Source organism: Amyelois transitella, chromosome 9 (assembly GCF_032362555.1).
Source record: "Amyelois transitella isolate CPQ chromosome 9, ilAmyTran1.1, whole genome shotgun sequence".
NCBI lineage: Eukaryota > Metazoa > Arthropoda > Insecta > Lepidoptera > Pyralidae > Amyelois > Amyelois transitella.
This window is the reverse complement of record NC_083512.1, coordinates 4,558,832-4,630,920: the sequence shown is the minus strand read 5'-3', so window position 1 is coordinate 4,630,920 and position 72,089 is coordinate 4,558,832. Positions and strand designations below refer to the sequence as shown.

The 72,089-nt window shown below is 33.7% G+C and overlaps 4 protein-coding genes across 5 annotated transcripts in view; 3 read left to right on the top strand and 1 right to left on the bottom strand.

Moving 5' to 3' along the window:
• Positions 1-4,273, top strand: part of LOC106134736 (molybdenum cofactor sulfurase) — a 7,877-nt gene extending 3,604 nt beyond the window's left edge. For both annotated transcript variants that reach the window (XM_060945780.1, XM_060945779.1), the window contains exons 5-8: positions 1-240; positions 537-967; positions 1,514-1,731; positions 4,023-4,273. The exon at positions 1-240 is cut by the window's left edge and continues 379 nt beyond it. In XM_060945780.1, the coding sequence (XP_060801763.1) occupies positions 1-240; positions 537-967; positions 1,514-1,731; positions 4,023-4,134 (1,001 nt within the window). In that variant the 3' untranslated portion in view covers positions 4,135-4,273. The remainder of the gene's footprint in view (positions 241-536; positions 968-1,513; positions 1,732-4,022) is intronic.
• A 101-nt stretch (positions 4,274-4,374) lies between these two features.
• Positions 4,375-5,843, bottom strand: LOC106134737 (migration and invasion enhancer 1). The gene is made up of 3 exons (XM_013334859.2): positions 5,655-5,843; positions 5,465-5,562; positions 4,375-4,621 (listed from the first exon to the last, which is right to left on the bottom strand). Exons 1-3 carry the CDS (start codon positions 5,699-5,701, stop codon positions 4,458-4,460), a joined length of 309 nt encoding a protein of 102 aa, XP_013190313.2. The 5' UTR covers positions 5,702-5,843; the 3' UTR covers positions 4,375-4,457.
• Positions 5,844-20,346: 14,503 nt separating this feature from the next.
• LOC106134668 (tRNA-specific adenosine deaminase 1) lies at positions 20,347-22,446 on the top strand. Its single transcript, XM_013334768.2, has 2 exons — positions 20,347-21,422; positions 22,093-22,446. The coding sequence occupies exons 1-2, from the start codon at positions 20,494-20,496 to the stop codon at positions 22,388-22,390; spliced, it is 1,227 nt and encodes a 408-aa protein (XP_013190222.2). The 5' UTR covers positions 20,347-20,493; the 3' UTR covers positions 22,391-22,446.
• A 19,379-nt stretch (positions 22,447-41,825) lies between these two features.
• LOC106134656 (ras-related and estrogen-regulated growth inhibitor-like protein) lies at positions 41,826-57,054 on the top strand. Its single transcript, XM_013334753.2, has 6 exons — positions 41,826-42,182; positions 51,705-51,761; positions 53,079-53,155; positions 55,080-55,261; positions 55,599-55,785; positions 56,314-57,054. Exons 1-6 carry the CDS (start codon positions 42,119-42,121, stop codon positions 56,380-56,382), a joined length of 636 nt encoding a protein of 211 aa, XP_013190207.1. The 5' UTR covers positions 41,826-42,118; the 3' UTR covers positions 56,383-57,054.
• Positions 57,055-72,089: the final 15,035 nt, after the last annotated feature.

Sequence of the window (72,089 nt, the reverse complement as noted above, 5' to 3'; positions counted from 1 at the left end):
CACCGTTTGTCAAGTCTGATATAACTTTGAATGAAATAGCAATATTCCCTGTTAAGTCGTGTGGCGCTTTCAAAGTTAAAACTGCTTGGCCTATAGGACAAAAAGGTTTCAAATATGATAGGGAGTGGATGATTGTCAAAGAAAACGGAACTTGTCTTACTCAAAAGCAGAATACTCGAATGTGTATGATAAAACCGACAATAGATTTGAAACAGAAATTGTTAATTTTGAATTTTAAAGGTATGTTATGTATACCTTTTTTATATTACGTTGTTTTTTCAATTATTCATATAATCACGTCTTTATTCCTTGCAGGGTAGACAGAGCCAGCAATCTTGAAAGACTGATAGGCCATGTTCAGCTATTAGGCTTATTGATATAATTAAGATTAAAATAGTGACAGATTGCTAGCCCATCACCCAAAAGAATCACACGCAAAGATGAGAGAGAGTAGACTATGTACCAACCTGAGGCTATAAAGCATGTTAAGACAATAGGTTTATCTTTTTATAATCCTAATTCTTTCTCATTTCCAGGTCAACAGCCAATTACATTGCCGTTAAATCCTACAACCAATAAGTTGAAAGAGCATTTCAAATTCTGCCAAACTAAAGTATGCACAGATATAGTCCAAGGTTACGATTGTGGCGACGAAGTGGCCGATTGGATATCCAACGCTTTGGAAGTCTCATTTTTAAGACTAATTAGACAATCGAGTAACGATAAAAGGAAAGTTAAGAAGAAGGGTGAAAAAGAAGACTTGTTAGCGTTGAGCAATCAAGCTCAATTCTTATTAATAAATAAGGCTACGGTCAGATGGTTGGCTGATAAGATCCAAGATCCGGCGTTTAGCGATAGTGTAGGACAATTAACTGACAGATTTAGAGGGAATTTGGTAATTGATATGGACGAACAGTTGGCGGAGAGAGCTTGGCAGAGGGTAATTATTGGAAAGCATGAGTTTAAGGTAAGACCATTATTTTATTCATGTTCAAAGGGTATGTATCTGTAGCTTCGCCCAATTTAGCGCCACCAACAAAAAGCGAGCAATTTACCGCCACCTACAAATGAATACAGGTTTTCCGCACATCCCAAGGGAACTTTAGTTTTTATTGGTATGAAAAGTACCCTATGTTCTTCTCTAAACTCTTTATTATATATACACGCACGATTTCATGAACATTGGTTTAGCACATAAAACGTAAAGACACAGCAACCAAGCAAACTTTCTTTAACATTTATAATATTAGTTGAGATGGGATTGGGATGACAGTTTGCACTCTTTAATTTATTAGTTTGTAACTTGTGGTCTCATAAAGCAACATACATGCCATGAAAAACTGTAGCTGGCACCATCCAAATCTATCTATCTGAAAAGAGAGATGCCTGACATTATAACTAGTATAGTAGAGTGCTTAAAATTCAATTAAAAGTTTATTCGTAAAAGACTAACAATCACATACATCCTTACATACTTTTGCGCGTATAGTAATTATTTTTTTATCAATTCCAGGTGGAAGGTCAATGCCCCCGTTGTCAAATGGTGTGCATAGACCAACAAACTGGAGAGAAAACCGTGGAGCCTTTGAGGACTATTTCGGAGCAATTTGGCGGTAAACTGCGTTTCGGCATCTACCTTACCTACGTCGGCACCATCGACGGTTCTAAAGATAACGTGTTGAAGACAAACACACATGTGCAACCGTTGAGCAACGAAGATGATATTAGCAGGTGAAGTTTATAAAAAAAATCACTAATATTCACGTTTATAAAAAAAAAAACATGGCGTCGTCAAATGTTTTACTGTAATACTCGAATTGCAAATGTAAATACATGCAGTATGCAGATTTCTGTATTATGTGATCTTTCATCTGTTATATATTTTACGTCACTTCTTCTTTTACATAATACCTACCTTAACATATATTTCACCTTTTTATCCCGTATGGGGGTAGACAGAGCGAACAGTCGCGAAAAGGTCTTGATCAATTATACAGCCTAATGATACATTAGGCTGTATAATCTCATTTAAATGAGTTTCCTAACTTATTTAACAACATTTGGTCTCATTATCTCTACGTGGTCTGGTAGTGAAGATAAAACATAATATATATATGTATATATAAAGATCAATCAAGGGAGGGGCTAATATACTTAAAATTCTTTTACGCAATGGGCTAGCCATACAGCTAAATGTGCCCTTTTATTTTCACGAGACTGTCTTCTAAGGGTCAAATACATGTTTATTTGTAGTGAGTAATTAGGTCTATCGACGCCATGCCGCCATAGCTGTTATTCATATTATCACTATTATTTGTTGTAAAATAGCCAGCTGACAGAGCAATTCCTATATTGTAATGCACCAGCCCGAGCTGCTATTAAATGTTATTTCCTGCCTAGTTTAAATGCTTTTGTGCCTCTGTTGTGCAGCAGTAGTAGTAGCTCGTCCTAAAATGTAATTGGTGCCGTGTGATTTCAGGCAGCATTAGAAAATAATAGGACCACTCCATCTCTTTCCTATGTCATATAAGGCGATTATGGGATAGGGTTTTAAAATCTTGGGACTCTTTTTCTGCATCGGGCTAGCAAACTGTCATTATTTGAATCTCAATTCTATCAGACCAAAAAGTTGAACGTGGTCTATCAGAATTTGCAAGACTATTAGCTCTGTCTACCCAGAAAGTTATATAGTCGTGGTTATGTTTGTATGTCGACCAGTCTGAATGCAATGCACATCATTGCTAATGTATTGAATATTCAAATGATAATTTCAATTTAGCACCTGTATTTGTTTGATGGTATAAAACCACTGTATAACTGGATGTATGTTTTCAGAACAATTATTTCCATTTCTTTTGTAATGTGTCAGTGTGAAGAAATCCTCCTTATCAAAAACTTATTACTATTTGTGTTGTGAAATAAAAGACATGTTTAGAATCTCACAAACAGAGATTTACTTGTCATATAACCTTAAGAGCTTATAGGTGAAGCAATATTTAACCTTATTCACGCACGTTTTTTTTTGTTGCTGTCCCCGTAGAATGGCAAGCTCGACGCTGTTTTCATCACGAGAGAAACTGTCGCTGTTTCGCTTTTTATTATAATATGAAACGGGACAGCTATAGTTTTTCACGCGAGAAAAACGGCCTCGCATGTGTCATGCAACGAGGGCTACTGTTTTTTATGTAAGGGTCACGAATTCGTACACAATCATGATTATGTAAGTTGGGAGTAAGACCCCCACCACTTTCCATGTTCAACACTATACTAGATTGTGGCAAAATTTTACAAGACTGCATAATCCGAATTTATATGTCTATATTTTAAGAAATTTCTCTTTAATATAAGGAGGTTATAATATTATATTGTGTTGTGTTGTGATAAAGGCAAAATAATAAAATAAAATTTATATAAATAATTTCGATGGCAAAGGTTAAAGTTAAACAAGATATTTTTAATCATGTAGCGGAATTTTATCATTAATTATTTCTTGTCTTATTCGATATGTATACATTATAAAACTAATTGTGTTTTAAAATGAAATAGTCAAACTGATTGAAATATTTATCGGTCTGTTAATTTTAAACTTTTTACGTATAGGTATTGGTAATGAAATTCCAAAAAATATTTTAAAATGTCTGCCATTGTTCACGTTACGGTGATGTAATTCCAAGGTGAAGATTTACCTCAACTTAAATCGATTTATACTATGTATTTAGAAATATATTAAAAGCGTTCGTAAAATAAAGTTACCTAACTTTATTTTATCGCGGATGTTTCGAATCATGTAACAATGATCCGCGGTCGCGGTCGAGTGAAGCTAAAGTTTAAAATCATCGATTTATTTCACTGGGCTGATAAATTCTAAAGCAAATTGAGGACACTAAATTCTCTTGTTCAGGTGACTACACCTAGGGGCACATAGTGTTTTATATCACATCCTTCAGACCCACACCCATAACACAAGCTCAAGGCATAGTGTTTTGGTGAATCATAATTAAAGATAAATTTTTATTTTACAGATTCCAAGAATGGTTTTACCAAAACTTTCTGACTAACCATTGTTATTCATGTCAAGTGCCTTACAAACCTAGCAATGTGAAACAAAAAATTAAATTATTTTGCGTCAGATAGATTTTAAAGTGATTAAAATGTGTGATGTTTTTATTTTACAGATTCCAAGAATGGTTTTACCAAAACTTTCTGACTAACCATTGTTATTCATGTCAAGTGCCTTACAAACCTAGCAATGTGAAACAAAAAATTAAATTATTTTGCGTCAGATAGATTTTTAAGTGATTAAAATGTGTGATGTTTATTATTTATATAGACAAAAGTTTATTTATCTATAAGTAGGTAATTAAATCGTATTGGTTGTTAAAAATAATTTTATTTTACAAATATACATTGTTTAAGTTACCACTTAATTGAAGGTGTGTTTTAAATATTAATAAATGTTATGATATGGCACAGTTAATTGGTTGTTGTCCTTTAATCTCCCTTGGTTCACTTCCCTTTGATACATCTTTTACTACTTGAGCAACCTCCTCGTAATCCGGTAAAGCCATTGTCTGAATTTTAGAATATATTAATTTGTCATTTACCACAACTTCAAATGAACCTGAAAAATCAAAGCTATTAACAATGTTTTTCTGTACGTTAATTTTATAATATTTGAGTTACCCTAGCTCAAAAAACGCCTATACACTCTTGCCTTGAAAATCCCCAACTTGTATATATTGGGGAAGAGAGATACCTTTTATGAGATGCTTTTCACTTGTCAAACAGACAAAGATGGCGGGACAAAAGAGTTCCACGCATGAATTTTATACATAAATACGGAACAGTTGTCTATTTGTTCTTAACATTTAATTTTATTTATTTGAATTTATATTATTTATAACAATCAAAATATGATACAATTATATATATGTAATTTCAGTGCACACTCTCCAAAGTAAAGTCTGTATTATTTTAATGACAAATGCAAATGATAACTGAGGACAGCAGAGCCTACCAAATAAGTATATTTAGTAGGTCCCAAGTTATGTTTCCAAATGACTTAGTCTAATAATCTGCTCAGTGGCATTTCATTTATGAGAAATAAATTCCATGGAAAACCAGAGTTCATATGCCTACAATGCTTGGTATTCTTGGCTAATGGCTTGCTACGAACACCCATCTGTAGTGCCTAGCTTTAATTGGTTCTAGTGAAACAATAAATCCATAAGGGTACAATTCTAAATCTTAGTAGGTAGTTGCTAGGTCTCCAACGGAAATAAGATGAAGATCCATCATTGACCGGGGGGCAATTCGCGAACTTTGATAAAACTGTCATATCTCCCCTCTTTTTCTTAACCTGGGTTAACCTCAAAAATAGAGAGAGAGGGAAGTTAAGACTTATGACCTGTCATCATTCGGGGATAAGGAGAGAGGTAGAAAAATAACGTAAACATAAAAATACCTTGTCGTCCCCTCTTGCAATGTACCATCGCATCGGGGGTATTCTCACGAATAGTTTTCGCTAGGGCCAAACAATGTCCCCCGTAATCACAAACTCCACTGTAGAAAAACAATTAAAAGTTGCACAACTCGTCAATTTAATTAGAATTGAATTACTAAACCTTTTCTACTTTTACCATTGACAAATTTACCAGTACTCAACATTAACTTTGGGACCGCTGTCGTTGATTTTTGACATAATTTTATGGATAAGTGTAAAAGAACGGTGGTTGTTGGCACAATAATTTATTAATTAGGTAGATTTATAATAATATTGAGAAAGTCAGCGACCTTGTTACAGATTTAGGTACTACATAAATAACAAATTATCAATCAGTCAGCTGACTTTGACGTTTAAATGTAAACAAAGTAGGGATGGGTCTCAGTCAGACTATGCCATTAGATTAAGTTGGTCCCATGTCCCACAGACACAGGTTTGTCTTGGTTTGAGGGATAACCACAATTTAAAAATCTTTCATGTTCTTTCTTATTCAAGTTTTCTTACAGATATGCCAGGGCAACACGGCCAATATTTATTGAGTATTTTGAATAATAAAACATACATACATACATACATACAATCACGTCTGTATCCCTTGCGGGGTAGACAGAGCCTACAGTCTTATAAAGACTGATAGGCCACGTTCAACTATTTGGCTTTAAGATAGGATTGAGATTCAAATAGTGACAGGTTGCTAGCCCATCGCCTAAAAGAAGAATCCCAAGTTTATAAGCCTACCCCTTAGTCGGCTTTTACGACATCCATGGGAAGGAGATGGAGTGGTCCTATTATTTTTTGTATTGGTGCCGGGAACCACACGGCCCTTGAATAATAAAACTTCATCAAAATTAAATGGCTAAACACATTTTAAACAATGTTGAATTAAATCCATGTTATTAATAAACTTAATTAAGTACTTGATTATAGGGAAGGTTTTAAATGTTTAATCCAACCTCTTACCATCAATGAATGGTGTTTATAATGTTTGCACCAAGCACAGCTTAAAATGATGCTCTTCGTGATTATTGATGGTGCCTTTACAAAATAAAAATTTGCCAACAACATCACTTTCTTATTGGTTATTCTTTCAAATTGGTGTACCTAATGCTTAAATGGACAAAGTTTACATCCACCCACTTTTTTATGTTATTGCTCTAAGTTACTTTTTACTTAGGTACTCACTATAAAAATCCTATTATTCAAAATTGACCCTAATCCAAATTATAGATGATTGCACACGATATAATTACTCAAATTATATAGTTCACAATCATCTATAATTTGAAATTTATATTTTTATCATCTACATAAATAGAAGAAAAAATTCAAAGACATTCAAATTTTAGACCGTGCTGGGAAACAACCCTAAACCCAGAACTCCTAACTAGAAAGGATCAGAAAGTCAACCACTCCACTATGTAGGTTGTCATATTGTTATACACCAAAGAGGGATCAGACGCATAATACAAAAATTTAAAGCTTGAGGGTTCCTACATTTAGTCCTAAGTTGATGTTATAGATTGTGGTCTGTTTGTTGAAATATCAATAAGCTAAAAATGAATGTATCAAAGCAATGAAGCAAACAAATAAGTCATTTCACAGCATGTAAAGTTCACATCATCACATCTTTATTATACCACTATGTTGAAAAATAAAGTATAATTTCTGGTTAAAAACTATTTATTACTGAAAGCATTTACATTACACAACATATATTTTTAATTAAGTTAAACTAATTTTACAGTATTACTACTCTCCTTCTAAACTTTGAATTTGCTTTTTCCTCATATCCTTTATGAGTTGCTGGATGGCTTCTCTGTCGTGGACATTTTCAGGGGGGAAGATATTTCGTTTAGTCTTGGTAACCCATTCTTCGAAATATGTAGGATGATTGAAGTAGTGGAAGAGTACAATAGGGAATGACATGTACATAGCCATTCTTCCAACTTCAAGTTTCCAGTTGCCCATATTTTATTTATACAGGTTTGTCTTGTGCAGCAAAGTTTACACGAATTGGAAACAAAATGATAAAATAGGACTAAAACAACATCGTCTTCATTTCTTCTTTCCTATTATGTCAAGAAATCAAACGTCAATGTCAAGTAAACGTCTAATTTTCATTGATTGTCTAAGAAAAAGAAATAAACAGCCAAATTTATTTGTTCTTTTGGACCAAGAAAAACACATAAATTACTATGTATTCAACAAGTGTTATACATTAGTTCTATAATTAAGACATCGGGTTGGGTCATTTACAAGTGTTATATTTGTTTTCATTCCCTCCCTTCCTATCTCTTTGTTTGACGGTATAGATAGAAAAAAAGAGAGGAAAACTTATACGCCTCATCAACATTGGTGAATAGCCCTGCACTCTAATTCACAAACGTCTCTCTATATTTGAAGTTAAACCCCATATTAAGACCGGGAGGAACGATAATAATAATATATCTTTTATTTTTTTGTAAATCGACTTATCTGAACAACTTTAAATTTTATACATCGACAGCGTTTCCTCGGTACCATCTCATTGTCACAACTGCTAAGTTAGTTTATTTTAGTTACATACAAACTATTTCAATTCGAGCTATCTACCGTCTAAAACAAAAAGATTCGCGTTGAGAATTTTTCAAAACCCTTAATATTTTAACATTGCCCTCCCAATACATATTTGATAACATTATGCATGTTAGGAAAAACTTAGACTCTTTCAAAAAAGTAGGTGGATGCACTAGTAAATCACTGAGGAACAATTACCTATAAGTAGCTGATCCCAACGCATCGGCTGACTTGGTAGGAAAATCATTTCTGATTAATTATATAAGATTTTATAATAAATTACCAAAAAGCTTCTTGAAATGAATGATAGAAAATTCAAAAAGTATATTAAAGATGGGCTTTGTAGGAAAGCCTATTACAGCACGGAGGATTATATTAATGATAAGCATATGTGGCACGAACTTGACAAAATGGCCTCTTAAATACTTGTGCATTTTTGGCATGGTGTTGACACAATTTGTACAGTGTGTAAATATCACTTCTGCCGCGCAATTTAAGAACGCAGTAAGTACCACTTACTGCGTTTATGGTTGTCGTATATGTAGGAGATGCTGACATTGCGATCTACAAGAATCAAAGACCCGTTTTCTTCTATCTCGTTTAGAAACGGAAATACGTTATAACATAAATGCAGTAATGAGCACATTTTAATTTCACTTTCATAATATAACTGCAGTAAAAACACTTACTTATTTAGTATTATGTAGAAACATTTCATAATGGTATTAGCAACACAACAATAGTGCAGTATTTACCAATAACGTCATTTTTTATATGTTGCCATGGTAAAAGCAAATGACTCTCACATAATATTCATGCAGCAACTACAATTATACTGCGTTTATCGAAAAGCTCGTCGGAATTGTTTTTAGGTTTAACATGTCATGAACGCGGCAACTGACAAATACGGCATTTATTGTACGTTCATGTATTTGTTTATCACTAGAACGATATTTAGTTTAATGTCTTAAGATCACTTACTGCATTAATGCTTCAGCAATATACGTCTACTATTAAGTGAAAAGGGCCGTTCGCGCAATTTACGGCTTAGGACCAAGAGACTCGTTAAGACAACTCTTTAAGAAAAAAACCTACAGACAGTAGCGTCCCAGTACATTTTTGATCTTATAATGTATGTTAGGAAAAATACCTCTTTTTTTTCAAAAAGTTAGTGCCACAACTGATAGAAATTTACGTAATAAACATAAATTAGTCATGCCGTTTCATAGGCTTAGCAAAGTCAGTAAATAATTTATGGGGAACTGTATACGATTTTATAATAGGTTGCCGGAGTCTGTTCTTGATATGCCCAACCGAAAATTCAAAGAGTATGTAAAGAAAGTACTTTGTGAGAAGGCTTATTATAGGACTGATGATTACCTTAATGATAAAAACATCTGGCTTGAGCTTGGCACAGGAACCTCGTAATTAATTGTAGTTTGATTTAAACTTAAATGAAAATTCAGTACACTCTGTACATAAATCTTTTTAAAATTGGCAATCCATAATATATATATATATATATATTCTTTTTTTCAATATTAAATCTCATAAATTTATAAATCTGAACAATGTATTCTCTCGTCCACATTCTATTCTAAGTTTAATTAATATTGTGAAGTTGACGTTGTTGAAGAAAATGCTGCAGTGCAGTTTGTTACCGCTTCTTCTGCACTGACGCCTTGGAAGCGGCAGTAAACTTAGTTTTTAAGTAATTTATTTGACGTCAACCAATGTCGTTAAACCATACGTTTTGACAATTATTAAGCGATATATAGTATCCTATAGTAATGAATAAAAATTTTGAATTTGAATTAAATCATCTCTCTCAAGTACATAAAAAAAATTACTTATATGAGATTTAATAGATTAAATTAAATATAGATTTATTTTTTTCAATATGATTAGTAATTGTTAAATAAAACTTATAATGAAACATTTACATTATTATTCAAACTTTTGAACCTCAGAGGTTATTATTTCGTACTTATCGAATTATTAATTTTATTTATTAAGCAAATGGACATGTTCCAGGAAGGTTTTTAATTTATTTTATAAGTTTTTGAACTGATTGTTACCTTACGAATCTCAAAATGGGTGCCATTTTATACTTAATTATTAGTTATAATTTTATTCTGTTAAGCAAGTGGAGATATTTTTTTGATGACCAAGAAGGTTTTTTTATTTATTTTATAAGTTTTTGAACTGATTGTTACCTTACGAACCTCGAAATGGGTGCCATTTTATACTTAATTATTAGTTATAATTTTATTATGTTACGCAAACGGAGATATCTTTTTGATGACCAAGAAGATCTTTAATTTATTTTATAAGATTTTGAACTGATTGTACGTTTTAAAATCTGTGATTTATAAAATAAAAGGATTTCAAAAGTAATTTGTAAAGTTCATTTTATTTTTTATTTTGGTATAGTTCAAAATGAAAGCGTTACTGACTTAAGATAAATGCAGTGTAAATGCAATATTACTGCGCTATATAATCTGTGATAAGTCATTTCCTTTCATGTTATCTATCATAAATGCAGTATATTATAAAGTTACGGCGCATATATTGTGTTGCAAAATGTAAAATAACATTAATTCACGTAACCTATGTGCTGTAAATAAAGGAATTTTAGCATAAATGCCGTAAGGATCAATTTTACTGCATTCATGAAAATAATGTCTCATGAAAAAATTAATTAAGCCATAACATAAACAGTTTTAATTAAATTTTATCCACTATATAATAATTTAAACACCAAACGCCACTATCAAGGTAATCTTCGAGTTATGCTCTTTAAGTCAGTATAGCAATTTTTAAAAAAATTTGCATAACATGTTTTAGGTAGCCTAAAATAAGTTTAAAACTTTGACCGCGTTTTTCTCGAAACTGTTCTCGTGTTCTTTACTGCGTTCTTAAATTGCGCGGCAGACTTACTGTATTATCTTTATTTTTTTGACGAAAATTCGTTTTGAAATAATTAGTTTTACATTCATTCATGTTTTTTAATGTAGACAATGTGCATTCGTCTACGATTTAGATTTAAGAGATTTTCTTACATATATTTGTAAATTGACGTCCGGTGAAAATGCTGCAGTGCAGTTTTGAAAATAATTCTATCCATGGAGACTTCCTCGGTATTTCACCGATTAACTTAACCTCAGAGTTAACCGGTGAGATAGAGAGACACATAGAGAGAGATGCGAGACAAAACATAGTAATGCCATGACAACGTTCGTTATTCAGAAACTAGTGTTGCAACAGAACTCTGCTTCCGCTTCTGCTTCGCAGAAGTTCCGCATGTTTTTTCAGTTCCGTTTCTGCTTCTGGTTCCGCAAACTAATAACAGAACTCGAAACGGATGCGGGGCGAGAGCGACCCAAATACCCCCATATCTTGCCAATAGTTCGCCAATACTTATCAGCTCCCCCCAGCAGTGTAGCCAGCGAGCAATTATTTAGCGGAGCTGGTTTAATATATGAAGAACATAGAAATAGGCTAAAAGGTGAAAAAGCGGCCAAGTTACTCTTTATTAAATATAACTTGCCGCTATTTAATTTTGACTACTAATTTATATTCTTACCCACGACGGAACGCGTTTGGGGTGAGAGGTTGTTTGTGTGTTTGTTTGTGCAAACAAATGTTGCCATTTATCTTCAAAACCACTAGTCCGATTTTAATGCGGTTTTCAGTGATGGGTTTGGATTAAATTGCTACATATTCTTAGATAGGTTTTACGTCAATAATTCATCAGGGGGCGCTTTAGTAGACATTTCTTTATGAAACCAATTTCATCGTTTAGAGTAGATAGGTTGGTACATTTAAACCATTATGTCGTGGGTATTTCAAAATTTTTAATTTTGTTACTTGTACTACTACAAATTTAATAAAAAACATTTAAAAATACAAAATTGTGCTTTTTCTTTATAGTATTAACGCTTCCGTTTCCGCTTCCGTTTCCGCTTCCGCTTCCGTTAAGATTTACTTTTGACATCTGATTCCGTTTCTGCTTCCGTTATGCCAGTTCCGTTGCATCACTATCAGAAACGTTGTTGGAGCCCGAGCAGGCTATAAGGATGATAAATCTTAAAGTAATATAAATCAGGTAAAACATGATAGAATACAAATTAAATACATTACGCGAATTTTAGTTTATATTTTGACGACATAAAATTATCATTTGAACTAAAATACGTTGAGTACATTTTTAAATAATTGTGTTTTATTTCTAAGAATAACTGTGCCATCAGTAAATAAATGTGGCAGCCACCATAATCATTTTAAACGCAATAATTATGGTGGCTACCAGACAAATTAAGGAAGCATTTTGTAAGAGACGTATTGGACACGAGATCGACCGACGGGATCATCAATATTGTTTCAATACTTTAAGTATGAAAATGTAACAGAAATAACTTTTATGGGATATCTTACATAGATATGCGCATTTGGCGTCATCGGTCGGCGGCATGGGCAAATTGCTTCGCTATTACAGGAATTTACGCCGTGTAATAGCTGCCATTATCCATTCCCGTCTTATTTTTATACAGCCCTGGAGTGTCGGTCATTCTTCACTAAACATAGTGAGCATAGTTTAAAATTGTCCTTAAAATCCTTTTTTGATTCCCAGCGAATTTTAAGTTCAATGTTTTTTTTGTGCGTTTACTTCCATCAAAGGTGTTAGCAAAGGATGTCACGCACAGTAATTAATAATGTCTAAATACGCACAGATAATAATAACGTCACGTTGGCGGTTGTTTTTGGTTCTAAATATGTTAAGTATTGTAAGTACTTACTTTAAAAAAAGGTACTATTTAATAAGTGCTTTATAAAATAATATTTATAATTAAGATAGATGGATAGAAAACATAGACTTAATATATCGTAGAAAGAAAAGTGTATAAAACTTTCAAATTCTTATTTGGCCAACATTTTAACATGAAATGCTTCCACTTGTCGGTTCCTAAGTATATTAATTGAGCTGGATGGTTTATAGACCACCCAGGGTTTATAATACTGGTTAATGAAGGCAATCGTGGTTGCTCAGGAACTCGATGTAAACCATTGCTGCAAATTGAAATATTCTGTCTCAAACTTGATAGTTGCGATACAAGATTATAAAAGATAACAATTGAAGCATTTTCATTATATTTTAACTTTTTGAAATTGTTAATTATCAAAAGACCTCCCATGTGTCCTCTCATGTGTTTACTGGACGATATTTCTATTGCAATAAGTAGCACCTATGTACTACGAATACTGTATTAAAGTCGTCCCGTTGCTTTCGTATTTCTTCTTCCTCCTTAGTCTGTAGTCTGGATTGCGTCTTCACCTCTGTGCTCTGAAGAGCATTCCCATTGATCATTGATCTATGTAACATTTGCAGGTTGTTAGGTTCTAACTCATGTTGGTTAGGCTAGTTTAGTTACCCAATTATAATTATTACCTATATTTAAGTACGACTTTGTAAACGTTGTATTGACGGTAACATTTGCATATTATGCATTATACAATCAAAACCGAATGCAATCACATTAAATCTTAAATTTTGTACCTACAAAATTACCTACCTATTTCAGTAACTTGGTCTACCTCCGTAAGGTAATCTTTAATGTTTTCTCAGAGCTAAAGAAATAAGTAGGTAAATACAAAGAGTAATTACTAAAAATTAAAGAAAATAGGTAAGTACTATCATACATACCTACCGAATGAACCCAAATGTGTATTAGCTCTCAAATAGAATTATGAAATAAGTTAATCCCTTCACCGTTAACAGACAGATGAGTAGTTGAATCTCATACTTATAAGAAGTACCCAGGACCGTTAAAACCAGACACATAAAGATGTTGCTAAGGTACCTTAGTACAGAATTAATTAATCACCGCTTGGTGCCACGCGTGTCGTAGCAAAGTTGTGTATATACTACAAGGAGTTTATTCTAGCTGGGTCCATTAAATATAAATCAAAATAATAATCCTTAACTAACTCCTTCTCTGTCCTGCTGATAGATTGTAGAACTCATTGCCTCCCGAGAAACGTGACTCTAAGTTACAGTCCCAGTTTAAAAAAATAATTAAAAATTGTCACCCCTTCAAGCCTTGTTAACATGGTATCTTTTGTTTATATTTTATGTAAGTTATTATTTGGTATTTACATTATTTTATTATTATGAATTTTATAATATTTTATTTATGTATGTCTATAAATAGTTGTGTGAGTTGAGTACATGCCTGTTACCCTTTCCATCTTATCTCGGGTCTGCTGGAAGAGATTTCTTTTGAAATAAGTAGACTCTATGTAATTTTCTTTCTTGTGTTTAACATCATTATCTCGATGTTTTCTGTGAACAGAAATTAGTAAATATATAAATAATCATTTAGATTTCTGTTGTGGACCATAAAATGTGGTCATAGCATGCATATTTTGATCACAGTAAAGCATTTTCTAGATTTTTTTACAGGTAGCGCCTTATATTGCTTCTTTTTCAAATTTGAACCTTTGAAGCTAAAATTTTGAAGCAATATAAGGTGCTACCTGTGTATTATAATTGTACAAAGATAAATTAGGTACACCTATTTCTCATTCAAAACGTCGAACCGAAAGATATAACAAGAATACACCTTCGTAAATAATCATATTAGGTGGCGCTCAATTTATATACAAATCGGCTTACAACTGTTGGTTTTGCATTAAGACATTATGACTATGAAATTGAGTTGTGCCTGCAGCCTGAGATTACTTAATGTTATGGATATTAGCATCGTTTTCCGGGAATTACTTCACCAGGAAGAAACATATCTAAAGTCTATAGAATTTTACCACTCAGTCTTTCCAAGTCTGTTGCATTTTGGGTTGTTGTCCTATTCTTTCTTTCATTTTTGATATGTCTATATGAGGAATAGGATAAAATATATAATGAGGAAATAGGATAAAATTATTAGAGGAAAATCAGGACTTGAATTAATATTATCCACATTAACCGAATATAATTATCAAATGTATTACAGTACTTGGTCGGATACATTCTCATTTGCTCGTATTTGACAATCAAAAATCTTTAAATAATAAATAGACAAAAAATAATTTACGGTAACAGACATTTATATTAACAAATACATTAATATCTAAGCAACATCGGAATCAACGTATATAAGCTCCTTCCGTCTCATGCAGTGCAACCTGCTACAGGAATCAGAGGTCCACATCGGATAAAGGAAGGCGAGGCTGATCTAAAGATATTATGTGCAGAAACAGCGTGGCAACTGTAATAACATGAAATAGTACTGGGAGCTACGGGTATCTGATCCCGTGCCGACCGGACCGTGCCGTGCTAATGTGACTCCAGCACGATTCAGATTTGTTATCACAACCATTGAAACCCAGTCGTATAGGCAAATGGCTTTTATATAATTTGGTACAAGCAAAACTTCAAAATGTACTTTCGTGCTTATAAGCTATTAAAATAATATTTAAAAAATCTAAAGTTGTAACTAAAAATTCGGTCTCTTGTGATTGTCATTTTGAATTCTCATTATGATTTTGAATTACCAAGACTTAATTATGAATTTCATCTGCGATTTACATGCGTTTTTTATGATTTTAATGACACAGAATTATTATTTTATAAATAAAAAAGCCCGTTGTTGAAAACTTGCCGTGTGGTTCCCGGCACCAATACAAAAAAGAATAGGACCACTCCATCTCTTTCCCATGGATGTCGTAAAAGGCGACTAAGGGATAGGCTTACAAACTTGGGATTCTTTTTTAGGCGATGGGCTAGCAACCTGTCACTAGTTGAATCTCAATTCTATCGTTAAGCCAAATAGCTGAACGTGGCCATTCAGTCTTTTCAAGACTGTTGGCTCTGTCTACCCCGCAAGGGATATAGACGTGACGGTATGTATGTATGTATGTATGTTGAAAACTTTTGAAAACATTTGTACTATGAATGATTCTTTCAAATGCACTCAACACAAAGTCGCTTATCTTATCGATTGCAGTTTCATTGGATCATTTGACCTCACTTGGCTTCCAACCCTGGATCACGATGCTCTTTATCATCGTTGTTCTCAAGGCCGCGGTCAAAGTCATGGTTGGGTATTGATCTTTGTCAATGGAGGATACAAATATTTAAGTTAATACAAGTTCAAATATAAGGAAACTTACATAATCAAAATACGTACATGTTTATGACAGATAAATACGTGAACAAAAAAAAAAAATACGTACATAAGTTGCATGGGCCCACTCATATTTTCAAGTAATATTATAAATACGAAAGTAAGTTATACAAACTTTTATAATAAAAATTAAGAGTCTGGAGAAGGACATAAGGTACTAACCTTTAATCCCGGTATAAACTATTAGGATACCCAACCTTAAAAAATTAAACAATAAAATTAAAAAAACTTATTATTTAATACATCACCGTAAGTTTTAAAAAAATTTTTGGTCGTTTATTGTAAACATGCAGTGTTAGGTATAATAAACCAGTTTGGCAATAAACATGATGATGGTACAGAAATCTTTTTGCGCGAGTTTAACTAGCACTTTTTGGGCGGATTTGACTACCCTTTCTCACAATTTAATTCGTAATGAATAAATAATACATTATATAAATTCATTCTATAGTTCTTGTTTAATAAATTGAATCGGCTATTACTAATCGATTAAAAAGATGCAAATTGATTTATTCTTTTGTTACATTACATTAAAAGGTGGTGCGCCGCAGGGGTCTCTGTTAGCGCCAACATTTTCAATTTGTACGTTGCATAATTTAGGAAACTTTGAATGACGACCATGTGATTGGAGATAAAAACTTCCCAAACATTGCATAACTTATTTTGAGTCGACCTTGCCCGTTTCAAATCGTGAATAGAGCACAGTGCTTTCTTATTGTTTATCTAAAATATCATCTACCGCTTTATGCACTGTGTCGACACTGACGAATCGCAAATAATTCATTGTTTCTAAGAATACTTTTAAAATATTCTATTCACTTTTCCTTTTAAATTATTATTCTACAACATTACGACTAGTCGATGTTCAGGACTTCGTTCGCGTGGTTGAATGACTTTTGTTAAGGAGGCAAATCTATATTTCATATTAAAGTTTAGTTGGGCTATCATATTAGTGCTGCATCAGATGTTCCAGATCTTCGATTTTAATGACTCACTAAAAATGGCTCTTGAGGATGTACACGTAATTTGTATGTAACTTATTATTGTTTTGCTGAACCTTTGTGGATCTTCATCAGGTGTTACAGATTTCAAACTGAATTATTTCTTATAATAATATAATAATGTTTCATTCAAATGCCTCTAGTAGTTCCGGAGATAAGCGTGTACAAACAAACCTACAATTATTTTTTCAAATTCTTACTTTTCATATTCTTAAACAATGTAAATACAAAAATTTCTTTTTTTATTAAATTTAAGAAAAATCATAAAATTTCAAATAATTTGATTTAACTTTTTTTGATATAGCGGTCATAACTTATTGGAATTTAGTAAAACACATATGCGTAAGAAATGGTCATATTATTAAACAAATAAACAGCTACAGTATAGAAATCACTAGGAAATGATCAAGCTTTGTTTCCTTTCCTTTCACTGCTGACTGCCCTCGGCTATATTTTGATTTCAATACTTGCCTTTATCTTTTATTTTGATAGAAACAATATTGCTATTAAGATACGTACGTACGATGATTTTAAACAAAACTTATCCACTTAGAAAATTATGCGTATATATCTTGAATTCATTGTTCGTCTGCGCATGAATTGTCATTAGGTTTATTAATTTTCTTCATAACTCAGTGATTTCATAAAAATAAAAAAGGTAGAATTTTGTATAGACCAACTTGTCATACATCACCCAAGAATATACACCACCACACTTTTCTATGACACAGACTTAAGTAGAAGTGTAGCCTGTCTAGCAGTGTATGGTTAAAATTAATTACAAATTACTTTATACCTACTTAAAATTGTGTCCATGTTGTGTTGTTATAACTTGTGCCTCTCAAAACAATAGCATAAACCTTGCTAGAAAAAAATTTCTATTTAGTCTAAAAAAATACAAGCTTAACCCTATGTACTATATCATATGAGACCATATTCCTATAGTGATTTTGCAACAGAGCAAAATTGTTAAGTAGTATTTCAATTTCAAATACTGGTGCCCTTCAACTCTGCTTATTAAAATAATAAAAAATCTATATATTTTTTAATTAAGTACCATAAAACAAAAGGTTAGTTAATTAGACAATAATATTATATGTTGAGTTTTATTGTTCATCAAAACGTGAGATGACCAATACTGAATTAAAGTCCATCCATTTTGGGCCCTTGCATCTAAAAGGTCTTCATCAATCACATAACCGTTGAAGCGCAGTTTAACGGTACCTTTATCGGAGATCATCGCTGTTGAGATACTGTAATCTTTGCGGACGTATAATAGGTACTACGTATTGATAGTCTGATCATTCTTAATTATATAATTATTTGTAACCCATGAGTTTATTCCATGTTTGGCTATAGGTAAGTACTCATCGATAATTTCTCTAATTATAATTTCACACAAAGCCTCTTATCTTTTCTCTGAGTAATATTTATTGGCACTGTTTAATCACCTTTTGAGTTATAAGTAATGTATAGGTTCCTACTTTAACTTTGGATTCCCTTCTTAGATCATTCAGATTCCCTCCAACAAGCTACTGCCCACTGACGTACTAACTATAATAATGTTTCAACTAATCATAGTTATCAAATCTAACAAGCATGGTATGGTACATAACCCTAGAGTTAACCATTCATCACGACTTGCCGGACACGGGTGTTATGGTTCCCCATTATAACGTACACATGAACTAGCTAAAGCTATAGACGATTCAACTTCTTGTGTCTAGGAATGTAGGCGAGTCAGTATTTTAGGATACACTTTTTACAAAATATGAAGTAGGTAATTTTAACGTCTTGATACTAAACTAAAAAAAATATGAAGGATAAGAAATCCAGGACAGATAATGTAAACTATTGAAATCTTAAGCCAACAGCATTCAAAAGAAAACAAAAAAAAATAGTTTAAAATGAAGAAAAATTACCAACTGAAGTTATTTGTAAAATGCATAAGACAAATGTGTTATCTATTCCTATTAATATCAGTGTTTGACCATCAGTGGGCGTTGATGAAAGAGGGTAGTTTGTCATTCCACGCCTCATTATAGTAAGAGATGACAGTCTGATCTCAACAATTTGAATATCAAAGCGTAGACCACGCAGATTGTGTTATCCTTTCGATATGGGATATTGGGTTCTTGAAAACACCTCCAAACTGATTCTGATAATCATCTCCATTGTGAGGAGAAAAGTATTTAGCATTTAAAATGAGAATATGATCCAATTTGATCTTATTACGATAGCATTAAATCAAAGACCATGATAAGTAAAAGATTCGAGTACAAACATGAACATGAAAAAAAACTCTATTTTTTGGCTCCGGAACTCTAAAATACTGTCTAGATACTACCGTTACCGACCGACTATACCGTTTTATGCTGATAAAGTACCTACTTGATTTCAAACAAAAACGAGTAGGTAAACTAGTCAAACAAAATCATAATTGCGTAACAAATAAATAAACAAACTTTCGCATATCTCTGTTATGGAATCAATTGAGTGAAAGGAGACTAATTTATGGGAAATTGCAAAATGATTAGATTGCCTTTATAAAGACTCAGTGCCGATTAGGTGCCTATTATATTAAGTACCCAGTTATATTGAAAATTTAACTTGAGTCTATCAGGCTAGGTTAAAAATTATTAAGTACCTATAGGTACTTACTTACTGATTTTAATAATATTTTTTAAGAATTCAAAAATAAAAATAAAATTGTCACCATATTACGCCATAATTAATAAAATATGAAAAAAAATTAAACAATTCATCTAATCGTCAAAACAATAAATCCTATGCTGAAGCTGATTCTTATACATCAAAAAATTATATCAAATACATATATTATTTTTTTTATGTTATAACGACGGTCCTAGGTTAAAATCGGTATACTGTTGCCCAACTTGCGATTGTTTGACTAAAATTAAAGATTTGTAAGTATCAAGTTAAGACTAGTAAGTCTTAATTCTGTCGCATTAAGGGCTTGAAGGTCTAAACAAAGCTCTAATAAAGAAGTCTGGCTCCTAATAAATTCACTACACAAGTGTCCAGATTTATTTTAAAAAAATTTTGGAATGGCAAAGTTGCTGCCAATGTGAAATGTCATTCAGGGTAAATAATTGTAGTAAACAACAAGAATTATCGATAAAAAGACCGATTTTAAATTATTGTTAATTAAGATATATGAAAATTTAAAAGTTAAGAAATGGTTAAATATAGTAGTTTTAATGATAATTTCAATCAAACGCTGTGAATTATGTCTAACCTAAAAGTTGATAATGTCGATGAATTTGGACGATGTTGTTCGAGTTTGTTCGAAAAGCTTCCAAAAACTGGGAAGCCTACAGAAACAGAGTGGACTGTCTTATCTTGTGTTCTTCAGTACGACAGTATTAGTAATGATATCGAAGTGGTGTCCTTAGGAACAGGGTCTAAATGTATTGGAGCTTCAAAAATGTCGCCTACAGGTGACTTACTCAATGATAGTCACGCAGAAGTCATCGCCAGACGAGCATTTTTGCTCTATCTTTATGATAATATTGAAAAATCAATAGATAATGTTGATTCAATATTTGCTAAAGAATGCAGCAGATTTAAATTAAAAGATAATATAAAATTTGCATTTTATTCCTCACAGTTGCCTTGCGGAGATGCGTCAATTTTTCCTAAAAATGCAGACGAGAATTACGGCGATATTTTAGAAAAAAATAAACGTAAAGCTGAAGACAATATTTGTCAAACAGATTCAAAAAGGTCTAGATTTTTAGATATACATAGAACTGGTGCAAAATGTCTTCCACAAAATGACCAAGATTGTAGGAAATCTGGAGTTGAGTATCATTTGATTGGGCAAGTGCGCACAAAACCTGGTAGAGGGGATAGAACATTATCAGTTTCCTGTAGTGATAAAATAGCCAAATGGATTCATTTGGGCATCCAGGGAAGGTTATTAGATATGCTTCTGGTTGAACCAATTTTTATGTCCAAGTTTATATTTGGTAGTGGAGTTCCATATTCAGAAGAATCATTGATTAGAGCGCTACTAAAAAGAGATCCTGACCAGATCATAATGCCAAAATTTTTGCCAGATTTTTTTCAGACTTCTGTAGTTTTTCCTCATGTAAAATCAGAGACGAAAGTCAGGCCAGCTGCTGGCAGTATTATTTGGACAAAAGCTAATAATGGGTAAGTTCTATCGAAAAAATAGGCAAATAATTTCCAAACCCAATATAATTGTTTTGGCATTTAACTTCAGTTAAGGATGGATGTTCCACAACTATAATGGTTTATTGTTAAGCTATCCATGAAAATGCTATGCAAAAGCATAAAACCAACTGCCAGCTGAAGACTATGTTAAAATCACAATTACAGAATCAATAATATACTAATAAGATTTGGTGGTTGAATTGGTAAGGTGCCTGGTTAAAATGCGGTTGTGCATAAAGTCACCGGTTCAAATCCTATGTACCAATGACTAGTTTTGAAGTTATGTACATTTGTTTGAATAATGACTGATGCTCTTATGGTGAGGGAAAGCATCATCAGGAAACCTACACATTCTGGCATCTTGATGTGTAACCATGGATGCAATATGGGTTAGGTTTACCTGCAAAGGCTGCGGAGGTCAGATGGGAGTTGCTTTGTGTATAAGCCTGACTCAGCCAATCTAGAATCCATGGTCAAAGGAATACCCCGGGCTCCTCTCCAGAGAGGTAAAGATGCAATTGTGACTAAAGGAGGAAGAAAAATCAATAATTTACTTATAACGAGTTTTTCTTTATCTTGTTATTTTTCATCAGTCTCATAATGCCCAACAAATAAAGAAAATCTTTATTCTAATCTTTTTTATTTTCAGTTTATCAGAAGTTGCAATCCAAGGAAGAAAACAAGGTGTCACTAAGAAAAAAGTGAAATCTTCAAGTAGTTCACTATGCATAAGCAAATACAATCTTTACAAAAAGTTCCAAAGCATATTACATAAAGACGAAGGAATGCAACAAATTTTTGGCAGTAATATTCTTGATGTTCAATATAATACAATGAAAGCAAAAGCCACAACTTACGAAGAAAATTGGCAATATTTGAAGAATAATTTTTTTAAATCATGGACCGTCAAGCCCAATATCTGGAATTTCAAAGTGAATGTTACATGACCAAGTGAATATTATGTAAGACTGTGATAAAAGTAATACAATTGTTTTCAACATTACTTAAATTTTTATTTGTTTGTTATCTCATACCATATAAACATTTCTGTGATTACACTGAATTACTTTATCTGAATTACGAGTATGTATGTTGTTGTCAAAGTTTGTAATATAATACTAATAAAGCATGTGTGTAATGTATTTGCATGGATATTTGTTTCCAATGATATTTCCAGCTAAAAAATAATTTCATCTTAAATACACATTGTGCTAAGCACAAGCAAGTTTATCTTAATTGTTTTACCATCCCTTTAAACCTTCAAATAACAGATAAACTATATTTGCTTACGAATTAAAATTGAAAAAAAAAATTACATAAAAACTTTTTTTTAGGTGATAGCAACAAAATTACTTAACCTGCCCACCGCTTTACAAAGGGTTAATTTAAATATAATTGATGGTCCTTTATCAGTGCACCCGGAAAAGGACCGGCGTACAATGATCTGACGTAAGATGTGTACAGCTCTAAGCGCATTAAGGGTTAAGTACAACAAATGGGAACACGTCAAACAACGCCCACAGACAATACGGAAGATTAAGTGCTTATTAGTTATTGATTATGGGTTATTTTGTGCCTCTGTAATGCCACACAAGATCTCAGGTGCTGTTAGATAAGTACAGGCAATGAAAATAACTTGGGATTCAGTTAGATCTCGTAACGTAAGTCGTGTTTCGTTCCTCGTAATGTTGCAGGGAGTGGGACTCGGTTTAATTATAATTTTGAAGAACGCCTATTAAAGTTGAACTATGATTATAGAGGCCTCTTGAAAGGCAAAAATACATGTAGGTATGTCTTATCATACCTGTATTTTCTACTGTATCTGTAGTTAAGAGGCTATTTTCGCCTTGTGATAAACCACAAGTTTAGTTAGTTTATTATTAATTTCATGGGGAGCCCAACTTGGGTCACACATGGACAACCAGAAAATGCTTACTCCATAGTTAGCAAGCATTTTGCTTAGCTGACATACCATCTTTCCATCCATACTATAAAGAGTCAGGAATAAAACAGTTCCTAAGTTTCATTTAGGTACATCCGATAGGTGAATATAGGTACTTAAGACGAAATTTCTTTTTGGTAACTGACATCACATACCCGCTGATTTCTCTCGAGAAAGAAAAATTGCTTTGTTTTCGCCGCGTATATTTACGAGATTAAAAATGAGTGATGGCATGCACGTTCGGGCATCGATTTAAATCGGTTATCGGTCCATATCAAAATGGCCGGACAGCCGTCGCTCGCCACTTTGTCATTATTTGGAATCGATTCGCCCAGCCCGTTCCGTGTTTCAGTTCACCCACTTTCTACCGGAAGGCAATTAAAAATAATATTCATTTCTCCGTGTGTCAATACAATTTTTACGCAGATTCTGCGATAAAAATAAACTATTAACATTTTTGTAGTCGCAAATTCTATAGGCCCCGTTTAAACGTCTGACCATAATCCTCGTAATAATATGGTCTTCTCAAATTCAGCCAAAGATTCCACTTTTTGGAAGCCTTCATGTGTCTATTCTAGTTATCTATATTAGGTATACGCGAGCAGCACGAATGAATGTCGTTAGCATTGTCGTCCAAGATCAAAATGCCATCTTGATAAGAAAAAAATCAAAACATTCACTATATAAGCAAGCTTGTATAGCAGGAAGAAGACATCGTCTATTTATATCACAAAACGGCCTTTATTCTAAGCAAAATCACGTGTAAAGTGCAGAGGATCTGCGCATGCGACCCACCTGCTATGATTTACGACACAGCGCCGCCATTGTTCTGTCACGGCGGCCGGTCCGTAGACTTATGAACTAGCGTAGCCTCAAATGTCTGTATTTGAGATAAACAAATCGTTGAAGATTGTAACAGAATACCTAGCTTGAAGTTTAAATTATTTGAAGGTTCATTGTTAGATAATCATACGCCTTTCCTGCGGTGGTAGACTTATCTACTTTTTTCTACCCGCTATGATCCCTGCAGTATTTTTGTTCTTCATCCCTAAGGTTTACCTATAATCTTTTCATGCGAACTTTCGTCAGAACGTCCTCTATTTGATCAAGGTTCTTTTAAGTCTTCTTCCAAGATTCTCCTTCGGTGTAGTATTTATAAGGTAAATGATACTTTGAAATAAGACTGCCATAATCCGAAGATTTCAACAGGGAATAGCATCATAGAACCAGTGTTAACGTTATAAAACTGACTGTAAATATTATTAGTAAACTAACCTTCATATTGTTATTACATAACGCGACTTCTACTAAGATCTTCTACGAAACTTGAGGTCGAATCGACAGGGTTCAATCCCGAATCGTTCCTTCGGGTTGCTTACGGTACCTTCAAAGGTTATATTTATGAAACGATATTTGATGCTTTTGTTCCGCTAGGCAATACGAATATTGTTGTATAAACATAACAGTTAGGTCGTAAATTGGATGCTCTTCGTTCGCCAAAAAAGTTAAGACTGCGCGTCAGAGTAATGGTCATGGTAAAAAATTATAAAAATTTACACACTCGAATTAAACTGCCAAGTACCCCGTAAGTTGTAATCTTGGACTTTGCACAGATGGAAATGAGAAATTAATTACTTATTCTTAAGTACGTTCTCGGTACTGTCCCGATTCATAAATATATAAATTCCCGGATGGGTAGACTAAGACTAAACTTTTTCACTTGCAACAATACCTACAAATACCTTTCTCTTCATTCACATTCATGAGTGCAAGCTCGTCTGTCCAGTGTCTATGTCTACGGTCCCGATAAGTACCACGACAGCATTATAGCGGACGCGATGCAAACGTATGACACTGAAGTCAAATTTGTCACTTAGGAGCAGTATCTAGCGACTTTACTTTTTTCTTAGTATTAGGTTCTTCGTGAGTCCCGCTATCGGGGGTTGGCTGCCTCACGATTCATTGTTTATCCATAACAAATTGCGACGGTCAAATTCCAAAAGCTGACATGTAAAAGCACCTTTACTGAATCTATTATCCTCACCTCGGTACTTTAACCTAAATAAAATTTTAAACTTACTAATTATGTATTTTTATGCAATTAATTTAAAGTACCTGTCTATCCGAATCTTAAGTCCATCATTAAGCCATCCAGCTGAACGTGGCCTTTCAGTCTTGACGAGACTGTTGACTCTGTCTACCCCGTATGGGATAAAGACGTTTTAAATTATGTAGTGTCGAATATAGCGATATGCCCTTTTTGCGTGTTGGGTTGGGATCAGCTGGGACCAACACCCACAGAAAGCAAATCACTGGCGATCATACTAGTTGTGTGAAATCATAATTTAAATGTTTAGAATTTTATCCGTATTCCATATGTATCTTGCTTGTATTACAAAATATCACGTTAACACACAGTTAACCCGTTGTGCGGTCCAGAAGGTGGTTGGGATATTTCAGTGGATCATTTACCAGTAAATTGGCTCGTACAGTGAGCGAACATTATCTCAGCGCCTGCGCAGGTATCGTGATTCGTGCTTTGACGGTTTGGGGTCAAAAGTATTTATTTAGCTAACAGACAACAAGCTAGTGTATTTTTCGCAATTGCCACCCGCAGCGAAATATTTTTCTTCGAGGACTATAAATAACGAACATAGCCATTTATTCACTTATCAGGTTGTTAAGTTCCTGTATTTTATTCTGTATTTATTAATGCTAAACTTTAGCAATATTTTAATACGTTGCAAACACAGAAGTGAAAATTTTGAGGAGTAATGCCTAAGACAGAATAAAGTATATAGATAGGTATACCTATGATCAAAATATTTCAAGGAGTAGGTAGGTAAAACTTTTAATTTGATTATGTCACACTGAAATTTTAGGTAACACTGTTCTTAAACGGAAGAGTATTAGTATAAAACACTCTTTCTTTCTTTGAAATGAACATTTTCTCTTTGAAATTGTAGATGTAGGTAACTGGTACTGGTGTGGCATACTGTTGAAGTTCCTCATTCTTCATTTCAAAATACGATGCTTGCTGTCTGTGTTCCATTTACCAAGGTTTGAGCATCTCTCGATTTATTAAGCTGTAAATAAAATTTTATTGAATACGTTTCGTTTTTGCATTAATCACAAAAGGTGTTACGTTCACAGCTGTTAATTATGTTAAGAGGATTTCGACGCTGTGACACTTTGGTATGTAGGTCTGAAGTTTTATTGACACTGACTGGTCAGTTCCTTTCATCAGCTCTCATCTTTGCGTATTCCCGGTTGCACCCTCCACTATTTCTTTTAACATAATTCTGGCTTTTGTTCCGTGTTTGTTGCATCTATCACAACATCATCTTTATGCTACAAGCTACAATAGTGAAATGTTCGAAAACATCTACGGAGCCGCAGTTCCTGTGGAAAAATGTGATTTGTGGAAAAGCAAATGAAGACTATGTTACTAGTACAGTATTTTTTCCATGTCGCGTGTCGCACCTACTAAGTCAAAAAGTTAACTTCGTTATTGATTGCCTATGGTATTTACCGTGGAGAAAACCGATCTGAAACGTCTTATTTTATTGTTGTTACAAAAATGATGACGCAGTATTTTTGAATCATTGTCATAATTATATTTTTCATGGGCTTTAACTTATTGCGCCATAACAAGCCAGTTGTAAAAATATATTTCGTAACTGTATATATTGCATTAAAGTATGATATGGGTCAAAAGTGACATTTTCTTTGTACACATTGGTGCAGAACAGGCTTCAGGCTTCAAGTCAGTAGAAGCATAGACACTAATATAATTTCTCTGCGGCTTTGACAGGCTAGGCAGAGACTAATTTGCACTTGACTGAAAGGTCACTGATGGAATTGAAATTAAGATAGTGAAGTTGGATGAAATGTAGCAACATACTTCTTCAGTACTAGACCAGCCTGGAATCTTGCACTGACTTTTTGAATAGGTGATAAAAAAATTGGTGATAAATACTTTCTAAGAAGTACCTATTTTCCTACACATACATACATAAAATCACGCCTCTTTGCCGGAGGGGTAGGCAGAGACTACATCTTTCCACTTGCCACGATCTCTGCATACTTCCTTCGCTTCATCCACCTTCATAACTCTCTTCATGCAAGCTCGGAGCAAGAGACGTTCGTCTAGGCCTTCCCACTCAAACCTTTCCCTCCACACTCTCCTTGTATATCTGCTTACCTATTTTCCTTCAACTTTTTATTACCAAAGAACGCAAAATATCAGGATGATGAATCAATTTAAAATCCTCTGAGTAACAATGTGACCCAGTAATTGTTATCGGGTGACACTTATTGCAATCCTTTTGACTTTTTGCTTCACTTGACACTGATTAAATTGGCGCCAGCCGTGATAAGGAAGGACCAAAATTAGCGGCCTTGTCTGACCTCATAATCATTTTTGAATCTGTCAGTTCTCTTTTAGAGCGAATTTCATACCTACATAACTTGTTTTATAAGTATATTAATGCTGGATGCTTATAAGTACAATCTTATAGATTCCATGGTTTTTGGTTACTCCGATAGGTATTATAAAATTCTTGTTTACTTTAACATTATAAACAATTTAGATTTTCTTCTTTGTTGCCCAAACTTTTTTTTTATTAACTGTCGGCACTGTATGCTAGTCCTCACTTTATTAGTGCTTGCCTACTTCTAGGTATATTCAGCGATGTTGATAAGGAATATATCTTTTTTTCTCTTACTTTTTGAGGTCAGTTAGGTATCTACCTTGTAAGGGGTAAAGATGTGGTTATATGTATGAATGTGAATAAACGAGCAGTTTTTGTTTTTTTTTTACTTAGGTTTCATAATCAAGTTTGTACGAGTATCAAAGCACTTAACAAATATTCATTCGCTCATTTTTATTTTCAATATGAATTTACTATAGGGATAACTTGATTCCCACATAAAAAGAATATAATCTGCAGAAAAAACTAATTTGCCATGAAGTGTGAAAGTGATTGTAATTATCCATCAATCAACGAGTCAATAGTTCATTGGCAGTTTAGTATGTGGTGACTAGTTAGTTATTCGTAGAAGAAATCATATACACTTTCTCAAATTAATCCTTGACGGTCACTGTCATAACATGACTAAAGTACTGTTCATATCAATGGCTTACACTAAGCAAGTTGATTAAATAAGTTCGGCACGAAGTATGACTGGATATTAAGGAAAATATATTATTTAAAAAGTTAAGTTTTGAGTTACCTTCACAAACACCTTTAATAAGGTTCATTAATGATAGAAGAAAGTTCTAAGTAAATAAATGAAAATGAACCGCTAGGCTATATATTGAAAGATTTGTATGCAATCTAAGAAGGTTTAAAAACTCCCATACGTATCTATATAAATACTTATATGTAGGTATGAAAGGTTTTTTATTCTTTTCTTGCTTCTTTATACCTGGGCTTATTTCAGCCAGTGGCGAGTTTTATTTATTTACTAATTTATGTACACAGAAAACATCGAGACTGATAAACACAAGAAACAAAATTACAAAGGTTCTGCTTATTCAAAAGAAATCTCTTCCAGCAGACCCGAGATAGGAGACATGATGGAAAGGGTGACAGGCGTGTACTCCACTCACACAACTTATAATAGACATACATAAACAAATGCATAAATAAAATATAATAAAATACATATATAAATACAAAATAATAAACTTACATAAAGTATATACAATATGTACCAAATTAGCAAAGCAAAGTTTTAGTCACTTTTTGTCATAAAAAATGACACTATATAGTGGTCGAGTAAATTTTCGCCCTGTTTCGGGACTTTATGGGACAACATCAAAAGTCTCAACAGCCGTTGTAGTAACACTCTCCAACACTTAAGTTTGTCCATGAACACTTCAATCAATACGTACTTAGTCTTACTTAGTCGATGAAATATACAAGTTGACAAAAATATTACCACAAATAACCCGACTTTTGGATTTCCGCGTAAAATGATCTGAAAATGTTTTCCGCCAAAGCTCTAATTGGAAATTAATTTGGGGGTAAATAATAATTTATTTGGACTGCAATTTTAAGGATAAATAAACCTTTATTTTGTCATTGATGACTGAACGATGACATTTATCATTAACTGCGGGCGTTAAAAAAATCACACTTGCAAAACTAATAACATATTCTGAGAAATTGCATTATCCGATCACGTCTGTCAGCCAAGAGATCGAGCAGTTGATCAATCTATTAATCGCATTAAAAATATCCTAAGCAAATTATTTGTAATGGCCGACTAATCTTAGATTAAACGTGGTAATCATATGCAGGATGGACATGCGGGTTTTTATAGAGCACTTGATAGCAGCCGCCATCATAGTTGGCAATTTTTGTTCAATTTCCTTGGTTAATCTTTGCTTTGATGATTACTTTTGAAATTGAATCGGTAAATAGTTTTTTATAAATATTAAGTTTATGTTACAAATTTTTGCTTAATATTCTTAATGTGAATCTGAATGTAAATTTGATTTTCTGAATCTCAGAAGTCCACCTACAAACATTTTCAAATACTTCCCCTATATCAAATGCTTAAATGTGAAAAATGCTGAAAACTTTTTTAGAAATAAGTAGTGCCCATGTACTAAATTTCTCCTTAGTCTAAGTTCTACTTGTATTTTTTTGCTTGATGCTCATAAATATAAAAACAAATAAATAAAACACCTTAAGAGGGATAGAGATTATCGTTTGACTAGTCAACAATAATAACTCTAAAACGTAGCATTGCCTAGTGGTTGGGAAAATGGAGCAACAGTGTCTGTTTTGTTACACACCTTATTTATTTAGATTGGCGCTATAATACCCTCATTTATTAGAGAGAATGCTTTCTCTGTTGTCTAGCCATCAAGGGATGTACTGGGTCGAATCGAGACTAGTCGAAAGTAGGCAGTATCCGTTTACAATGCTGTTAAGCGGTCCTTTATTTAGCTTATAGCCGCTAGTCGGTGGTCAAATGGTTTTGGTTTCCGAAGAAAAAACGTGCGACTGGTACAAATTCTGCCGCGGCCATGTAATACCAATGACTCTTTTCTATGTTATGTACATTGGCTCTATATATTATTTAATGCTCTTATATTCAGGTAAAAATCGCAAGGAAACCTGTCGTCCCTCCATCTGTAACCTTTCGATTTATTGCACCAAAAGTTCCTACTATTTTCTTCTTCTATATGTTCTTATAAAATTTTATTAAATAAATCCGTGAAATCTTGTGATATAAATAACAAAAAAAAAAAAGATTTTCGATAATCTAACTGGCCACTGGTATTCAAAATTAAGAAAAAATAATAGATGATTTTTATTGGAAGCACTAACTGTCTCGAAGAAAGTGTCAAGAGTATAGGTACCTCTAGGTAGGAAGTAGGTTTCTCTAGTTTTATTTGAAACTACATGCATAGACTCAATTATATTTCAGTTAATAATACTTACACAAAATCTCTTCGGAAAAAATAGGTACCTACATTAATATTTAAATTCTATAGATGTTGATGAAGCAAAAGAAGTGAGTTGGTATGCAGGGATCGTGGCAAGTGAAATAAGTAAGTACTTACGCAGTGGAAAGTTGTAGTCTCTGCTTACATCTCCAGAAACGAAATTATGTATGTGTGAATATTATCCCTGTCAAATAAAGCATGTCAAACAGGCGGAGTTTGCATGTCTCGATGTTTTTTATCTGAACTCTCAGTCTATTTGTCCTGCATCGTATGGAGTAACCGATGTTACAAGTACAGACCAATTTATTGTCGCAGCGATGTAAATTATGTAACTACAGCGAAACCAGCGAGGACGAGCTAGTAAAGGGTGACAAGGTTTTGAGATTATTAGGCAAAGGATTTTTTTTTTATTACAAATATACATATGTACACATAGTTACGTCTTTATCCCTTAAGGAGAAGACAGAGCCAACAGTATCGAAAAGACCACGTTCAGCAGAATGGCTCCATTATGGAATTAATGAATCAAATAGTGACAGGTTGCTAGGCCATCGCCTACAAGAGGAATCACGAGTTTATAAGCCTATATCTTAGTCGCCTTCTACGACATTCATGGGCAAGATATAGGGTGTGCAGGAAATCACACGACGTTTTTTAATTAAAAGATAATAAGATTAAAAATATGTTATTCCAATTATGCAATTTGCAGTAAGAATTTTCATTAAAGAAAACTGGGCTAGCGTCTAGCTATAATAAACCTTTATTATCGCTATCGCCAGTTTTATATTGGTTTATTATCGCTAGATAAGTTTGGCTTATGTAAGTAAATCATCAGGCAAATATACGGGAATTTTCAAACGATGCTCAATGCAAAAGTGGTAGTTATTCAAATAGTTATTTCAGTATGCCTCATACATTCGGATCAAAGTTTACGTAATCTACATTGATAAGAACGCTTTACATGAACTTACTGATATAACTACAATAATAATTTAAAATTTTTTGGTAAATATGGTCACCCTACTCGCGAGGAACTCTACAAGCCCAGTACAAGTGTCCAAGTGTCCGACTTTATAAATGTCTTTATCACAGGACAAAGCATGATAAAGACGAAGATATTACGCCTTACTTTATGTAACACATGGGATCTCGCAACTTTGGAGAATTCGGACCATTAAGACCGTTTCAAAACTAAGTGTCAATAAGCTGGTTTATTTACGAGGATTGTAATGGGGTTTTGGGAAAAAACAGGCGATAACAATACAAGTTCGCGATGAAGGTCGCCTTTGGTGAAGGGTGTAAATAAAACTGAAAATAACCGAATAAGCACTTAATTATATACAAAAGTATTAAATTTAATTTTACAGTTTTTTTCTGCTGCAAATGTACTTGGTGCGAAAATAGTATGTATTGATAAGATTTGTTTGTAATATTTTTATTGCACAGAAATCTACTTATAAAAAAATAAATCACTTGCAATGGCGTACTTATCCAATGAAGGGATTCCTTTAACCGGCAAAAAATAAAGGAACCATATACTATATATATTATAATTAAGTATAAAAGCGGCAAATTTAAACAACTTTAAAAAATATACTGACATAAATGCATAGGTATAATAAACATTTACTTACCCGCTGAATATAAACCTATGTGTAATATAGGTTTTTACAAACAAGTTAATAGTTAGCCTTCTGAGTTGTCTTCCTTATACCAGAAAAAAAATGAGTCTCTTGAAAAAGAATACAGAAAATGTGGTTAGCGAAAGAAAAAAAACAATTTCATGTTTCTGGGCTAACAAGACCTATTCTGGGGTTAAATAATTTTGTTTAAAAGTGAAGCCAAAAAAATTCTGTCATACCAGACATCGATTGCAATTTTTGCAGTACCTTCCTAATGGACGGGATATTCAATATTATATTTCAATACAATTTTAACGGATTTCTTAACCATATATAAGGAAAAAAACATTAAACACCCCTTTGCAGTAACAAAACTGTAAGTTCATCTCAATGACTGCTTCTTTCCGACCTATCTTAACATTTAATACAATGTTAGCTATGTCACAAAAGCAAAGTTCAAACGGTTGGTTGTTAATAAACCAACTGCGCTGAGATGGGGTCATGTGATTATTCTTCGTTTGCCTAACATTCGATCCCGAACACTTAATTAAATTTCCAAGTACCGACGTTTAGGAGCTTATCATCAATATCATAAAACATGTGTTTGAGTTTAAGAAGAAAACGCACATACAATTCTAATTATATATTACTTGCGTTTGCAATTTGTATTTATATCTTATAAGTTTACGACTAGGACATTCCTTATAATTCTGTACCAACTGCATTTACTACATATCTTATTTTTATATTCCGTGTGAAACACTTGGCAATAATTAGGATTATATTATTTTTAGAAATTTTGGTAAGGGAGATTTCGGAGGATTTACAAAATGTATAGTCCTCCTCTTAAACATAAACGTCCATGCTCTAATGACTCTTTATTGAGTTATTTACATTAGTTTGATTGTCAATCGATACTGTTCTTACCTGGAGAAAGCCTACACAAACAGCCAAAACGATGTGTTCAAACATCCAGTTGCCTAAATGTGCAGATTTTTACAATGTTTTCCCTCACCGTAAGAGCATCGATTAGTATTCAAACTAACGTATATAACTTCGAGCATTGGGATGACGATGATTATTCCTATATATTTTTTTCATAACAGTTCACCGTACAAATTATGGAACAAAGAGACACATACATCAGTCACAACAAAACTTGTTTATCTGATTAAGTAAATTAAGTATTTACTTAAATCTCGTGTCCAAATGATGTATTGCAGTGTAAGTACAGCATTATCGCTGACGCCTTTACAACCATTATTCACCCAATGATTACGCCGAAATAACACTGAAATACGACCACTGCTAAGGCTTGCAAAGGTCAAATCTACATCGCATTATACCCATGCATTTACTTACATGGGTATTTCAATTGCAAGCCATTTAAAGCTATACTCTTAGCTGTTTGCTCACAGGTAGCTTTCCTGGGGTTCACTAGAGTGAGTTTGATTCTCGATTGAAAAAAAAAACAACTGCTAATGAGCGTATCGAACACAGTAATTGGAATTAAGACAGTAATTAAAGTATTATCACCAAACCAAAAATTATTTATGTATGAGTGCCACAGTACAAAATTTAATGCAATATGTAGATTTTAGATAGATAGCTGAACGTGGATTGTCAGTCTTTTAAGACTGCTGGCTGTGTCTACCCGGCAAGGGATACAGACGTGATTATATGAATTAATGATGAATGACGAGAATGAATAAGGACGTTATATTCTTAAATGCAAGATATTTCTTTCTGGTTTTAGACAAGTTTTCATCCCATTCAGGTTTTAGTCATTAGGCTTAGGTAAAGCTTTATAATGTTAGTTGCGTTATCATAAAAAAACTAGCTACTCATAAAAAATAGGCAGTTGCTTTATCATTAAAGAAAATATGGGTAGTTACCCATAAAAAATTGGTGTAACATTAATAAAAACTTTGATTTTCATCATGTGGTCCATAGAACCTTATTAACTTACATAACACTAGAAAAAACAATAGGACGATTAATCATTTCATAATCACTGGTCAATAAAATTAAACGAGGTTAGAAAAATGATCGGAGATAGGTCAATAAGGACTCGTAAGGATTTCTAATTGCGTGGGTTGAAAATGATTGATTATACTCGCGTTTCTGTGATGGACCACAGCGATACTCTTTTCTTGTCTTCCATTTTACATAACTTTTTAAACAAGAAGTTATGCAAGGCCGAGTCAAAAATATCTCACTCACTTGTGACTATCTCAAAATTATGTAGGGTAAGAAAGTTCGAATCATGCTTAGACAAATTGAAGGAAAAATATCTATGTACAATCAATCAATCATTAATAGATATCATAAAAATACTACTTAACTACATTCGCGTAAAAATTTTTTTTGCACCGAAGTGAGAAATGAACGAGATTTTTCGTTTGACGCGAACGTAGCTACAGGCATAATCTAATTAGAAATTAGCGGATCAGTCACAAGGATTTACGTAATCCTAAAGTGAGAATTTTTTGTGTTACATATGTATACAATATTATTTTATACCTCTAAGCCTTTTCACTCATTTCGGTAATCGTTACACCAATTTATTTATGTATATATTGTTTATTTATTGTAGTTTTTATGTATGTTTATTATAATGATTTTATTTCGTATTTCGGACCCAATGGTTGATTGGTAGATAATGCTTCTATTATTAAGTCCGTCAATTGTGCTATACATCTGTATTTTGTACAATAAAGTTTAAATAAATAAATACAAATAATGTGTAAGTATATTAACGAATATATTAAAATTGAAACAACAGAATCCAAGCCATATTTTAATCAGGTTTCAAACCCGGATCTTTACCGGCAAGACCGTTACCAATGTGCCATAAAGCCTGCCAAAGTAAATTCATCAATAATACATCATATTATTTCATCAAACAAACATTTGAATGTATTAGAAACTATCATGAGATATTTAGTAACATAAGACAAGAGGTTAAAGATGAAAAGATATATCGTTTAACAGGCAAGTGTGAACAGCTATTGTTACACCCATTAACAAACTTGTTCCGTCACGCGACTTTGCGAAATCTGCGCACGAATAAATAAACAAATAGATACTTATTTACATGGTTGCCCAAGATCCTGATAAGTTATTTAATTAGAACACCTTTAATTGAATATTGAAATAATAACGAGCTAAAGGCGTGACTCCGTGTACAAATCTGTTTTTATCAGTATTATTAGAATATTAGTATGTACGAGTAGTCGATGTACGATTTATTATGTGGCGTGTGCTATTGTTGTTACATACATACATATATATAGTCACGTCTATATCCCTTCTGGGATACTCAGAGCCAAGAGTCCTGAAAAGAATGAAAGGCCGCGCTCAACTGTATGGCTTTATGATCGAATCGAGATTCAAATAGTGACAGTCAGCCCATCGCCTCAAAGAAGAATCCCAAGTTTCCTTTTAAGCCTTAGTCGCCTTTTACGACTTCCACGGGAAAGATAGACAAGACAAACAACGATGTGTGAGAAAAGGTGATAATATATGTATATAAAGAATGTAAGGAGATTTAGGGATAGGCTTATAAACTTGGGATTCTTCTTTTAGGCGACGCGCTTGCAACCTGCCACTTTATATGAATCTCAATTCTATCAGTAAGCCAAACAGCTGATCGTTGCCTATTAGTATTTTTAAGACTATTGGCTCTGCCTAACCTGCAAGAGATATAGACGTGATCATATGTTTGTATGTATGTATGTTAGATTTAGGAAAGTAGATAAAATATTGCTTTTCATAGCAAATATTACGCTAGAGAGATACCTTCTAAATATAGTAATGCTAAAGGTTTAGTGTCAGTAGTCAGTCAGTTTTGAATATAACCTTTATGTATTACTAGAGGCCGCCCGCGACTTCGTCCGCGTGGAAACCCAATCATAACGTAACAGTCTTCAGCTACCTGCATACCACATTTACATACAATTTCATCGTAATCGGTTCAGTAGTTTTTGCGTGAAAGAGTAACAAACATCCATACTGACATATTCACAAACTTTCACATTTATAATATTAGTACGATAATGGGTATCGAATATATAGCACGTAAATAGTTGTTTTTTGTGACCGAATTTTGGAGTCGTAATCATAATCGCACCTTAACGAGATGTTGCCGCGAAAATGACGCAACAATTAATCAAATATGATTTGATTTGCATTAACGACTTGAATGCAATCATTTGTCGGGCATTTAACGCTTTAACAACGCTTTTAACAGCCCTTGTTATTTATCAGAAAATATTTTTATTGGTTATTTGTGTTAGGGTGTGGGCTTTTAGTTAAATTTACGAGACTGCATTTATTTCCGCCCAAGAAAGTCTATTTTGTTTGGTTTCCACTTATTATCATGGTGACATGATCTGAGGTCTAATTATCTGAATTAAATTAAGACTTCACATTGAAGTTTAATTTGATTCCCTTGTTATAAAGATATCCCTTGTGGGATAGACAGAGCCAATAGTCTTAAATAGACTGAAATGCCATTCATCTTTATGGCTTAAGGTTGCTACGTGATAGGCTGCCTATAGCTGCCTAAAAGGCGACTAAGAAAAAGGCTAATAAACTTATTATTAGCCTTTTTCTTAGTTGCCTTTTACGACATCCATTGGAAAGATATGGTGTTGTCCTATCCTTAAGTGCCGGACACTAAATGGTGCATTATTTTCTGTAATAAATGTGATGTTTTTACACAATATACTTAAACTCAATAAAATAGAAAACTAAAAACTTTTTTTATGCACTCTTGTCTTAATTTTTTTCCGAGTTATGACTGAAACAATTGATTCTTGAATTTTTGCAAGCATGTTATTATTCAGAGTGCCTTTAGTCCAAGGAGGACTTGTTTGATATTTGGCGTAATTTTCTACAAATAAAATGTATTTTTGAAGTTGAGTATCAATTACAAAAATTAATTACATGTCTTATTTTTGTGAAATTCTTTGACATAAACGTTCGCTTATGATTGGAAATCGTTTCGTTTTCTCATTTATCGATCAGATAAACTCCAAATTTGGTTTAACGGTAGCAATATTTGGCTGCCTGGCGCCTATCTTGTCACGCACATGTCTGAAGATATATTTGGAAACAAGAAATACAAGCGGATTAAAGGCTTGGCACACCAAACGCAGGTCGCAGCAGCGCAGTTTGAATGCGGGCCCGCACCAAACTGTAATGTAACAAGGAACTCTTCAAAGACGTCACACTGCGGCGCAGCCGTTGAGCGGTTCGAGCTCAGGTTTCTCTTTGATGTGATGATTTCCAAGTGTTTCTTGTATTACAAGACGGTGTGGGCCCGCTTACAAACTGCGCGGCTTCTGACCTGCGTTTAGTGTGCTCGGGTCTTAAACGGAAAAGTCCAGAGGCTATGACAAGAATTGCATAAATTTAATCGCTCTAGGAAGCTCGATTAATTACTAATTCGCCTCAGGATGGCTTTTTTCCAATACAACCTTCCGTAATAAGAAGAGAAACGCAATAAACTGCTATGTTAATGTATTTTCCTTTTGAGCATTTTTTTTTGCGAAACCGTTAGAAGCATGTTCAGTACGATTATTCAAATTAATTTTATTTTTAAAAGAATGTTACGAAATTTTGTACGCGGTATACCTATATATGTTTTTTGTCACGCGGTATACTAATTAATTACTCGTAATCATTTCAGAATGCTTTCTCAAGACCTAGACGAACGTATCTTGATCAAATTAAGGACGTCCTGGTAAAGGGTCAGGTCAAAAGTACCCGAAACCGCCGAGCTTGTATGAAGAGAGTTATGAATGTGGACGAAGCGAAAGAAGTATGCAGAGATCGTGGCAAGTGGAAAGAGGTAGTCTCTGCCTACCCCTCCGGGAAAGAGGCGTGATTTTATGTATGTATGTATGTATGTATGTATGTATGCTTTCTCAAAGGAAGTCGATTCCGTTCTTATTTGAAAATAGCAACTCTTTTATCACTCTTAGAATTTTTATGAATGAAAATCTTCATAAATCACTGAAAAAAATAAGGTCGTGTTTAAAAATATAGGTAGTATTACCTACTTTCAAAGTGAAATTAAAAACATAGATTTGAAAAACTTTACTTAGACAATTGGTTTTTCATCAACATAGCACACATCATATACTACTATGACTTCATAAACTCGATCATCATTGTAAAATGTCGATGTATTTTGCTTGCTTCGTGAACAATACTGAATGCCATAGTAATCTAGTCAGCAGTCAACTATGCGTTGTTACTTTGACAAATGGCCTTTGATACTGGGCCACAACTATTTAAATCAAATCATGGTAGTACCATTACCTTCCTAAGTTAATGTTTAGTGCCATGTGGTTACCGACTTCTCAAAATATCCATTCAACTTGTTTCTAAAGGATGTCGTATAAGACGACTAGCGGAATAATACAATCATCTTGTGCATACTTTCGTGCTACTCGGGAGAGTATAAAACATAGGGTAAGCCAGCTTCTTACCTTTCCACGGTACTTTCAAGGGTACCTAAATAAGTAAAGGGTAAAATAAACCTGGGAATATGTTTTGGGCGATAATTTGGCATCCTGTCAAACGGAATCATAATTCCATTATAAGGCCATCCATCTCGTCTCCGTACGTATCATAAGTATCTTTTGGAGACTATTGGCTCTTTCTACCTCGTAACGGATATAGACGTGATATAGGTATGTTAAAGGACCTCCTATTGATGTAGATTATGACTGCTATACGTTGAGCTGTAATTTTAATGATCAGGAGTTGTAATTTGAGCGTAAAACAGATTTTAATGGTCAATACAATGTAAGGATTGGTTTTAAATGGCTTGAAGCTAATAGTAGTAATTACTTTCATCGCAGCTATTTGAGGTTTGAGCTATAAAGGAGGACGTATTACAACCTCTAATATGCCTTGTATTATAAAACAACAGATTGTTCCTTTATGATACAAAAAGGTTATCAATTAATTTTGTTTTATTTTAACTAATGTGAATTAGCTTTATTTTGAATAGTTTCTTATCTGAAATTTATTTAATTTGAATCTTTGCATTCGCAGTTAATGTTTTAATGATCTAAAAATTCTTAAAAAGTCATGCTTATTGGTAATATTAATACTTCATTTCCGCTACCGCTAAGAATCCGTTAGACTTTTGTGTACCTAATTATTTTCGTCTGACATTTTTATTATTATTGGCGGTATATAAACTCAAAGAGAAATCCTATAAGTATACCAGGTTATCATACCCGTTTGCTTTAAAGTAGGCGAAGTCAGGAAGCCATCGTAGGCGTCGTGAATCCAATTACATCTTAACACGAACAAATTTATTAGCAAGCCTTACCTTGACATGCCGTAGACATGCCCAATCTAGACCGAAGTCCCGGAACCAAGGGCATAAGTCTTACAGAGGGGACATTTAATTATAACACTTGCAGTTTTCACCGCTATAAGAATGTTGAGGCTGACTTAGAAATTGGCTATGTAAAGTTTATTTGAACACGGCCTTTAATCTTTTTTTATGATTTCTTTTTTATTAATAGTTTAATTATGTTTTATTTATTTATCGTAGCGTATTGTATTAATTTTAAGCAGATCATTTTGTATTATATTACTGTTACCTGCTCTTTATTTTACAAATTATTAGTAATTATTTAGGGTTTCTTATAATTTATTGATTTAGGCAGTAGTTGTATCGTAAGTGAACACCATTACGACTAGTTTCGGTGAGCTGGTCTGAAAAGAACGGCACCTGGTGGATGACAATAATAAATATTATTTATTTAAGTAAATTTTTCTTCATTAAAAACTAGAAAAATATGAGATCGGTTCAATATAAGATTTTATCAGAAAAATAAGTTGAAAAAGGTTAACTTAGCGAATTGTAAGGGATACTGTTTGTAAGAGTACTATAGTCAATGATACATTGCATGCTGTTTATGGAAAAGGCTGTGATCAGGGAAATGCCTCTTGCAGTTAAAATTTACTATTGTATAATATATTCAATTATGTAGATGAGACATTGAATAATTTATTTTACTAGTGAGAAGAAACTATCCAAAAAGGCTCGACTGGCTGTGCACAGGGGCGTGTTGGTCCCGACATTAATGTATGGGAGTGAAAGTTGGGTATGGCAAAAGAAGCATGAAAGCAGAATAAATGCAGTGGAAATGAGAGCGTTAAGGAGTATGATGGGTGTGAAATTGAGTGACAGGATAAGGAACAGCGTGATAAGGGAATGTTGTGATGTGAAAGAAGATGTAGTTACAGGAATAGAAAAGGGTATGTTAAGATGGTTCGGTCATGTGGAGAGGATGAATGAAAGCAGGTTGACTAAGCAGATATACAAGGAGAGTGTGGAGGGAAAGGTCGGAGTGGGAAGACCTAGACGAACGTATCTTGATCAAATTAAGGACGTCCTGGTAAAGGGTCAGGTCAAAAGTACCCGAAACCGCCGAGCTTGTATGAAGAGAGTTATGAATGTGGACGAAGCGAAAGAAGTATGCAGAGATCGTGGCAAGTGGAAAGAGGTAGTCTCTGCCTACCCCTCCGGGAAAGAGGCGTGATTTTATGTATGTATGTATGTATTTTACTAGTGAAGTTAAGTCTACAGCGCCTAAATAAAGTAGATATGATTTGACATAAGATTACCTCACATTTAAAAATGTTCCATATTCAAATTTATTTATATCGAATGGGAAGATATTATATAATACACAAAACATGAAATATGTTACTGTGTGTATGACATTTAGCACAAAGAATCTACTGTTGAAAGTGAAAAAAAAATATGGATCCTATTTATGCAAAAGCTCATTGAAATCGCCATAAAACTCGTACTTAATTCTTTCACACAAAGATTTAATTATAACACTTATTTGCTGAGGTGATAAAGATTTTGAATGACAGATCCCAAATTGGAAAAGTGACAGAATCACGGAAGGGATAAACTTAATTTTAATGCAAAGGTTTTTATTTATTACTTGCTTCATCAGTGTTGCTTTAAGTTTTTGATGGAATTTATAATTTATACTTAAAAAGTAGGTTGTTAACTTAGTACTTAAATGCGTATGTGCGTATGTGTATCTGCTTTGAAAAGAATTACAAAGAAGTATATTGTTCTTCTATTTATTAACGTCCCTGTTTTATTTAAAAGAGATAGAAATGTTTTCAATTTTAAATAACTTATCACATATATGTTTATTAGTTTTAATCTTGTATATGCCAAAGCTCACAATCAAAATAATAACGATTAATGGTAGGTAATGATCGCATGCCGTACATATTTGACGTCGCATTCAACAAATTATCTTTAATACGCGATTAGTTAATCAATCAATGCTATAATTATGCCTACAGAGAGAGGAGTCGGAGGCTGCGCACGCGTTTCTCGATGCAAAGAATCAAATCTGAATTTCGAATGCGATTGCTCAGTCGCGCGGGAACCGTAGCGGCGTATGGTCGTCTTCGCGTCATAGACTCCGCAGCCCACACGCTAAATCGATAATATTTACGATAGCGACCTCGATAAAAGCCATCAATATTTTTCTTGTGAATCGTGAACAGTGAATTTTTGTGGCAGAGAACATGTCGTGTTAAATTTTTCGAGATTTTCTTGAGAAATAATATTTTCCAGATGAAGATGACAGTAAACCGCATAAGGGTGGTGGTGCTGGGCAGCCCGCGGAGTGGGAAATCTGGTTAGTATCTAATATTTCTTAATATTTCTTTTTCTTTTTATAATGCCATTTTTAAACGAATTAATATTAACGGATTCATGACTGTTATTATTACTCAAATAATTATTAAATCATTTCTAATTTACTATGGCAAAGAGACGAGAATTTTCTTAAAAGATTTTTGCGAAATTAAAACTTTTTGTACAATAATTAATAAACTTAATTAATTTTGACACTTTTAAAGTGCAAAGGTTCAAGTTTGTTTTAAATTAAATAGACTTAATTTATCACTTCTATATCATGCATAAAAAGCTAGGGCTAAACCAATATTACGACTTAAATTCGATAGAATATTAATTTAGGAGGTAACATAATATGTCTTTACATAAAGCACTAACAGAATAATTTATACCTTTACATTTTAATTTGTCAGACAGATAAACCACACTAAACAGAACCATAGTATTTTATCTTTTACTATTTCCTTTCCACCGTGTACGTACAACTTGTAAGACGATAGGCAGGAAACAATAATTTCACGTTATCGTTTTGTACACCGAAAGAAGAAGCCAATTTATCTCACATCCAAAATGTAAATATTCGAAATCGTGTAGGCGTTTGTTATGACTCTTCTCTTTTAATACAAGGTTAGCTGTAATGGCCATATAAAGACAGAAATAGGGTTAACGTACTCTTAAGACGCGTTATTTTTAGACATTAAATGGCAAAAACAATATAGAATTTAGTTTCTCAACGATAAAGATATTTCGTCTTTTTTGATAATAAATAAAATAAATGAAGTATCAGGTAAATATTCAGATAAATAATAATACCGATGTAAACCAAATAAATGCTTAGATACGGTTCGCTGTATTTTAAGGTTAAATTATTTATTTAAAATTATGTAAGTAATTGGATTTATAATATGTATTATAGAAGTATGTATACATCAGAAAACAATAGATAATGCACATTTACGTTTTAATACTGATTATACCGATATCTACTGCGATGTGATAAAGTGATTAAATTAAACATTGATTTATCGATAAATTAAAACATTATTGTTTCAATTAAAATCTTGATTCGCTTTTGTTTCAATTTAGTTTAAGTATAATGTTTCTTAATTCCGAAAAAGTCCGATTATATATAAGCCTTGCCTATTTTTTCTTTTTAAATTTTTACATAGTAATAGTTAAATCGAAAATATCTTAAAATTTAAAGTTGCATAGAATTATGTTTTGTATGCAACTAATTAATTCAGCAGACTTTTGTTCAATTAATCTTATTGCACTTTTACATATTATATTCTTGAAATTTTACTTTTTTGTATTAAAAGACCCAGCCATCTTTCCTGTTAAACATTTTAAATATTAATTTTAATATATTTTTCGACAAAGTAAAATATCGAAAAGTAATAGAGAAGCATGCACTCGGGCTGTTTTTGCACCTACAAGATATCTTACAAATAATAATGTATGTATAGTTTAAATAATCTAATCATTGCATTCCATGAAACATTATCTGCTGAATTGTTCATTGTCTTGTATTAGTAAACATTTAGATAGCATAAACATAAGGTATTTGACTATATAAATGCATTTATGCGACGCAATTTTCAATGTGCCGTGTGGTTCCCGGTATCAATATAAAAAAGTATAGGACTACTCCATCTCTTTATTTTGGATGTCGTAAAAGGCGACTAAGGTATATGCTTATAAACTTGGGATTCTTCTTTAAGGCGATTGGCTAGAAACCTGTCATTATTTGTATCTAAATTCTATCATTAAGGCCTAACAGCTGAACGTGGCCCCTCAGTCTTTCAAGACTGTTGGCTCTGTCTACCCCGCAAGGGATAAAGACGTAATTGTATGAATGAATATTCAATGCAATTAAAAATACATAGACATTTATCTCTTAAAGGATAGGTAAAACCAATATTAAGACTCGAAATCGTAAAGTTACATTTTAATTGATAAAGTGCTTGATGATTTAGTGGTTGAAATATGAAGTACGAGTACCAACAGAGGATGAAATAATATGTATTTTTTTTCATTGCATTTATTTAGTCTTTAATTTTTATTTTTAATAGTTACACTTAATCTGTCAGTTATTTCGGCCAAAATAGAAAACTTCTTATCTGTTTTATAACAATCTTCCTTTAAATTAATATTTAAAAAAAAGAAGGCTTGAAGAAAACATTTAAGAAAAAGTAAAAAAAAATTTTTTTTCAAGCAAGTTAAAAATGTTATTTTATTAGTTCGATTGCTTTTCTTATAACAAAAGCAGGACAAGCAGGATATATGTCAATTAGGACATCGCAAGGGTCACCACAGACTCATCCATCATTCGGAAAGTAACTCCTGGCAACTGATGACCGGTTGCATGACGTCACTTCGAATTCCCCACGGGTCAAGGTTGCAAGGCCCGGTCGAAATTACGTACAATTTGTTTTAGACATAAGACCGATAGCACACGTCATTTGTCTTGTGGGATTAAAGAGGGCGTGTATGTGAAAAGATTGAATAATGACTAGTGTTAACGTTCGACGTAGTCTTAACCAGTCGTACAATGAGCCATAAAGAAAAGTAGAGGTAGACCTATAGCTAGGATGTAAAGGTGATGTTAAAAGTATTTTGCTAGGTGGCTACTATGCTTAATGGCCCTGTGATGTTAAAATAAATAAGGAGGATCTTCTTATAAATAAATAACAATCATGGTTTTGGGATGAGACTTTGTAAACGTAAAATTAAAAAGACGGATACTTAGTCTTTTGTAAAAATTTTGGAAAATGATTTAATACTAGCCTACGAATTTTTTGTCGTCATATTAGGTGCTAGGCTGCATCTGATTCAAAAATACTATTAATTTATAATTTACTATCTAAATGATATTACCAAATGTCTTTGAAAATTAGGATGCATCCGTTTTTAGAACATTTTTATTATTTGCCCCTTCATTATGAATGTCTTATGTTTAAGCTGGTTTTTATGAATGAATCTAATTCTACAGTACTAGAGCTAGGACGATGAAGTAAGCTTAGTCAAAGCTTCTGCATTTTCACGTGTGAGTATCTTCTCATCGCAATTTGTTTCGGCATAGTACTCCGCCGCTACTTGATAATCCTTGCTTTTATCTTCTGCATAAATAGTCGCATTTACATAACCTATGCGGCAAAAGTTGGCATTACCACAGCATTGGAGACAACGGTTACTTTTGCCATTACCTTCACATTCGGCGAATCCGGAATCGCGGTGTGGGTATTTCAGGCACGTTAATAGCTTACGATTTGCAACATAACGTAGTAGAGCATCGACCTCGACGACTATGGTGTTAATGCACGTCTGTAAGGCAGATGACACATGTAGTTGACATTTTATTGAAAAAAAAAGAAATCCATGATCCGCTGGTATAAAGCTTTAGGAAAGTGGAAATGTTATACTACTCGAAGGTTGTAGACTTTCCAGTTTCTTAGTCTGTGTCAACACTTAATAGTTAGGTCTAAAACAAAGTAGCTGAAAATATTATTCTCCATTTTAGGAAATAAAATAATGAACAAGAGATCTATATAGAGTTATTAAGGGAGAATAAGGCAGATGAGTCTAATAAAAGTGTGTTAGGAGTACTAAAAATCCATTGCTAAAACCGAAGTAACAGAGGTGAACACATAAAGTAACCATAACACGTCTATTAAATTATACAAGTAGCCTAATTTCAATTAAAATTACGTTTAAACTTCCACCAAGTTCTAAGACCAAGTTAAAGAGTAGGTATAATTTTTCACAATTTCTTGCTAAACGTTGTCAATAGTCACCACTAGCACTATGTACAAAGTCCAAATTGGAAAAACGTGTAGTGTGCCAGCAGCCTAACAGTTACACAACGTAGTATGGTGGCGCCAGCCGTGCGTCGGGAAATCGCGTCGCTGACCCAGCGGCCGAGTCGCGCGACTGGTTGTAATTGCACCGTCCTGATTGTCGCGGTCTGACCAAGTCTGATGGCTGATGGACCGGCGAGACGTGATGAGTTGTGGACGATTTGCGATGTGATTGTTTCTAAGAATGCTTGAGGTTGAGAATTTAATGTTGGTCTTCATGGAAACAGCTATAGATGCTGAAGAATAAATTATTGAACAGCCCACAGTCCCTATCAGCAGTTTCATCTCATGAGAAATCTTTTTTACTAAAAAGTAATACTAATATTATTTGAGAACTGAGGATAAAGCGTAAACAATGTAATTCATTCGTCGATCATTCGCCTTATATCATTAACATAAGCCTTTATAAGCCCTGTGGTTAACTTAGGAGGAACTTTTATTTCAAGGAAACCTATGCTATGTAATACACGTAGTATAAGGTTATTTGGTATTTTTTGTTTCTCTAAATCCCATACTGGGAATAAGATAGAAAAAAATAAAGGAACTGGCTTCTCTTGGGACCCCAGTATAAAGGAATCCAATCGTTAACTAGCTCTTAACATTAGCAATTCATTATGCTCTCGGTCTGGACAGACATGCGAAATTGTTTTAAAAGCAAGTCCTGTCTGGTCCCGGTGGGAGTGGCTCCGTCACGGATCCACGTCCGACTAACATCGTTTAGCCAGCAACCCTGTGGAATAATGAAAGTACAGAATTGTGCTATGAGCAGCAGAGTATTTCAAGCCCCTGTTTATGTTTCACATATTTTTGTTTTGTTTGCGCTCATGCTCAGGAGTTGATCTTTCTTGATTCACAGGATTTTGAAGTAAAAAAACTATTCAAGTAAAATTTGTTCAGTCTCCTCTTCATGTACTGCCCGCTTTTTATAAAAAAAAATATGCAGTCACTTTTTAATGCCTTATGATGTATTTTATTTCTTATTTTCATTGATAAGGACAAAAACAACCATAAAAACAAATATGTTTGTACAAAAATTAAACAATATAAAAGACCATTTTTATTATTGTATTTTGAAATCATGCGTGTTTTTATCCCGTCCTCTACCTTAATAAAATTAAACGTTTATGTAAGATCTACATTTTCATTATTTTGTATCTATGCCATAATTTATCTGCCTATTTGAGTCGATCCAGACTCGGCATTTCTAGACTAAATTATTCACACCCGTTTTAAATTCTTAGTTTTTTTGTTTGTATTATTTTAATAGGCTTGTTGCTCTGGGGTGTAATTAGGTACACTCATTAGGATCATCACATATTTTATATGCAGGAAAATATTCTTAGTATACTGTTTTGTGCTGTTAGTATCAATAGTTTTAATTTAAATGCCTAACATTAAGGCTTTATTAAATCAATTTCTTAGCTGTTCCAAGACGGTATCATTTTAAATGCTATTTTAACACTTAATTTTTGTTGTGCCTTATGTCATTAAAATCCGCGTTTTATATGTTTTGTTACATCCTGTTAAATTCCACTAATAACTGAATATTAAACGATTTTTAATTTCGTCAATCATTCGAGCTATAAACTTGTAGTTTTAAAGAAAGAAAGAAAAATCTTTATTTGGCGCAAAAGGTTATATAACCTATATTGTTCATAATCATAGAAATAAAAAAATGATTTCGGCCAAAAAGGTTTCCACTCAGCATATGCATATGTATGATGAGGTTACAGAATGCGCTGATTTTCAGTGAAACCTAGTGCGGAGGAGGGATTTGCCATTCAATATAATGCATATTAATAATCCCCACTGCTTAACAGATCCGTTTTCAAAAGTAGGGCACCAAATTTAACCAACATTTCGCAACTTAAACAAAGAACCAGACTCAACCCTGGCCATGGCAGACCACGAAAGCTGTTGTCAGATAATGGATCCCGTTGCACTCATTAAAACAGTTATGGCACATGGAAGTTGTTCAAAGCGAATTCAGGTCACGCAGATCACAAAATATGATACCACCCTGTGGTTATTCTTCGAAGTTAAAACGGAGCAGTTAAAATATTAATTATCTGGACTCAATAAAGCATTTCAATTAAAATTCGACTGCTGTAAGTTTTCGTAAACGGATTACCTTCGTTCAAAAGGACGTTGAACTTTCGCAATATCAAAAGACGTGGTTTTGGTCCCAGCTGCCGCGGAGCGAGTTTGAAGGTATTTTTTGTCCCAAAATTGCATTGAGTTAATGCTATAGTGATGTTAACAACTGACCTTATGTGGTTTTGAGTACAAGTTTTTTGTCGCTTAGGTGGTATGGACCGTGGGATATCAGAATACAAAAATGAAAAAAAAAGACGAGCCCTCTCATCAGTTATAAAAGCATTATAAGAATTGACCGAATGATCTTAATTTTAGTCGTTATATTTTAGGAATTCAGTAGCTATGTAAAATGAAGTATATTTGGAAAGTGTAGTGATTAAAACCTTATGAAAAATATGCAGTACCTAATATTTCGAAAATTCCAGTGTTTAAGACCTTAACAAAATAATGCAGTACTTATTACGGGTTGTCGTTCATGTATGTATATGAAAATAAATTTCACCGTTTTAAATAAAACCCACTTTATATGAAAAATAGATGAACAGAATAAAAGGTAGGTACCTATTATAGTACTGGGTATTAAATAATTATTTTCCCCTTACAATGCACTTTAATATCGTCTACATAAATAAAAATCGTTACTCAACGCAGGTACTATAACAGACATTTCGATCATAAAGATAGACGTAGAATCTAGCATGAACATGTTACAAGCGATACAGACAACATTATAACCCGTAATCCCAGCCTCTCCAGTTGGGCCAATAACGACCATTATCACATCACTATAAAACGGATGTTAACAACACTAATGAATGTTTCAATAACTCATCATAAAAGTTTTAACGCAACATTACCACATTCGGTGCAACGTTTATTGAATGCAAAATACCACACTCTTATTTCCTTTCAACTTTAACGAACACTTTCTCTACTTTACAAATGATAAAATTTCACACGCATCATACAAAAAAGAGATATATTAAGCATTTTTGTGTACGATATCAATCTTGTGTGAGTAACGATGCTGGAAAAAGTAAGGTTTTATAATCGCCGATGCATAAAAGACGAATTATGTTGATCAAAGGTATTGGCGTCTCGTGGGTTGATAGATGGTTCGTTATCTATCGGGAACAATGGATGGTATCGAGGAATTTAAGGTAATTAAGAGATTACACATCTCATCTATCATCGACGTTTTCTTATAATTTTTAAAGGTATAATTGTTATTTGTTGGTTTGGAAACAATTTGGAATTTGCATGATTTGTTTAGGTAATTTCGGATAAACTTAAAAGTGGCATATGTTGGAGTAAAGGTTTGCTGGTTTATAATTGATATGATTAATTCAAGAAAGCATAAAACATAAATGTGACTTAAAGATATTAAGTAACTGCTTGTTAGACGTCTTCTAGATAAGTCTTAGTTGAATAAGGTCTTATTACTATTTATTATTATTGTTAATAATATCCTATGACAAATAAAATTGTGCCGATGTATTAGCATACGAGTTGTCAATATATTTACTAGTATTACATCCTTAATTTAAAACATTTGCACCTCAGAAATGAATATTGACACTACCGAAGCCTGAAGTGTACCCACAACTTGAGGAAGCATTTACCAATGTTAGTTCTAATCCCTCTTAAAAAAAAACAAATTTTTTTTTATTCGGAACACGATATTAATATAACCAACACTTGCATTATGTGCAACAGTTTAAATAACCACGCAACTCCATCCTATTGCCTAACAATTTATTTATAAGCGATCGATTTTCTATCACGGCTTATGAGCCGGTATGCAGATGGAATACGCTCCAAGTCCATTGTCATTCGAACTGCATTATAGTTGCATAAAAACTATTGTGCTTATGCAAGACCGCGGTGACCGAAATGGTTCGGTCAGATAACTCCTTTGGGAATGTGGATTCGTTTAAGTCTCCTTGTACCGAATTCAGTAATTCCATAGTAATATTATATATTATTTTTACAGGGTTTTAGAATTTATTATTAAAATTTAAAAACAATAAGTATTTTCAAAATTCATAGGAAGACCCGATAAGTAAAATCTCGTGAAGCGTTAATACATGTAAAAAATAATGGACAGTTGCAAATAGAACAATGTAGTATTTTGTAGGTGTGGTCTCTGTCCACCCCTCTAGGAACGATAATATGTATCAATTGAATATATCATCTTTTATTTAAAATAATGGAAAAACAAAGGAGGGACTTAATTTTTCAAAATTACAGTGTTAACTTACAATGTTTAAATAATGATACGAAAATAACGATAAACATCAATCTATCTAAAAGTTAAATTACAGGACTCAATAAATGAGCTGTCAATTGAAGGGTCAGCAACCCAACTTTCTATTTTTGATTAGTCTTTTCACTGCACCTTCTGGAATCCCATCACGGTTGGTATACAAACAGTTACCAACAATGACGTAGCAAGTTGTATGAATAGACTGCCGGCTACCGTGGTGTGGAGAATCCTGGCATGGACGTACAATTGTACACAAGTCCATTGAAATCGTGATTGACCACTAGCTCTTGGACTATAAAAAAAAGTTGAGGCGGCACGCGGCGATTGTCAAAGAAAAATAGTTTTTCTTGTAAGGTTATATGTTTATGATGAAAGGTTCTCATGTAGGTATCTTAATAGATGTTTACTATGTACGATTTTAATCATTCGTACAAAATTCTTGTATTTCGGAAATATTTTTTTATTAAAGTACATTAGCTGACTTAATAATAATAAGACATTCTCTGGTGACCGAGCTTTTTGACTAGATAAGTGTGGTAATGTAAATTCAACATCTAAATAACCGCCCTTCCTTATCCTAATTGTAATAAAAATACTAAAGACATTAGTCAAATATACACAAAAACAAAAAAAAAAATTTACGTAAAATTTTTAGTTTTTTAGTTTTTTTATGTCATATCTCTTACGGGGAAGACAAAGCTAGTAATATTAGGAGCAAATCTAATAGTAGGTATGTATGGCACAGTACCAGTTTATTAGTCTTTTCTTTGATTTAAATTGGAATTATTCTACAGATAAAAAGTTACATTTATCTAAAACACTGATCAAGTAAAGATACCGCGTCTTTATTTTTAACGTAGCCTGCTGATTCCATGCCTTTACGCTCTGATCAGTAATGACTGAGGATAGTATTGAAATCAATAGAATTCACGAAGGAAAATACATTACGACCGATCGTTACCCGGTCCATACCTTCAATACGTTAGTCATTATTTTATATTAAGTCTGCATTGCAACATATTCAGGCTTCTATTTCTCGTGCAGGTTTTTTTATTGCATTGAGCGCAATTTACTCTGATTGAAAATGTTACTTGAACATAAGGCTGTCTCTGAATTGATGCAGAACTGTGGTACTGCGTTCAACTCGTAAAATAAGTAGAAATTTTTGGTAGTGTTCCACTACAATTCCTAAGAAATACGCCGGATGTCAGCTTTCTATGCCCAACCGTTTCAGCTGTATTTTGTCATTAGGTAGTTAACAACGGAAGAGCTATATTAATAAACTGTTTTGTTTTTGTTACAGCGGTAGTCGTGCGCTACTTAACAAAGCGGTATATTGGAGAATATAGTTCAACTGGAGGTAAGAATTGTTTTTATATCCCGAAACTGGTTGTATTTTCTAAGAAAATGTTACGCGGGAAGAGCCATACGAAACAGCCAGTATAGCATAAACAAAAGATATTGGACTCTGCGATTGTTACAACACAATACGTCAAAATAACCATTTGAATCGTATACATCCTATGAAATTAGGTATTTCAACACGAACTTAATGAACCTTTCATTCTTATGGGATGCATTCATTATTAAAACATCACAGAGGTGTTGAGATGTTACTTTGAATATAAAAAAGGTAAGTATTGGATGTTAAATTGGTACTGATCTAATAATAGCAGTTTTTTCATTACGTAGGAAAAGAATATTTTTAAGGGATTCAACAAAAAGTTACTTCATGCACATTGATTCTATAGCATTTGGATATATTTGTGGTAGTTATTATCGTTATAACAATAAAACGTACCCGTAAGACATCCCAAAAATTTAATTTAAAATTCTTAGTATAAAGTCAAGACTTAATTAAACACTCAGTCTGTAAACTCGTGGTACAATAAAATTTAAGGTCATTTAATTATAAATTTTATAATAAAACTGCATTCAAGAAATGTCTTTATTACACGGCAAATAAATGACGTCAATTATAATGACGTAAAACAAGAAATTAATTAAAATAAAGATTGCTTTACATATTCAAGTGTGCTTTTTATTAAGTAAAAATGGCTGTTTCCTTCCGACTTGAGGCTTGCGTCAGGACGATTAAAATATCGAGGAAATTGAAACCCTAGTAAATAACACATTTAACGAGAATGACGTTGGTATTAAGACATGTCGATATGTAAATTATTTTTTAAAACATGCTCGGACACGCTATGGTAAAGGTTTTGCGCAATGACCCAGGAATTGAAATGATACAGCCAGAATAAAAGAAACAATCGATAAATAGTTTTGAAATTATGGTCATGGGTTACAAATGCATGAAATATTTTGATAGACCTCATAAGGTGGATTAATATCGTTAGAACTATTTCCTTAAATAGACAGGTTTGTGAGTACATTTAATTAATTGGCGATATGTAACCATGAGAGTTCCATCATTTTTGAACAGTTTTGGTAGTCCTAGTTCAACATAACTATAGTATCAATCAGTTTTGGTAGTCCTAGTTCAACATAACTATAGTATCAATCAGTTTTGGTAGTCCTAGTTCAACATAACTATAGTATCAATCAGTTTTGGTAGTCCTAGTTCAACATAACTATAGTATCAATTATTTATTTAATAAGATAATATTGTACGTGCGTCCTTTACAGTTCCTATCGCTAATCACACAAATTGTTTCAGATTTCCTTTATCAACATCGAGTGGCTTTCGACGGAGCTGTCTCCGAAGTGGAGATACTGGACACTTCTAATTGCGCGGTAAGACTGGAACAAAGTTACCGATATCTGTGTTCAAATATGGCGATTACTCATTAGGAACAAAGGTATAAGGTATAGTTAGATATCCTTAATAGTTTCCATCGATTTCTACCTAGACCTTCGCCTTTGTTCAGGCGCAATGCGTTCATACTTGAGTTCAAGCGGTCGGGAAAATGACATAATATAATATAACTTAATACTCTGCCAATTAGAAATAAGTAAAGAGCAACAATTTTAAATTGCGATTCATTTGCATTTTAATCTAAAGTTAAGTGTTTTATGTAACGTAGGTACTCAATTCTGTGTGCCCAAGAGGGTTGAAAACAAAACATAGCCAAATAATGGAAGTACTATAAAATCGTAAGCGTAAATTTTACTTAATCCACCTTTAATCTTTACCACACGTTTCTATGGATGAAATCCTTTTAAGGCTCGATTGAAACGTTTCAGAAAGAAATCGTTACTCACCATACCAATGGCAAAATGAAGTTATAGACAGAGCTAAACTTAATTTACCAGTAAACAATGGAGATGTTATCTTAGTCGGCTTGCCCGCGGCTGGTAGGCTGATGCTCCGTACAATTTAATTAGACAAAGTTTATAGCGCTTGTTCTTCTTATCTGATGAGATCGCAACAGCCTCTGGCCTGCACCACGGGTAAGGCTTGCTGTCCATAGTTACGTCTTCGTTATTACGTACGTCGTCTTATTATGATTGAGACTATAGGAATGATGTGTCGTTTATTGTTTAGAGCTGCCAAATGAATCTCAGAATTGAGATGTAAAATTAAAACTTTATGGTCGCCGCAAAACACAAATTCACCTGTTCTTAACATTATTATTATTATTCAGACATCTATGGTTAAAGATATCGTCTACGTTGGAGGTCATAACGACATTTTATGACAGGATGGCAGCTCTAAATCTGCAATTAATTTTACTTTCATTGCTGGTAGCTCCTGAATCCAAAATACACTGAATATAAGTGAAATTTGATTAGGTATATTATGATGTACCTTTTTTTATGATCGCCGTCCTGTGTAACTCTAAACCTGTATTAGTTTTGTTAGTAATTCATAAGTGTATTTTAGAATTATATTAAATTATGTAATTAATGAATAATTGGTTTAGGTTTGATATTTTTTATTATTTTTACAAATCAATGACAGCCAACTGTTAAGAATCATTCATTTAGTTAGTCTTTAATTTAATTAATTTATTTTAATTAATCGTTTGGTTGAATTTTCTTATCGTATTTGTTTTCTAAACTTTGTGGACGGCTGCCTTTACTCAAATTGAGCATTATGTAAAACAATAACGTGTTTTAGCCTAAACAGCAACGTTTAATAAGATGCATAACGGAACCAAAAGAATAAAATGAACTCGATGTTTTGTATTGCGTAAGATCATAAATTTGGATCGATGCAATAACCGGCCCTGTGGGACGCCGAGCTTTACTTGTTTCTTTTTATTGTGCTAATAAAATTAGTGAATATGGACGTTTTTTATGAGTTCAATCTACGCGGCGCATAGCAATTAAGTAATTGATGTGAATGTTTTTTTATAGAGCCCGGAGCTCTTGAACTTTCTTCTTGAATGAGAGGTCAGTTAATTTAAATGTCATGGATTGGAATATTCTCTCGATTAAACGTATCAATGTGTAATAAGGCTTGAGGTTCAAAAGGTAACATGTTGTTAGCTCATCATTAAGTCATCTGTCGCTAAACGTGACTTTTTAGTTACACTGTACATAAATTTTACATAAATTCTTCTTCAAAATGAAATCTATTAGCATTTTCTCCTCCCTCTTTAACTAGCATATCTGTGTAATTCTTTACATGAGTACATTAAACAATACGGCTATCATAATAAAGCACATTCCGCTCTGATACAACTTACAAGCTTATCGCAACTTTCTGATGCAGATTCGTGGCTGTTTGGCGGAGCACGTGCGGTGGGGTGACGCCTTCGCGGTGGTGTACTCCGTTTGCGAGAGACGGTCTTTTCTTGCTGCAGCCGAACTTCTGTCGTTGCTGGAACGAACCAGATTGCCGGGGTGTGCGGCAGTCACCCTCTTGGGGAACAAACGTGACCTCGAACACGCCAGGTAATTGTTGTGTGCTCGAACATAATCATAAACCATCATCACTTAGAGTTAATGATGGCACATCACTTTTAAGACAAAATAGGTGAACTTAATGCTAAAAGTGTTATTCTCTAATAGTCAATGTTAAAAAAAAGCAGAAGAAATCAAGTGGCCTCGTTATAACGAGGTTACATGAATGAAATGAAAAGGAAAACAATTAATTCCTAATGTTCGTAAATAGTCTTGCAGGTCTTTTCACGATTACGCAACAAAATTAAATTAAACAAAATTAATTTCCGCTTTGTATAAATCCTAGTCCAACTTGAAATCGGAACTATAAATTAATTACTTCATCCAGGGAGGTCCATGCAGAAGAGGGTCAGGAGTTATCTCTGAGGTTCGGGTGCCAGTTCTACGAGGTGTCAGCAGCTGAATCATGCGCAGGAGCAGCTCTTGCATTCCACGCGTTATTGAGGGAAGCTAGGGCCTTAGCGTTGTTGCTTCCAGCGCCGAGACGCAAGCTTGCTGCGTATTCTGTGTCTAAGGTATTTTTTTATTTTATCCTAATCCTAATAATGTATAAATATTTATTACATATAATTATTAATATGTAATATATATTTTTACATATGTTATAAAAATATACATATTTTGTACAAATTTATAACTTAGTTTTATATTATTATACTTAATTTTATTTTCGATAATTAATTGATAAAATAAAATAAAATAAAAAAATAAAGAAGAATCCTATGCTGGCCAGGTAGTGGAGAAAAAAACATAGTGTGTGCCAGCTCCTACTCTCCTCGCGCAGGCTTCAAAATTTGTGATTCTTCTATTTAGACGATAGGCTAGCAACCCTGTCACTGCTAGAATTATTATTAGCATTTCCATTATAAAGTCAATCAGCTCATTTAACATTTCACTCTTTTCGAGACTGTCGGCCTCGTTTACCCCGTAAGGGGTAGTAAATACGTGATATGTGTGTAAATTTTTTTTTGTATAAAACTTTCTATCGGCATTCGTCTTTTTGTTTTGGACGGGATTATACTCATTATTTTTTTTACTTTCAGGTAATCGGAACAATATTCGGGAAAAACAGTAAAAGTGTGCGAAAGAAACGACCATCGTTAAGCATTTAAAGTATAATTATTTTTACTTATTTTTAATTTTATAGACTGTTTTGTATGTGTAAAGGGTAGTTAAATTGTGATTCCATATACCTTTTTCGTTCGTTTCGTCCTCAAATAATTAAAGGATTTTTTTATCGAATACATACTTATTAAACATGACCAAGGTTAGGCTCATTAAGTATAGGTTTTCTTTAATTTCTACTGTTGATCAATTTGAGCTCTTAGAATACTAATTTATCTTCATTAATGGGATCACATATTGGCAACCGTTTTTTAAATCATAGCGTAGTTTAGTGGATTTAATCATACAAATGAGAGGTGCTAATCTTTTGATAAAGTATTTCTATCAGATAACATAGAAATACTTACTTTTTGGATAAAATAATGTATACTTATTATATACCAACATTTCAATGCACCTATCTTTTAAGTGATAAATGTATCATATAGTTAAGTTACACCAACGTTGTATTAATAATTAATGATCGCAGCCATATAATTAAGTGTAAATAATCTTAGTATTTCCTGTATAAAGTAATTAATAATGTTGTATAATTTACACCTCGCATTAGAGTTAAAGCCATCAGACAAGTTGTATTATATTAATTTAAATATGAAAGGTATACCTTTAATAAGCTCTAAGGATTATATAAGAGAATAAAATAAAAGTACATCTTTGAATTTGTTGTTTTCATTTCATGATTATGTATCTTTTGCTGATGCCCAAGTCTATTCACCCACATCGGTTCATTTGAAAGCCGTCTACGCAATGAAAGTTCGTGAAAACATGCGACAAGTGCCTTTTATGGCGTAACCATAAAACCCAGCTGGCTTCTAAGTATCCTATGCTATACATGGGCGAGGAAACTGACCGGACTCATCTCCGTTCAATTACAGTTATATTGTTAACGTAATAACATCATTTTTCAAATATTGCACGATTCATCTCTCTAGACAGACAGTAACAAGGTGCGATGTAGACGTTTACTCGGCGGACTATTGCTGGAACACCATAAGCGGTCATGTCGTAAACTCTTAACTCAATTGTCTTGATATATTCCTCAACTAGAAAGGTTGAATCCGGTATACTTTCTTAGATCATAGGCGCGATAGTGTCACATCGATCGCGGCATGCTGCACCTCGTATACACGTCGCTAAAAGCTCTAATGAGTCTGTTTTCACTGGCGGGTGTCACGGCCTGGTCTGAATGAGCCCAGGTGTCGGAGTAATATTGATCGGGGTAGCCAATGGAGAGAGTCCTGCTCTTGCATATCCGTAGACTACCGACGCGACGGCCGATTTGCTGATAACGTCGGCCGATGCTGAGATAGGAAGCGAACGACGTTAAGAGTTCGCCACACGTGAAAGCAAACCGACAAGTGCAAGCTCAAGGTCTTAGAGAAATTCGCACACTGACGAGCCGTGCCATCGGCCGACAGAGCAGCAACAATCGTAAAGATGTAACCGATAACTATGTCGAGCAAGTTCAAGAGCGGGCTCATAAATATATTCTTGACAATACTCAGAAGAGAGTTAAGCAGAACAATTGCGCAGGGCAATAAGTAATTGGTGAACAGTGGTTACGCAATACGCAATAAATGTTCCCTTGACTGTTCCACGCTTGTATTAAATCGGGTATGTACAGGTGTACCGATCCGGAGATATGACCAATAAATCGGATGCCTTGATCGCATTACTGGCGCCAACGTTCCGCTGCGGCGTGCGGGGTGCGGGCAACTGATTGCTATCAGCCATCCAGATAGATGACTGGTACCGAACCGCGGGGATCGTATCTAGGATGCAGGGTATCTGCCCCTCCGGCCGCAGCAAGTCGTGTTTAATAACCATGTCAAAAATCCGGTTCAGCTATATTTAGCTCCGCTAGATTAAACATCTTGCCTTTTACTAAAGATGTGCAATTAGTTACGTTTTTTCAGTAATGTATCTTTCAAGACGATCTCTTTATAAACGATTGGATAAAATGAATCCGGGTTGAACCTATTCAAGTTTTAGATGGAATCGATAACTGAAACTGACGAAATATTAAATTGGTTTAATAAATTTTTGATTTTATTTCCTGGTCGCAGGAAGGCGGATGCGCTTGAGTAACTTTGATGACATTTATACGTTTTAAACGATCTCTGATAAATAAATCAACATTCCTTCTGGGCACACTCCCGCAAGGTGATGATAGCTCACAGGGACTGTACAATTTATAAATTTAATCTTGGTTTCAATCATCTTTTTTTTAAGTAGTTTTAGTTTTAATTTTGCTTTTGGCATTAGTTTAATTTTTAAAATACATACATACATTATAATCACGTAACTTTTTCGGGATCGTTCGTTCTGCTGTTTGGCTTAATGATAGAATTGAGATTGAAATAGTGACAGGCTGCGAGCCCATCGAAAACAGAAGCCAAACAGAAGAATCCCAATCCAGTTTACAAGCCTAACCCTTAGTCGCCTTTTACGACATCCATGGGAACGATATGGAGTGGTCCTACTCTTTATTTATTGGTGCCGGGAACTATACGGCATTCATTTATTTATTTCATACTATTTTAATATTGAATTTCAACATCATGTCTTTCCTGAATGATAATAGCCAAGACAATCATCTTACAATTTCTTGAAATCATGAATTATTAAATTGATTTATGTAGTTTTTTTTTATTTATTTTATAAAGTGTAGACCATTGACAAGTAATTTCTTAATAATTTTAGTTATATGCAACATTTAACAGTCGTTGAATATGGTCTTGTTGTTCAATTTTCTAATTGAAGTGTGTGCGTGCATGGTTGTGTATTCTTATATACCGTGAAATGAATTGTATTAAGTAAACCTTGTACCTGTATAAAAAAAAGATGAAGGAGCTTATCAAAACCATGAACGAAAGTCATGTTAATTGTTTGATGGATTTTTGCTGATGAAGTAAGTGGTTTTTAACTTGACATATTCAATGGCGTGTGGCCTCTTATGAGATATTGAAACAAAAAGATACATATGTAAAAGTCTTTATATTCTTCAATTACTGCCTACAGATGTTTTACAAGAATCTTTAGAAAGTCCACTACACAATAGCTATGTCACTAATTTAATGAAAGAGGTCAAGAACGAATGATCTTTCATGGTTTTTGCAATATTTAGCGTCAATTATAAAATTCAATGAATCATCTATAAGTGAAAGTTAGATAAGAATCAGGCAGGATATCTCTTCAAACGTATGAAGTTGTTCTGAGTCAAGTAATTAAAGCTTATTATGGGGGTCCACTTGTTTTTAATTTGATCTAAATAATAGCAAAAGCGTTCTTAATTAAACTTGAATGGTCAATTAAAAAGTAGAGGAATGCAAAGCAAAAACTAAGCAGCCATCAAGTACCTACTTACAGTCAAAATTTTAGTTAATGTATGAAAAAAAATCAACAAAATAATAATGATAATATTGTAGATCAATATAAGTCATTCAAAATACATATATTGAACGTTTGTCTGTCTTCTCTTGTTATCTACTTTCATTCAAAGCCTTAATAAAGTATGTATTTGATCGTCCTTGCTATAAGATGACTCTAAACTTGAATTTTGGTATTAATACGACGTCATCAATTTTAATTGAAAATCTTAATTATCGATCTAACAGAAGAGATAAAAGTAAATTTTATCCTTTAAATCAATATTAAAAAACACATACAGGAACCAACCAATCAAATTGTATCATCTCTTGGAATCAAATCATCTAAAAGTGATTGCCCAAAAATACGACAGGAAAGACATGAAGAAATACTTGTGTCGCCTGCGCATATATCTCGATTTAGATGATAAACTATCGGCCACTTTCATCTCAGATTAAACGATTACTTCTAATTGCTCGTGTTTGATAGAATCTGTTAAAATTATTGATAGAACGGAATTGAAACTTCATAAAATGTACGTTGAAGTTTACGAGAAAGTAATTATCAAAGATGATGATGATTTATTCATTTTATAAAACTAAATGAATCGAGCAAATTATAGATGTAAATTTTGAGATATATTCGTACTTCCTTTTGTTGTTCAAATTCAATATGTTAATCTTTGTCTTCACTAAATCTACACAATTTTATAAGTATATTTATCTTTAAAAAATCCGTGATGCATTGACTACTGACTGTTTTACATGTAGTTAATCTATCCTTTTGTATTTTAAATAATTTATAGGATCGGTCATTGAGATTTATGCATGAGTGGTCGCGAAACCAGTCTATTTGACGATCAGTGTACGAACATGCATTCGTAATGTCCTCTAATAGGCAGTTTGTTTTAGTAATACTGCTGTTAGAATCTGATTGATTGTTCGAGATTGAAGTAACTGATCGGAAAAATAATAATCTTTATTTCGCGAATATTTACTTGAAATTACAAAATATATATTTAAGGTTGTTGTGAGATATATATATCTCACGCTCATGTTTGGTTTGACTTGTCCGAACAAAAGAAGCTTGTCTGAACAAAATCTTTGTCTCCATTGCTATTGTTGTTATACTTAAGAAGCCCATGATCTTACTACGCTTAAAATTAATGTTCCATAACCATCAAAATAGCAGAAACAAAGTTGTTTACGAATATATAACTGAGGTGAGTATCGCTGGTATTATTATGTTAGGCGGCCGCAAGAACCGCAGAATGTCCTCGTGGGCACCTTGTCCGAAGTTAAACGCAGCTGACATTTACTTGCTCTTATTTCATATTATAATAGCTTCATAACCGAGGATTATTTTGTAGGGCAAATTTGAATTTGATACATAACCTATTTTTATAGTAGATAGTTACTTCAGCTATTGCTTCAAGACTCCATGTAAAAATTAAGCTTAGAGATGTTGTCTTCTATTTCGGAATCACCTTCTTTATTGCCAATAAAATAATGAACTTTGCCCCCAAAAGTTTTTGGTAGGCTTGTTTAATCAATAAATTTTATTATACGAAATTACAGTTATACATTATTGTTGAACATGTTTTTCTGTGACGAGTGTTCACATGATTATTTCCTATTTAATTTCCCAAACAACACGTTTGTCAGTATCACTTTACGTAACACTAATTAGGTTGATAGCAGAACATTAAAGAATTAATTAGTTTCGTAAGTCACGAAATATTAGCAATATTGAATTGTATAACTAAACCGGTATAGTATCGAGTTAAGCACTTAATGGAGGCTTATGTTGATACCAGTGCACCTGTCGGCTGACGGATGATCTGGTGGACGTATCGCTGATCTTCAGAGAAAGTGGTTTGGGTGGTAGAAAGGATAGAAGTGGCTACTGAATCCATAGCAGTTGCAATACTTTTACATTATGATAATGCCATTTCATGATTTGTACGAATCAAGACATTGTATATGTGACGTGATTTTATGTTTTACCTTGGTTAAAGGTTAGTTTAGATCGGTATTTTGCTGACTCCAGGCTCCAAAGCATTATGGTTGAGGCAGTAAATGCAAACATATGTATAAACTAATAGGAAACACTATATTCACAAATAACTCGTTTGATCTTTTCACCGACCGTAGATTTTTCGTTTTGTGAACATGTAGGTCACTGATGTTTAAGCAATAGCAATTTATCTCCGAACTTCCTCTGTAAACTTTTTATCATGAGTAATAACTTTAAACAATGTTAGAAGATACGTTATGTTATTATCTTGCGGATTAAGTAACATTGCATAATCTATTCAGATCTCCATATCGCAAATATCGGATATTTATAAGACTTGTCATATCCAGCACCTATATCTCTAGACTAATAAATATTGGATGTCCATCTGTGAGGCAAGTTACAGATAACGCTAAATAGTTAATTTGTATTTGTAAGCTGCATTGCGTGAATCGAGTCACGCATTTGCTAATGACGTTTGTTGCTACTGTTGCCTGCCACTGACATTTAACTGTCAAAATGACGTGTCATGACATGAATGTACGCATCTTATTTAGACAGCAGAAGACGCCCGCGACTCCGCCCACGAAAAAAACCCGTTAATTCCCGTTCCCGCAGAAATTTACTAAAACTCTTTTTCCACCTGGCTTTAGCCCCGGTTGCATTCTCACTACTCTAGAGAGGAGCCCGGGGTATTCATTTGACCATGGATCCTGAATTGGCAAGTCAGGATTTTTCAAGAAGTGATTCCTATCTGACATCCGCAACCTTTACAGAGGAACATAACCCGTTTTGGATCGATCACGGTTACACAGCCAGTTCCCTGAATGTGCAGGTTTCCTCACGATGAGTTCCCTCACCGTAAGACTAAATAAATAAAATAAATTCACAAAATCAATATATATGTAGGGAAGTACTAAGTTTCAACTTTCTACGCTCAGTAGTTTCGGCTGTGCGTTGTCAGTCAGTCACTCAGTAACGGAAGGGTTTTATATTATTGATTGCGTGCGACGCGCCAAGTCTTATGTCTCATTAAAGTCCCATATCGGTTTGTGCGATTGATATGCAGGTATGTTTGTTTATGTAATGTTATCAATTTCATCTCCATAAGTAGAATCAAGTTTGCGCTTTCGTGGTTCGATATATTATCAATGCGATAAATTTAAGTTTCTTATTTTTATAGTTATTACATTCAGTGCCGTAAAAAAGAATATGAGCCAACTCTTTCCAATCGATGTCGTAAAAGGGGACTAAGGGATAGGTTTATAAACTTAGGATTCTTAATTTAGGCGATGGGTTAGCAACCTGTCACTATTTAAATGTCAATTCTATCATTAAGCTTTACAGCTGAACGTGGTCTTTCAGTTATAAGACTGTTGGCTCTGTCTACCCCGCAAGGGTATAGACGTGACTGAATTCTGAATTCATGAATTATTAACACATAAGTAGTTATATTTATTTTATTAGCTTAAATGAATAAAAAAACAGTCATAGTTGCATTTTTATAAAATAAACGTCAAAACATGGAATTTTAGTTTCTTTAAAAGTAACGAGAACGGTAATGCTTATATTAGTGTATTTTAATCCAAGAAAACTTTGCAAGAAAACGATGTTGTGTATTTTCAACAAAAAACAAACGCTTAGCAGCATTTCCATTGCAAAGCCACATAGTATCAGTAACACCGGGCGTTGTAATCCACTCTATTATGTATGCGGAGGCATCTCGAGAAACCGATTATGCAAATAGAACAAGCTCTGAGGAAGCTATTTTCCAAAGGAATTGTATATTTTTAAGTTAATGCTGCACTACAACCTTGGACTTAGCGCAATTTAAATATCCACAGTGTAAAATGGAAAACAGTCTCAATATTCCTTGTAGCTTTTATGAATGGGTTTTGTATGCGTATGTACGAGTATGCTTTGTGCACTTCACGTAAAATGCCCATTGCTCATAAATTGTGGTAAAATGCTATAATAAGCTTAAACTTGTGCTTTTTTGTAGTTTAAACTTATAATTTTAAATTTAATTGCACGAAATTATTTGTGAACGAGTCTCAGGTCAAAATTATAACACAAATACTAATTGCGTCTTTTTATGTAAGGAACGGAACATTAGCACACCTGCCCAATTTATCCAAATTTTCTTTGATGTTGCTTTATTTTTAAAATCTACCATTTCAATTCTTAAAACGTTTATTATTTTCATCTTTCTTATATTATTTTTTGCGTAGCATGATGAATCGTTTCAAAGAATCAGCCATTGGAATTACAATTGCTGGTATTTTGGGATCATTAAAAAAGTTAAATTATACCATGATTCCAGGGATGGGCAATGTCAGTGCTAACAGAGTGCAAATTGCCGCGGGCTACATTTATTATCGTAAGGAAACTATAAATCTAGTATAATCAGACAAAAGTCTGAAACAATAAACCGGACTTTGGAAATAATGACTTCAAGTGCCGGCCGGGAGGACAGGCGCCGCCGGTAGAGACCTAAGTAGCGAAATTATGGTGTTAAGGAGAAATGCTCAAGGATGATGCTGCATTATTTGTGGTTACTCGTAATAGTTCTCCGCAGAATTTTAATGATGTTTTGTTACAGTGGTTTTGAAAAATAATCTGAGAAGTTGTTTGCTATCATGTTGATAATTGTTGAGACTTTTCAACCTTTTGTTAATCATGATAGCTTTAGGTGCAACACTCAAAACAGACATTTATATCCCGAATTTAAATAATTGCAAGGAACCATGTCTTGGTTAACCAGGAATAACAGACATAAAAAAATGTGAAATAAACCTTAGCCAGAGCAGAAAAATAACATTAAATTTATTTACGCATTAATTAATAAACAATGTAGACTTTTAAAAAGTAAACAAGAATTAACAACCACAACATTAAGTTCAGATAAACAGACATTTCAATGAAATACAAACACAGACAGAGAACATTGCTTTCCTACGGAGTTTTCAGACTCAAGGTACTATAGTAAAAGAACAGAAGAAGAAGGTTATCTGTTTAACAATGAAGATAGAAAAAATGATAATGAGTCAATGGATAGATTCGTCAAAAAATTAAGAAATAGTTAAGTCATCCTCGGAGTTTAAGTCAAAAATATTGTGCGGTATTTGCTTCGACTATTTATTTGTATAAATATTTTTATTTTATTTTGGTAAATCATGTAGGTACGGGAAAACGGAAGATTTAAAATATTGTCAATATAGTAGGTCATTTATGAAAAAAACAATCTTTTTTATAATAAACAAATACCTATTTTTTAACTTTTTACCACTTATAACCTTCTGGTACTTTGCATTTCCAATGGAGTGAGCGTGAGTAAAATTCCTTGTAAAGCAAATTAACAATCAGTTCTTTATTTGTTGAATGCGCCAACAACATACACAGTCTTTACTTAATACTTTAAGACCAGAATAAATGTCGAAGAGTAACCAACTTCAATAGACAGGCTTGAATAGAGAGAGTGATGAAACGGAATGAAGCGAACTATGCAGGGATCGTGGAAAGTTGAGATTCTGCGTTGCTCTCCGGGAACAAGTATTTTGTATATAAATGCCAAACTAGAGCAAAACACGAAAATACCAATAAACCTACCAAATAAAAATTTGATTCGCGTCTATGTTCTTAGGCAGACCTCAATCTTATCATCATTGTTACGTTATAGGTACAGTAGCCAATATTCAGCTATATCTCTTAATTTATACAGACATTTTAGTGGATGAAAAAATATCTCGTTCAGTTTAAAACAAACTTCCTTGACCTAGAATTCTGATCGATACCTGATTTACGACAAAATTCAAGGTGTCAACCTATTATTTATATTATGACCCATTAATCAAATTTGCAGTTATACATTGTAAACTACAATACAATGTAAGTTTTGTTACTATGCATTGTTTCGGGTAGACATAACAATTATGATATGTATGAGTATATCTACCAAATAAACTAAAGGTTTAAACAGCGTTTTTTTTGGTGTCGTGTGTTCACGTGTTTATACTCGTACATAACTATTTATAAAACAGCTTATAAGTTTATTTCTGTCTGTGCAATTTTATTATGGGAACTATATTTTCTATCACCAAAATTTATATTTGTCATCAAGTTGTATCACCTAATAAATAGATCTATCGCCACGAAATATTTTCGTTCTCAGATAAACAAAAATTGTTCCCAGGTATGAATTATCAAATTAATATTAATATATGTGTAAAATAAGAGATCGATAACCAATAAAATTATATTGAATTACATGAATATAAACTTCGTTCTTATAATAATAGTTTTGTTACTTAAATAATAGCTCTGTGCTCAGAATGGTAGATCTGTCACCAAATAAATCGATTATCGATCCCTGACTGCGACTCCTTTTTATTTGATATTTTGTCACCAATACAGTAGTAACATTTTATTTCGTTCAGATATTAAATTAATAGTATTCGTTACCAATTTAATACATCAATTTATAATTTTAATGAAAAAATGATCAAAGAGGCGGAGACAAATTGGCGCGCTTTAAAAATTGACCAATCCGGCCTCAACGATGGGTAGTAGTTAACTATTGATTATTTTAACTTTAATTAAGTGTTTTATCTACTATTCTGCTAGCCATAAGCCAGCTATTTTAAACCAGCGCTGATTGTTCAGTGGTTATTATTTTTAAGAATAAATATTGATAATTTTAACTTTAATCAAGTGTTTTATCTACTATTCTGCTAGCCATAAGCCAGCTATTTTAAACCAGCGCTGATTGTTCAGTGGTAATTATTTTCAACAATAAATATTGATTATTTTAACTTTAATTGTTTTATTTACTACTCTGCTAAAAATTTTATTTAAATATAATTTATAATTTATACTACCAGTGGAAATTTAGAACCTTGGGAGTCTAGTTAAGTAGCAGAATCTTTTGGTTGAAACGATGATGACAACCCTAATTTTTTATTTGAACTTAACGCAATTTTCTAGTAACATAATATGATTTATTGGTGATCTCTTTAAATTAGTTTGCTTAAATACTTATTAGGACACACCTATTATAATACATACAAAAACATTTATTTGGTACTAGACCTTATATTTCAGGATTTTAGGTGATTTATTGTGGAACTGATTTTGCATTGTTTGGTGACTACATTTTGGTGACAGATCTACTATGTTGAGGACAAACCCTATTATTTAAGAAACACAAAACTAATTAAATTGGTGATAGCTTAAATGATACCCTTTTATTATCAATTAGTGAGAAAATAAAACGCTTGATGTAGTAATGACGGACAAATGAATCCCCATCAAAGTGTTGGCTAGCCATTACTTAGTATATTGAAAAGTACGAGAATAGTGTTGAAGCTTAGAGCCGCGATTTAATCTGTTGCTCCGGCGCCAACGCCTATTACATGCATTAATAGTGGACAGAACACCCATTGTAGACTAAGAGCTAGTGGTGGCAAAAAATAAAAAGAAATATAAATGGTGTTATGTCCACTTTTGTCTATTACTTTAGGTGTAATAAATTTTAAATAAATTTGAACTTCGAAGGTTATTGTAATAAGTTGCTAAAAGTTTGGTTAATACCACTCACATTTGAGTGTCCATATTTTTTTTAGAAAAATGTTGTGCCGCGATGATATGTGATGCACGACTTTTTCCATTGGAATTCTAATGAGAAATATGTGATCAATCAGAGTGAATGAAGACGACATATTTTATACATCTTGTAGATTTTTAATATTCACCTATATGCTACCACTACATTTTTTTGTCCTGTCGAATGGCCATTAACAATAAGAAGCAAGTATCATTATTTCGGAACTTATTTAGGTATAGTCATCAACTGTCAGTTAAAGCTATGTTATAATTTTCTAACTGAAGGGTTTATTATAATCGCAACTTTTTTTCTAGACACTATGACTATCCTTTAGACTATATAGAGACGCTTCGATCCCGAACTTTAAGGTTGGTTTGTGCTTTACGTTGTAATAAAAATGTTCAAGCACATGTGAATTTGAATTCTAGACGTATGTTCAGTAAGGTGTATTTTACAATGGGTTCGAGATTATATTATAAAATATGCTTACAATTTTGCTATCGATGCTCGACATCCGCTCATTACAAGGTGTCGGAATGTGCTGCACATTTTGTTGTAAGAATTGTTAGTTAATATTTTATACGGAGAAAATAGCTACAATCTTTCGGTCTATGGAACGATTTATTGCATGAAGATGTGGCGACATCTCTACGCCACTCGTCAACAACATTAAATCTCACAACAACTGTCAATCATCGCGAAGAAATCGACGCGCTCAGCCAATAGCAGCGAAGAACCCAAATCGCGATTTCAGAGATTTCATGGATTGGAGCTATATATACAACCTCCGACACAACATCGTCGGAGCCGCGGTTCCCCAGGCATAACACCTAGCCTGGCGGAAGATCTTCCCTTTGGTGGCGGTCGAGCCGAATCATCGCTCCCGCTACATTGGTGACCCCGACGTGATTGGAAGCAACCTTCTCCACCATCATCAATTCCAATCCTCAGCATCACTCCTCACTCTGCAAGCAGTCTCACAGCAAGCCAGCAACTGGGTATCGCAGCAGGTCCATCGCAGCCAATTCAACGAGCTTCCTGGTCCTGACTCCACCCGCACTCACTCTCATCGACTTCAGCGACCGACGCATCTACCGCAGCCCACGCCTGGATCTCTTCGACGGCCGCTCTTCTCTCCAGCGTGGCAGCTCTGCACGACTCCTACCGGCGCCAACAAGTCGACTTCGCTCTCTACTGTCTCGACTCACCGCAGACTACGAGCAACGCAACAGCTCACTCCTGACTCACTAGGACTTCGAGCAACTTCCGACTCACTGGAAGACAACTGGCACTTGCAAGCTACTGAAGCACAGATTGCACAGCAAGATCAAGACTTCAGACCTCCGGTCTTGGGGGGGAGTACTGTGGCGACATCTCTACGCCACTCGTCAACAACATTAAATCTCACAACAACTGTCAATCATCGCGAAGAAATCGACGCGCTCAGCCAATAGCAGCGAAGAACCCAAATCGCGATTTCAGAGATTTCATGGATTGGAGCTATATATACAACCTCCGACACAACATCGTCGGAGCCGCGGTTCCCCAGGCATAACACCTAGCCTGGCGGAAGATCTTCCCTTTGGTGGCGGTCGAGCCGAATCATCGCTCCCGCTACAAAGATAAAAAAATAAAGTTTGTCATGTTATTTTTATCATTAATCTATTAAAACTTACTTTCATTTATGTACTTATTAACTGGGAATTCTTCTTTTAGGCGATGGGCTGCCTGTCACTTGAATCTCAAATACATCATTGAACCATATACCTAACTCAACGCAACGTGGCCTCTCAGTCTTGTTAAGATTTTTGGCCCTATCTAATAATATGTACGTATGTGAGGTAATTGCACGAACTTAAGTATTGACATAACGTATAATAACTATTACATCTAAAAATTTTCAAACAAGAAATAATCCATTTAATTTGTGTCATAAATTATAGGCATAATTCAATTTAAGATAAGGCAACATTAATCTAAAACAAACATTTGGTGCGAAAATTGAAATCGTGATCTTTGACTTGAATACCAATGATTAAAGTCATATCTATTATTAAAACATTATCTGAACTTTATGGTGTTTAGTATTTTACGCCATTATGTTCAATATAGATGTAATAAAGATATAGAAGCTCGTAATTAGAATTAGATTTATGCGACTGGCTGCACTGCAAATAGGGTGAAATTTATAATTATAGAATGGTCAGCTCGACTGATTTATTGAAATTAGTATGATATTTGACAACTTAAACTGGATTAAAAATGTAGTGTTTAATATACTCACATAAAAAATGTAACTGCAAAGTACATAAAAAAGGTAAGTAATAAAGGATTCTACAAAAGGGTTACATTTTGGGATTATATTCTCAACTGACCGTAGGTCATCGGTGAAGGGAATCTGTAGTTGAGTGGTATAGTAGGTATGGTGAGGTATCCAACTCAAAACGCAACTCTAAATGAAGCTTAACTTCACTTAGCAAATTCTACATGAGCCTTGCAATTTAACATCACATCCATCACACAAAAAAGATTTGCATGTCAACAAATAAAATTACAATTCCGTGGCGCGCGGGAAGATCTTGACAACTAGACCTACATGTTTTTTTTTTTATTGGTCCAAACGCTTTCTAAGCCTATTATTCACCTTGTCAAAAAAAAACAGCCAGATTGGTAGAATAATTGCGGAGATATTGCATTTGGTAGTATGTGGATAACTCGATAATTAGGGTTTTTTTCTTGACAAGACTATATATCAATTTTCGAATTCTCAGAATTTTTGCGAAAATTATTACAAGTTGTTTTATCAACTTACGATCTGAAAACAAATGAGGTTCCTAATCTGATATGTGAATTTGTTCCTTTAGAAATTGTACCTCCTTCCCCGATGTAAACTGATAAAACGAATTAATCGGTTATACTCATTTATATCATACGTACGCTACTTAATATTTTGATTAATACATTTAAAATTTATTTATTGTTTTACATAATAAATTGATATATTCAGATAATTAGTTAATCTAACGCAAGTATAATTGTTTTCTAGTTTGGTAGGTACATAACTTTGATCAATCTCACAATATTTTATATTTTAATAAATATTGACTTTCGTACTAGCTGTTGTCCAAAGCTTCGCCTGCGTAAAAAGTAACTCACATCAGGCTCCATCGAATACAATATACAATAAAAAGGTTTTTACATTTATAAGCATTTTTGTCACTAGCTTTTATTTTTAAGGAATATAATAAAAGGAAAGATTTGATTAAGAAAGCTGTGATTAGAAAGAAAAAAGAGTATAAAGAGGAATTTGATAAAAGGCTATCAGAAGACTTTCAGTCAAATTTGAAAGTATTCTGGAAATCCGTAAGGTCAGCCCGAGGAAAAACTATAACCAGAGAGCTGACTAGGATCCGATGCCAGGATGGTAGCGTTGTAAAGGAGAAGATTGTGTGCTAAAGATATGGAAGGAATATTTTAAAAGTTTTTTTGAAAAAAAAGGAAGGACATAATAACGATTTCTGCTATAGCGAAGAAAAAGAGAATGAGATGAAAGGCCAAATTGAAATTTTCGAAATTGTGGATGCACTTAAGAGTATGAAAGCGGGCAAGGCTGCTGGGTATGATAGTGTCGGTCGAGATGCTAAAAGCAGGAAAAGGCGTCGTAGCTAGACAGTTGTACTGCCTTTTCAATTTGTGTTGCAGAAGCGGCCGAGTACCTACCAAAAGATTGGTGTAAGGCTGTTATCGTACCACTTTACGAAGGAAAAGGGTCACAACTGGACTGCAAAAATTATCGTGGTATAAGCCTGCTTAGCGTCGTCGGCAAATTGTATGCTAAGGTATTGATTAATAGAGTCAGGAATGACACTGATGATAAAATATGGGATGCTCAAGCGGGATTTCGAACGGGAATGGGATGTACTGATCAGGTCTTTTCTTTGCGGTGCATAGCCATAAAGTTTTTGGCCAAGAGTCAAAAAGTCTATTGCACATTCGTAGATCTGGAAAAGGCCTATGACAGAGTTGTGAGGAATGAATTGTGGTCAGCACTTTCTTTGCATGGGGTGAGCAGTCTCTCAATACGAGCACTGAAATCCTTATATGAGGATTCGAGTCCTTGTTTTAGGATAAACGGAGCGCACACTGAGTGGTTTAAGATTGAGAAAGGCGTTAGGCAACGATGTGTTGCGTCACCGTGGCTGTTCCACCTATTTATGGATAGTTGTTTGACAGATTTGAAAGAGTCTGAAAGTGGATTAAGGATGAATGAGTTACTCGTCAAATGTCTGCTCTATGCCGACGATCAGGTTATACTGGCGTCATAAGCAGAAGAGTTAGTGGAGATAGTAAACTGTATGCATGAAGCTTTAAAGGAGAAAGGAATGAAAGTGAACGTAAGTAAAACTAAAACACTGGTTTTTGAAATGGAGAAAGAAATGACAGCATATAATATTTTGATTGGAGGAGAAAAAGTTGAGCAAGTGAAAGAGTTTGTATATCTAGGATCAAAGTTTACATCAGATGGCAAGTGTGATAGTGATATTGAAAGGAGAGTGAACACGGGGAACATGGTAAATGGAGCTTTGCATGCCTTTATGAGCAGTCAGAAACTATCCAAAAAGGCTCGACTGGCTGTGCATGGCGTGTTGGTCCCGACATTAATGTATGGGAGTGAAAGTTGGGTATGGCAAAAGAAGCACGAAAGCA

Bases quoted from the DNA above. Each gene is read 5' to 3' on its own strand.
- LOC106134656 (XM_013334753.2), top strand. From the start codon at position 42,119: ATGAAGATGACAGTAAACCGCATAAGGGTGGTGGTGCTGGGCAGCCCG. The intron at 42,183-51,704 runs GTTAGTATCTAA...TTTTTGTTACAG, and splicing joins CCCGCGGAGTGGGAAATCTG to CGGTAGTCGTGCGCTACTTA. The intron at 53,156-55,079 runs GTAAGACTGGAA...TTTCTGATGCAG, and splicing joins TGGACACTTCTAATTGCGCG to ATTCGTGGCTGTTTGGCGGA.
- LOC106134668 (XM_013334768.2), top strand. From the start codon at position 20,494: ATGTCTAACCTAAAAGTTGATAATGTCGATGAATTTGGACGATGTTGT. The intron at 21,423-22,092 runs GTAAGTTCTATC...TTTTATTTTCAG, and splicing joins TGGACAAAAGCTAATAATGG to TTTATCAGAAGTTGCAATCC.
- LOC106134737 (XM_013334859.2), bottom strand. From the start codon at position 5,701: ATGTCAAAAATCAACGACAGCGGTCCCAAAGTTAATGTTGAGTACTG. The intron at 5,563-5,654 runs GTAAATTTGTCA...GTTTTTCTACAG, and splicing joins AAAGTTAATGTTGAGTACTG to TGGAGTTTGTGATTACGGGG. The intron at 4,622-5,464 runs GTATTTTTATGT...TTGATTTTTCAG, and splicing joins TTGCAAGAGGGGACGACAAG to GTTCATTTGAAGTTGTGGTA.